Source organism: Equus quagga, chromosome 1 (genome assembly GCF_021613505.1).
Source record: "Equus quagga isolate Etosha38 chromosome 1, UCLA_HA_Equagga_1.0, whole genome shotgun sequence".
NCBI classification, from domain to species: domain Eukaryota; kingdom Metazoa; phylum Chordata; class Mammalia; order Perissodactyla; family Equidae; genus Equus; species Equus quagga.
The window spans coordinates 49,208,172-49,280,260 of record NC_060267.1 but is presented as its reverse complement, the minus strand read 5'-3'; the positions used below and the strand labels follow the sequence as shown (position 1 = coordinate 49,280,260).

General features: G+C 35.7%; 1 protein-coding gene and 1 pseudogene across 2 annotated transcripts; both read right to left on the bottom strand.

Annotated features, from left to right (window-relative positions):
- LOC124242582 (alpha-2-macroglobulin-like) overlaps window positions 1-481 on the bottom strand; it is a 14,655-nt pseudogene extending 14,174 nt beyond the window's left edge.
- A 14,223-nt stretch (window positions 482-14,704) lies between these two features.
- LOC124246919 (pregnancy zone protein-like) lies at window positions 14,705-68,388 on the bottom strand. 2 transcript variants are annotated; one of them, XM_046675683.1, is made up of 36 exons: window positions 68,272-68,388; window positions 65,286-65,469; window positions 64,372-64,525; window positions 64,160-64,212; window positions 63,575-63,595; window positions 62,953-63,121; window positions 61,185-61,269; window positions 58,247-58,370; window positions 49,848-49,962; window positions 48,099-48,208; window positions 46,440-46,601; window positions 45,564-45,791; window positions 44,020-44,083; window positions 37,353-37,495; window positions 33,977-34,126; window positions 31,873-32,037; window positions 30,113-30,212; window positions 27,397-27,544; window positions 26,776-27,004; window positions 26,157-26,283; window positions 25,841-25,962; window positions 25,608-25,659; window positions 23,052-23,135; window positions 22,314-22,490; window positions 21,940-22,027; window positions 21,145-21,301; window positions 20,690-20,764; window positions 20,226-20,403; window positions 19,554-19,777; window positions 18,474-18,692; window positions 18,174-18,304; window positions 17,706-17,796; window positions 17,034-17,102; window positions 16,562-16,664; window positions 15,481-15,522; window positions 14,705-14,834 (listed from the first exon to the last, which is right to left on the bottom strand). In XM_046675683.1, exons 1-36 carry the CDS (start codon window positions 68,352-68,354, stop codon window positions 14,779-14,781), a joined length of 4,482 nt encoding a protein of 1,493 aa, XP_046531639.1. In that variant the 5' UTR covers window positions 68,355-68,388; the 3' UTR covers window positions 14,705-14,778. The 2 variants fall into 2 exon arrangements, with proteins under 2 accessions (XP_046531639.1, XP_046531648.1); XM_046675692.1 differs by having other exon boundaries at window positions 27,397-27,541.
- Between the last annotated feature and the right edge of the window lie 3,701 nt (window positions 68,389-72,089).

The following is a 72,089-nucleotide window of genomic DNA, read 5'->3' as shown; positions in this document are numbered from 1 at the left end:
GTTACTGGGTGCTCTTGATGAGGACTCAATTAGTTATTGAAAAATAAAGAAGCTTTATTTTCTATACACATATGATCTACAACATGAGTTAAATTGCACCCCACTATACACTTTAAATGTTTTTGTAGTCAATGCCTTCCATCCAAAAGAATGATTCTGTGAAGGTAGCATCTAAGGTTTAGTGTCTAATGCAATGCTTCTAATGCTTCTTGGTGACTACTTGTGTTTATGACGATGATTGGCCCAATGAAAAGATTATTTCATATAAATGAAAGAAAAAATGTATTAACCATTTATGATTAATCTCTTATGATTGGAAGGTATCTTAAGGAATGCAAGGGTAGCATTTAACAGGAAAGGCAAAGCAAAGAACGAGAGGCTGAAATACAGAATACACTCTTGAGGAAGAGACTTTGAGTGAGACTTACAGTTCTGCAGAGTCTGAGGCATTGGTAGAAAACAGGACAAGGAGAAGTAGCATGAAACGTGAATGAGGAAGTCTGTCTTTCTCTATAGTAAGGGACAAATCTCGGGGAATGTATTATGCCCAACTCTCTGTCTTCAGCCTGGTCCCTGAGATCTCCCAAATTTACCAGGCTTTATGTGGCTGCTATTTGCAAACAAGCTCCACCCCAAGGCTTCCAAAAAGACTTCAGAGTTGGGCACAGGCTCCCTAAAACCGTCGTTGTTGCCCTCAGTGATTGCCTCATTACTCTCACGGCTAAACTCTGACAGGCTCTGGGCATTTCCAGAGGATTTATTTTTCTCCAGCTTTATTGAGATATAATTGACATATAACATTGTTCAAGTTTAAGGGGTACAACATGATTTGATACACATACGTATCACAAAATGATCACCACTATAGAGTTAGTTAACGCTGCCATCACCTCACATAATTACCATTTGTGTGTGTGTGTGTGTGATGAGAATAAGATCTACTCTCTTAGCAACTTTCAAGTATATAATACAGTGTTCTTAACTGTAGTCACCATGCTGTCCATTAGATCCCCAGAACTTATTCATCTAATGATTGGAAGTTTGTACTCTTTGATCAATATCTCCAAGATTCTACATATAGTGAGATCATATAGCATTTGTCATTCTCCGTCTGACTTATTTCACTTAGCATATTGCCCCCAAGATCCATTCATGTTATTGCAAAAGGTAGAATTTCCTTCTTTTTTATTGCTGAATATATTCCATTATGTATATATATACACACATATACACAATATAGATATATAGTGTGTGTGTGTATATATATATATCACATTTTCTTTTTCCATTCGTCCATTGATGATAGATGCTTAGGTTGTTTTCATGTCTTGGCTATCATAAATAATGCTGCAATAGACATGACACTGCAGATATATCTTCGAGATAACAATTTCATTTCCTTCAGATATATACTCAGAAGTGGGATTGCTGGATCATATGGTGTTTTATTTTTAGTTTTTTGAGGAAACTTCATGCTGTTTTCCATAGTGGGTGCACCAATTTTCATCCCCATCAGCAGAGCACTGGAATTCCCTTTTCTCCACATCCTTGCCAACACTTATCTCTTATCTTTTGACAATAGCTGTTCTAACAGGGGTGAGGTCCTATCTTATTGTGGTTTTTATTTGCATTTCCCTGATGATTAGTGATGTTGAACATCTTTTCATGTACCTGTTGGCCATTGTATGTCTTTTGTGGAAAAATGTCTATTCTGGTCTTCTGCTCATTTTTAATTTAAATTATTGTTATTGTTATTATTATTATTATTTTACTATTGAGTTGTATGAGTTCTTTAAATATTTGGATATGAATCCCTTAAAAAATATATGATGTGTAAATGTGTTTTCCCATTTCGTAGATTGTCTTTTCATTTTGTTGATTCTTTCTTTTGCTGTGCGGAAGCTTTTTACTTTGATGTAGTCCCACTTGTTGATTTTTGCTTTTGTAGCTTGCACTTTTGGTGTCATATCCAAAGACTGATTGCCAAGACCAATATCAAGGAGATTTATTCCTGTTTTCTTCTAGGAGTTTTATGGTTTCAGGTCTTGCATTCAAGTCTTTAACCAATTTTGAATTACTTTTTGTGAGTGGTATAAGATAGAGGTCCAATTTCATTCATCTACACGTGATTATCTAGTTTTCCGAACATCATTTATTGAGGAGACTATCCTTTCCTTATTGAGTATTCTTGGCTTCCTGGTCAAATATCAGTTGACTGTATATCCAAGGTTTTGTTTTTAATCTCTGTATTCTGTTCCATTGGTCTATATCTCTGTTTTTCATCTATTTCTGTGAAAAATGCTGCTAGACTTTGATAGAGATTGCATTGAAACTATAGATGGCTTTGGGTAATATGGACATTTTAATGTTTAATGTTAATTCTTCTGATTCATGTGAGTGAGATATCTCTCCAATTTATTTATATCTTCTTCAATTTCTTTCATCAATGTGTTATATTTGTCAGTGTACAAGTCTTTTACCACCTTGGTTAAATTTATTCCTAGATATGTTATTGTTTTCGATGCTATTGTAAATGAGAATGTTTTCTTTCTTTCTTTATTTTTATTGGAGTTACATTGATTTATAACATTATATAAATTTCAGGTGTACATCTTTATATTTCGATTTCTGTGTAGATTACATCATGTTCACCACCCAAAGACTAATTACAATCCATCACCACACACGTGTATCTAATCACCCCTTTTGCTCTCTTCCCTCTCCCTTTCCCCTCTGGTAACCACCGATCCAATCTCTGTCTCTATGTGTTTGTTTGTTGTTGTTTTTATCTTCTACTTATGAGTGAGATCATACAGTATTTGACTTTCTCCCTCTCACTTATTTCGCTTAGCATAATATGTTCAAGATCCATCCATGTTGTCACAAATGGCCAAAATTCATCCTTTTTATGGCTGAGTAATATTCTTTTGTGTATATATACCACATCTTCTTTATCCACTTGTCCCTTGATGGGCAACAAGCTTGCTTCCAAGTCTTGGCTATTGTTAATAATGCTGCAGTGAACATAGGGGTACATATACCTTTGTGCATTAGTGTTTTCATGTTCTCTGGATAAATACCCAGCAGTGGAATAGCTGGATCATATGATAGCTCTATTCTTAATTTTTTGAGGTATCTCCATACTGTTTTCCATAGTGGCTGCACCACTTTTCACTCCCACCAGCAGTGTACGAGGGTTCCCTTTTCCCTACATCCTCTCCAACATTTGTTATTTCCTGTCTTGTTCATTATAGCCATTCTGATGGGAGTGAGGTGATATCTCATTGCAGTTTTGACTTGCACTTTCCTGATAATTAGTGGTGTTGAACACCTTTTCATGTGCCTGTTGGCTAACTGTATATACTCTTTGGAGAAATGTCTGTTCAGATCTTTTACCGATTTTTTAATTGAGTTTTTAGGGTTTTTTTTTGTTGAGATGTATGAGTACTTTATATATTTTGGGTATTAACCCCTTATCAGAGATATGATTTGCAAATATCTTCTCCAAATTGTTAAGTTGTCTTTTCATTTTGTTGAAGGTTTCCTTTGCTGTGCAGAAGGTTTTAGTTTGATGTAGCCCCATTTGTTAATTTTTTTCTATTGTTTCCCTCACTAGGTCAGACATGGAACTTGAAAATATGCTGCTAAGACCAAAATGGCAGAGAATACTGCCTATGTTTTCTTCTAGAAGTTTCATGGCTTCAGGTCTTTAATCCATTTTGAGTTAATTTTTGAGTATGGTGTAAGATAATGGTCTACTTCCATACTTTTGCATGTGGCTGTGCAGTTTTCCCAGGGCCATTTATTGAAAAGACTTTCTTTTCTCCATTGCATGTTCTTGGCTCCCTTGTCAAAATTGGCTGTCCAGAGATGTGTGAGTTTATTTCTGGCATCTTGATTCTGTTCCATTGATCTATGTGTCTTTTTGTGCCAGTACCATGCTGTTTTGATTACTATAGCTTTATAATATGTTTTGAAATCAGGGAGTGTGATACCTCAGCTTCGTTCTTTTCCCTCAGGATTCCTTTGGTTGTTTGGGGTCTTTTGCTGGTCTATATCAATTTTAGGATTCTTTGTTCTATTTCTGTGAAAAGTGTTGTTGGAATTTTGCTCGGGATTGCATTGACTCTGTAGATTGCTTTAGGGAGTATGGGCATTTTAACTATGTTTATTCTTCCAACCCAAGCCACAGAATATCTTTCCATTTTTTTGTGTCTTCTTCGATTTCTTTCAACAATGTTTTGTAGTTTTCAATGTACAGATCTTTCACCTTTTGGTTAAGTTTATTCCTCTGTATTTTATCCTTTTTGTTGCAGTTATAAATGGGATTGCATTCTTATTTTCTGTTTCTGCTACTTTGTTGTTAGTGTATAGAAAGGCAGCTGATTTTTGTATGTTGATTTTGTATCCTGCAACTTTACCATATTCATTTATTATTTGTAAAAGTTTTTGGGTAGATTCTTTAGGCTTTTCTATATATAACATGATGTCACCTGCAATGAATGACAGTTTCAATTCTTCCTTTCCAATTGGATCCCTTTTATTTCTTTTTCTTGCCTGATTGCTCTGCCTAGGACTCCCAATACTATGCTAAATCAGAGTGGTGAAAGTGGGCATCTTTGTCTGGTTCCTGTTATTAGAGGGATAGCTTTCAGTTTTTCTCCATTAAGAATGATATTAGCTGTGGGTTTGTCATATATGGCCTTTGTTATTTTGAGGTACTTTCCTTCTGTACACATTTTATTCAGAGTTTTTTTTATCATAAATGGATGCAATATCCTGTCAAATGCTTTCTCGGCATCTATTAAGGTGATCATGTGATTTTTATTCTTCATTTTGTTAATGTGGTGTATCACGTTGATTGATTTGTGGTTGTTGAACCATCCCTACATCCCTAGAATAAGTCCCACTTGATCATGGTGGATGATCTTTTTAATGTATTGTATTTGATTTGCTAGTTTTTTTGAGGATGTTTGCGTTGATGTTCATCAGTGATATTGGCCTGTAATTTTCTTTTTTTGTGTTGTCCTTGCCTAGTTTTAGTATCAGGGTAATGTTAGCTTCATACAGTGAGTTAGGAAGCTTCCCCTCCTCTTCAATTTTTTGGAAGAGTTTGAGAAGGATAGGTATTAAGTCTTCTTTGAATGTTTAGTAGAATTCATCAGGGATGCCATCTGGTCCTGGACTTTTAGTTTTTGGAAGGTTTTTGATTACTGTTTTGATCTCCTTACTGGTGATTGGTCTGTTCGAATTGTCTACTTCATCTTGATTCAGTTTTGGAAGGTTGTATAATTCTCAGAACGTATCCATTTCTTCTAGATTATTCAGTTTGTTGGTGTATAGGTTTTTGTAGTATTCTTTTATAATCTTTTGTATTTCTGAGGTGTCTGTTGTAATTTCTCCTCTTTCATTTCTGATGTTAATTTGAGACTTCTCTCCCTTTTGCTTGTTGAGTCTAGCTAAAGGCTTGCCAATTTTGTTTATCTTTTCAAAGAACCAGCTCTTAGTTTAATTGATTTTTTTTGTATTTTTCTTGTTTGTTGAGGTAGGCTTCTATTGCTATAAACTTCCCTCTTAGAACTGTTTCTGCAATATCCCATGAATTTTGGCTTGTCATATTTCCACTTGTCTCCAGGTATTTGATTTCTTCATTAACCCAATCGTTGTTCAGTAGCATTTGGTGTAATCTCCACATTTTTGTGGCTTTTCTGATTTTCTTCCTGTAGGTGATTTCTAGTTTCATACCATTGTGGTCAGAAAAGTCGGCTGGTATTATTTCAATCTTCTTAAATTTATTGAGACTGTTTTATATCCTAATATGTGATCTATCCTGGAGTATGTTCCATGTGCATTTGAAAAGATTGTGTATTCTTCGTTTTGGGGATGGAATGTTCTGTATATATATCTACTAAGTCCAACTGGTCTAACGTGTCATTTAAGGCCAATGTTTCCTTATTGATCTTCTGTTTGTATGATCTATCCATTGGTGTAAGTGGAGTGTTAAAGTCCCCTACTATTATTGTGTTGCTGTCTATTTCTCCTTTTATGTCTGTTAATAATTGCTTTACATAGTTAGGTGCTCCTATGTTGGGTGCATAGATATGTACAAGTGTTATATCCTCTTGTTGGATTGTTCCCTTTATCATTATGTATTGCCCTTCTTTGTTTCTTGTTTCAATTTTTGTTTTACAGTCAATTTTGTCTGATATAAGTATTGCCACCCCAGATTTCTTTTCTTTGCCATTTGTGTGGAGCATCTTTTCCCATCCCTTCACTTTCAATTTGTGAGTGTCTTTAGGTCTGAGGTGTGTCTCTTATATGCAGCATATATATGGGTCTTGTTTTTGTATCTAATCAGTCACCATATGTCTTTCGATTGGAGCATTTAGTCCATTGACATTTAAAGTAGCTATTGATAATAATGTACTTATTACCATTTTGTTACTTTTTTTCTAAGTGTTTTATTAGTTCTTCTCTGTTCCTTTTTTCTTCTCTTGCTCTCTTCCCTTGTAGTTTGATGGCTTTCTTTAGTATTATGTTTGGGTTCCTTTATCTTAATTTTTTGTGTATTTATTATAGGTTTCTGGTTTGTGATCACCATGAGGTTCATATACAATAACCTACATATATGGCAATCTATATTAAGTGGATGGTCTCTTAAGTTTGACCTTGCTAACAGCTCTCTTCTTTCACTCCCCTCCTCCTATATTCTATGTTTTTGACATCGTATTTGACCTCTTTATTGTGCTTGTGTATCCATTATTCTCTTATCATGGAAATAGATAATTTTGGTACTTTTGTCTGTTTGACTTCATTTTAGCTTTATAGGTGCTTGATCTGCTACCTTCATTGTATATTTGCCTTTGGCAGTGATTTTATTGCTTTTTTTGTTTTTGATGATTTTCTTATTCCTATTTGTGGTCTTCTATTTTCTACTTAAATAAATCCCTTTAGTATTTCTTGTAATGCTGATTTCTTGGTGATAAACTCCTTTAGATTTTGCTTGTCTGGGAAACTCTTTATCTCTCCTTCCATTCTGAATGATAACCTTGCCAGGAAGAGTATTCTTGGCCGAAAGGGAGTATTTCCCCTTTCAGCACTTTAAATGTATCGTGCCACTTCCTTCTAGCCTGTAAGATCTCTGCTGGGAAGTCAGCTGATAGCCTTATGGGGTTTCCTTTGTACGTCACTTGTTGCCTTTCTCTTGTGGCTTTTAGGATTCTCTCTTTATCTTTAATTTTGGATATATTAATTATAATGTGTTCTGATGTGGGCCTCTTTGGGTTTATCTTGTTTGGTGCTCTCTATGCTTCCTGTACCTGGATGTCTGTTTCCTTCCTTAGGTTAGGAAAGTTTTCAGCTATTATTTCTTCAAATAGATTCTCTGTCCCTTTGGCTCTCTCTTCTCCATCTGGGACACCTATAACATGGATGTTAGTGCACTTGATGTTGTTCCAAATGTCCCTTAGACTGTTCTTGTTCTTTTAAATTCTTTTTTTCTTTTATCTGTTCAGCTTGGGTGATTTCCTCTAGTCTTTCTTCCAGCTCGCTGATCCATTCTGTATCATCTACTCTGCTATTGAGACCTTCTAGTGAAATTTTCATTTCCAGTATTGTATTCTTCATTTCTGATTGGTTATTTTTTATATTTTCTGATTTGTTAAAGTTCTCACTGAGTTCATCCATTCTTCTCCCAAGATCAGTGAGCATCCTTCCGACTATTTGTTTGAACTCTTTTTCAGGTAGATTGTTTACTTTTCTTTCATTTTCTGGGGTTTTGTCTGTTCCTTTACTTGGCATGTATTCCTTTGTCTCCTCATTTTGCCTCTTTCTCTGTGCTTATATCTATGTATTACATAGGTCAGCTACATCTCCCCACTGTGGAGAGATGACCTTATGTAAGAGATGCCCTATGAGGCCTTGCCGTGTGCTTCCCTCTTGTCACCAGTTCCAAATGTTCCAGGAGTATCCCCTGCTTGGTCTACATGTGTCCTTCTGTTATGGTAGGGTTGCTCTGGGTGCAGGTGCCTGGGGAGGCTGGGCTGTCACCCTGGCCAGCTGGTTGTAAGGTTCAGCTGCATGTGGCTGCTATGGTCATTTCAGTCACTTTCTCAGGCATGGGTTGCACATGTTTATCTTTTCAAAAAACCATCTTTTAGTTTTATTGATCTTCTTTATTATTTTTTCTTGTCTCTATTTCATTTATTTATGCTCTGATGTTTGTTGTTTCTCTTCACCAATCAGCCCATCTAGACATTCTGGGTTGGCTGCCTAGTGATGTCCCCAAGTGGACTTGCTGCTGGAGTCCTTGGGCAGATGGGTCTGGTGCCTGTATTAGCAGGGGGGCAGGCATGGTGCTTGGATCTATGAGAGCAGCCTGGTGCCTGGATCTGAGGATGCAAACCTAGAGCCTGGATTCACTGTAGGGGAGCCTGGTGCTTGAGTCTGTGGTAATGGGCCTGCAACCTAGGTCTACACAGATGGGCCTCTATCTTAGATTAAGAGAGCCAACCAGATGCCAGGGACCACTGAGATGGCCCTGGTATCTGGTCTGTGTGAGCCAACCTGGTGCTAAGGTGGGCAGGGAGCCTGGGGTTGTGGCTGCTTTCCTGGAAGCTGGAGTCATGTAGGTCAGCTTGATGCTGAGGTAAGCCTAGTGCATGGCATCATGGGAGTCAGTCTGTAGCCTGGGAGCCCGCCTGAATCCTGAAGCCATTGGGCTGGCCTGGCACTATGGTGGGCTGGGAGCCTGAGTTTGTGAGAGTGAACCTGGAGGCTAGGTCCATGAGGGCCAGCCTAAAAGTTATGTCGTGAGAGCTATGACATGAAGGTTTACCACATTTGTTTGAGACTATTTCTTTTTAAGGATTAAAGCATGCCAAATATGGCTGGAGTCCCCTTTATAACCCTCTCTAATATTGTTTCCCTCCCAATTTCATGAGATTAGGAGATTGATATGTATCCTTCCAGTTGTGTTTCTATATATTTGCTACATATATATGTAAATAATACGTAGTATTGGTTTCATGTTTTACATTTTCTAAATTTAAACACTGTGTACATATCATTGCACAATTTGCTTTTGTCACTTACTGTTATGTTTTCTAAGATGTACTCACATTGATACTGAAGAAGTAATTTATTAATTTTAACAAATATCCATATGGTTTTCTGTTGTACAAAAATAGCCAAACATGTTACTCTATTTCTAAATTTTAGATTCCTTGTAGTTCTTCAACGTTACATATAATGCTGTTACAAATACACATAACATGTCTACTTATGCACATTTGCAAGAGTTTCTCTATGATATATACCAGAAATTGGGTCATAGGCTATATATGTATGTACATCTTGAAATCTATCAGATATTGGCAAATTGCTCTTCAGAGTTACACCAATTTTAGTACTCATCCACAATGGAAGATATTTCCAGTTGTTGTTATATCTCTACCATTATTTTGCTTTACTAGGCATTTACTTTTTGTAAACCTGATGGGTGAAGCAGTATCTTGCTTTAATTTGTATTATTAATGAGGTTATACATCTTTTCAAATTTTTATCAGCCATTTTAACTTCCTCATCTGAGAATTGTTTCCTTATATCCTTGGTTTTTTTGTTTTTCTGTTGAATTGCGTGTCTTTCACTTAACAGATTTTAGGAGTTCTTCACATGTAGTAGATATTTATCTTTTGTGAGTTATAGTCCTTGGAAATATTTTCCCTCAGTCTTTTGCTTTTTATCTTTACTTTGTGGTATAAGTTATTTATACAGAAGATTTATTTATTTATTTATTTTGAGGAAGGATAGCCCTGAGCTAACATCCGCCACCCAGCCTCCTCTTTTTGCTGAGGACAATTGGCCCTGAGCTAACATCCATGCCCATCTTTCTCTAATTTATACGTGGGATGCCTGTCACAGCATGGCTTGGTAAGTGGTATGTAGGTCTGTTCCTGGGATGCGAAGTGGCCCTGGACCACCGAAGAGGAATCCACGAACTTAATTGCTATTCCACTGGGCTGGCCCCAGGATTTACATTTTAATGCATTTGAACTTATCAACCTTGTCTATTATGGTTGATGTTTTTGACTTTGACATCTTAAAAGAAATCTTTTTCTACTTAGTCATAATTTTTGTCCTATATTTTCTCGCATTTTGTGAAATTTAAAAGGTGACCTAATTTTATTTTCTTTTTACCATAAGGATGGATAATTCTTTCAAAATAGTGTATTGAATTATCAAAGTGCTTTATAATGTCACCTAGGGTTACCAAACATCCCATTGTGATTGGGAATGTCCAGGTTTTAGCACTGAAAGTCCCTCATCCCAAAAAATCTCCAGGCCCTGGAAAACTGGAATGGTTGGTCATCCTACATCAACACTGTCATAAAAGTACTTCCCATTTGTGTATGTGCGTATATATAAAGATGCCTCTCAGCTTTATAATATACTATACTTTATTGGATAATACAGGCTCCAATCTCTGTTTTAACTATTTTAAGTCTTTATTGAATGGGCAAATGGCCCTCTCCCAAATTTTTCATTTTTAAAGTCATGATTCTCCTTGGCCCATTAAGACAAAAATGAGGAGTAGCACATTGTTTCAATATAGCTTGGGAGCAAGGGTCACTTAAAGATTATCTGGGGGAATATACTTAGTTCATCTCATTATTTACTCCACATAAAAGCTTCCAGACTTAGTGAAGTTACTTGTTGATTTTTGACAGGTACACATGAAAATAATTTCTGTCCAATGGAACAGATAACTCCAAAGATTTTGTGGCACATTTTAATCATTATTTAGTTTGATACCTAACACATCATTCTTATTCTAACAGTTTTTTGTTAAATTGTCTGTAAATATTCACGATTTTTGGATGCTCTTTGAACTGGTTATAAGACCTTACTGGTCACTTCATTAATTAATAGGTTAAATAAGATCTTTGACACATGTTCATTTTATATTTGCCTGAGAATATAAATTTTCTTATATATATATACACACACACAAGCATGGTTTTTTTGTTTTTTTTGAAAATTTGAAATATAGTTTTTTGGAAAATTATACTTTGACAAATAATTTGTTAAAAGAAGAAGCCACCATAGTTAGTAGTATCCATCTATGAGTCCCAGTATGAATTATAAAATAGTTTATAAAGTGCTTTTTTACTTCACACAATTTGACAAAGGCATTCCTTTTTGTTTTTAATCTTTTCTTTTTTTTTATGTCTGATACAAAGAAGCAATTTAATTTCATATTCAGCTTCTCAGTGCTTGTCAAGAGAGAATTTTGAGGCCAACTGTTATCTGAGTGTACTGATGATGAAAGTCTTTTGTGTGGTTTATATATTAACAGACTTTGAGTAATCAAAGATTATGTACTGAATATGACGTTTCATTTTGTCAGACTAAGTACACACTACATCTTGGCACAGATTTTCTCAGGGAAAACTCTGTTCAACAATAACTCAAATCCTTGCAGAACTTTTGACTTTTGTGCTCGAGTATTCTTTATTTTAATATCATCTCATTAATTCTGATTTAATTAATGAATTCTTATTAATTCTAAGTTTTATAAGTAAAGTGCCTGAGAATGTTAAGTGAAAGCATAAAGATATTTCTCAAACTATAGTTATTTAAACAACAGTGACTTCTTTATATTTTTAAATGACTTAGAAGAAAAATCTTCAACAATACTTCTCCTTTGTATTACATATTAGTTAAATGTTTCTTGAAGGAGTTTACCAGAACAGGTTAAAATCTGCAAATCAGCCTTTTCACCCAGACATGTTTGAAGTCCAGCAATATTAGTGACTCATGGATTATTCATTTTTATTGTGAACCATTTTATTTTCCTCATGACCACAGGAGACATAAACAAGAAAATTCTTCCTGGAGAACTTTAACAACAAGAAGAGATTCATCTTTTCAAAATAAGCTATAAGCATGGCAGAGGGCTAGAAGTTAAAAAATGAACACCACATCTCATTTTATTTTTTTATTTGCTTTAAATTATAGAATAAGACATTTTCATTGTTAAATTAAACTGTGTGGAAATACATGATGAAACAGAAAGAAAATTCTTTGTTTTTTGCTTCCTCCACCCAATCGTTTGGGACTTGCTCATTTATTTGTTTTGATTTTAAAGACGAATAAGAATGAACTAAGTAAACTGGGCCAATGAATGAAAATATATTGTTTTAATTGGATGTTATAGTAATTTCCTCTGTGGTAACAAAGTACTACAAACTAGCCAGCTTAAAACAGCAGACATTTATACTCTCATAGTTCTGGAGGCTAGAAGTCAGAAATGAAGGTATTGGCGGAGCCAGGCTCCCTCCAAATGCCCGAAGAGGGAGTCTGTTCTGTGTCTTTCTCTTAGTTTCTTTTGTTGCCAGCAGTCCTTGGTTTTCCTATCTCTGCCTCCATCTTCACATGGCATCCTCCCTGTTTGTCTGATACTGTCTTACATCTCTGCATGCCTGTCTCTATGAATCTTCTCCACTTCTTCTAAGACAACAGTAGTATTGGAAAAAGGGCCCATCCTACTCATGTATGATGTCATCTTAACTTCCATCTTAATTACATTTGCAGACATCCTATTTCTAAATAAGGTCACATTCACAGGTACCAGTAATTAGGATTTCAACATATCTTCTTGGGGGACACAATTCAACCCACAACAGAGATAATTTGTATTTACCCTTTTGATGATTGCTGACAGCTAGTTTTGCAAGATAGAGGCAATGATTTCCCTCTTAGAGCTCAATGAATGTATAAAATATAATTTTAAATAAGTTTTGCTTAAAGTCTTAATAAATAAACAAAATTCCTTTTTCTCCTCATTTATATGACTTTGGAAAAGGATGAAATGCTTTTTGGAAATGGAAATGCTTTGCGAAAAAGCATTTCTATAACATATTTGTGAAACATTAAGCAATTTGAGTCAGGTTTGATAGAAAATGATCTTTCTAGCTCATTTTTTCTTCTGCTGTATGCTAACACCTTTGTGTTACTCCAGTTCTCCTCTCTCTGTCTGTGGGAATATGCTTACAGACACTGACCCATTCAATCATTCCTTTGCTTTACTGAGTGCCTACAATAGTCTCAGCACTGTGTTGGGTGAACAGGCTGCAGACTTGGCCTATCAAAGAGATCTGAGTCTATAGATGAGAGGAAAATAAACAATTTTTTAAAGTGTGGAATTATATAAGTGTGGAGGAGAGATATGTGTGCTAAATCATTTGATTAAGCATGAGGAAGTGAGCCCAGCTCTGTACAAATGGCTGTGCACCTGGAGATCAGCAAAAACTTGCCTTCTTGTTCTTGCCATTGCTGGGAAAATGAACTTTCATAATGCAAGCTTGAAATATTCTCTTGCTTAAAATCTTCCAGTGGTTTCTATCAACAAATGAGAAATATTGCTCTTGTCTTTCATTATCTTGTAGTTTTATTTTTGCTCATATTTTTTGTTTTTATGTATACATTGTTTTTAACTTTCAAGTTATCTTGCTATATGTGTCCATGATGTTAATATTTAATTTTAACTCTGTAATACACTCCTAATTTAAAAATTAAGTCATAGTTAGAATTCACTTCATGTGAATTGAATAAATGAAGATGAAATGTGTCTGTATAGAGAAGGATAAATATTGTAAAATGCTGACATTCATAATCATTATACATTCATTCATATTCAATGCAATACTAAACAATACCCAGTATGACCATGGAGATAATTAACTTGATAAAAAAAGATTTCAATTTTACCTGTAATAAATAATGAGCTTAACATTGCAAAGAAAATAGGAGGGACCAGCAATAGTAGTTATTAAGACATTTTATGAAGCCACGGTAATTCAAATATTTTAGTACTTGTGAAAGAATAGACTAGATAATCAATGGAATAGAATAAATCACTCAGAAGCAAGCTTTAGAATGTATAATTTAATTTGTGATAAAGGAGGCACGTTTTGTTAGCAGGGAAACACAGAATTGGTTGATAAATGATAATGGGACTGTTAGAAAGCTATATGAGAAAAAAAGTCAATTTAGATACTCACCACACAATAGACAACAAAATAATTTGAGGTAGAATTAAATGTAAAAATTTGAACCAGGACTTTAACTCCCACACATGCAGGATTTCATCACCACAAAGATCTCTCTAAGGCTATCCGGTTATAGCCACACCCATTCCTCCTCACCCTACCATCCATAACCCCTGGAAACTATTAATTTGTTTTTCATTTCTATAATTTTGTCATTTCAAGAATGTTATATAAAAGGAATGGTATAGTATGACCTTTTGAAATGGTCTTTCTTTTCACTCAGCATAATATTTTTGAGATCCATCCAAGTTTTTGTGTTTATCAATAGTTTGTTCTTTTTTATTGCTGAGTAGTACTCCATGGTATGGATGTACCACAGTCAGTCGAAACCATTCACCTATTGTTGGACATTTTGGTTGTTCCCAATATTTGGAAACATTGTTTTCATTTCCCTACCTTCTTGCAGGTTACTTGAACATTTTTTTGAATTCCACTTTTATTTATTTATAGTGTTTTTGAGTGCACCTCTTTGTATAGTTTTTTTAGTGTTTTTAAAAATACTATGGAGAATAGACACATTGTTTGGAAGGAAAATGCAACACTGACAAAGAAATAAAGAAAAAGAGTTGTAAATGTTATAACTTTATTCAACATAAAAATTTTATGTATTTTCAGTTCCTGTCCCTTCTTTCTCCCACTGTCTTCTCTCTTGATAAGTTTTTGTTCTTCATTTCCAGAGGAGTTCATCTGATGAGGTCCATAAGTTCCCATGTTCAAGCATTCCTATGTTCAGATTCGTAACAGCAGAAGAAAAGGTGGAAATATTACAGAAATTCTGTGATCTACTAAAGGAATAATTTTTCATATTTCAAATATAAATATTTGAATCTAATATATTTTAGTTATTTTAAATGATAGGGCTGATCTCAGTTTTTTTCTTGTTTTAAAGTGAAGAACTGAAGTTCCTCACAGCAAGTGTTATATATCAAAGATGAACACTGTCAACCAGCCTAAAGGCAGGTCTTATAGATTACATCTCTCATGCTGTGTATATGGATAATTATAGTGAAGAGTTTCCTGACTTTAAGTAGTATAAGTTTAGAAACACCCTAGAAAGGTCACGGGTGGTAAATATGTCACCTTTGGGTATAGAATGTAAAGTAAATATTATGTGAGTTAGTTTTTATACGTGGCAAATTCCTAGGTTCATCTTCAAACAAGTCATCCTAGACACCAATAATTATACTTTATTTGGATTTTTTTCTACTGAGAAATTCTATAATACATTTGAAATAGTTTAATTCATAAATGATACACAAGGAAGTTTTATAATATGCTAGAGATATACTCAAGACTCTGCTTTATGCAGACAACAGATGTTTATTTATTTCCTTTACATAGGCAATAGATTTTCCTGTTTATACTTTACCAGCAAGGCAGGGATCACTGTACTCTTCAATGGTGAATTCCTCTGAAACGCAAAAATAATGACATAGAAGAGCAAAGACATTCAGTAACAAGCACACAAGCAGTCAGTTGTAAATAAGCTGTGTAGGCTAAGAAAAAATGTATGAAGCACAGTTATGGAGCCAATAAAACAACTTATTTCTGTACTAAGCCATTTGGGATTGGTGGGAGGGGAGTAAGAGAAGATTGGGCTTAGGGGCTGGCCTGGTGGCGCAGCGGTTAAATTCGCATATTCTGCTTCTCAGCGGCCCAGGGTTCGCCAGTTCGGATCCCGGGTGCAGACATGGCACGGCTTGGCATACCAGGCTGTGGTAGGCATCCCACATATAAAGTAGAGGAAGATGGGTATGATGTTAGCTCAGGACCAGACTTCCTCAGCAAAAATTGGAGGACTGGCAGTAGTTAGCTCAGGGCTAAGCTTCCTCAAAAAAAAAAAAAAAAAAAGAGAAGATTGGGCTTGGATACAGAATTGAGGGCAGGTTTTACAGACGGAAAACTGTGTCTTTCTATAGGACGCTGTAGAGCCCTTTTCCACAGCTGTGTTTTTCTTGTTGGAGTAGTACCTTCCTCTCTGAACCTTTCTTTAACCTAAGAAGGAGTAAAGTTTTACCACTGCCAGCATGCTGTGATGCTGGAAAGATTTAGTTCAAAGTCATGGGCAAATGGAAGAATTTCCTGATATATCACAAAAAAATATAGATCAAATTTTAGGTCTCATATCACACATCAGTACCAAGATGTGTTTCTTCAGTTATTGTTACTCTTATTATTTTTCTGAAATAATTTAGTCCAGATCAGTTTTATATGGGAATTTACAAATAATTAATCCCCTTATTGCTTTATGATCAATTTATAAGACTAGCTCTAAGACTTGTTTAGGGGGCAGATGAGAGGTTAATATACAGGAACATGATCATCTGGTGACCATAAACTCACTTTTTCTTCCAGTGAAAGACTGTGGAGTTTTGTTTTAGTTAAGGTGACCTTTTACCAGTTTAGTTGTTTTTTACTTTCAAAGCTCAGCATGTCTGAATCTCACTCACCTGTCTCATAATAATCATAGGCTTTTACAGTAGCTGGCTTTAAATTCTTTATTTGGATGCGTTGTTCCACTGAGAAGGTGAAACTCAGGGTTTGATTGGTTAGCTGGAGAGACAAGAAAACTGAATTGGAATCAAAGATTAACTTAGTTATCAGTTACCATCCTCTCTTCTTAAGATATTATTAAACCCTGTAGTTGTGCTACCCATCTGTACCAAAACCTATGGAAAGAATGGGACATTTTTGGATCTGCATGGCACACTCAATGATAGATAAAAGAGGGACAAAAAGATGATTTTATAGACAGTCAGATGTACTAAACTGAGCCTTGCTGACCTGTCCAGATTCCATTTTCCTCTGTAACTATTTTCTCCTCCCTTACCTGTGTATGTGAAAAACACTATTTGGAATCTGGATTGGTTTGTTAGAACCTCTAGTGGTCCTCCCAGATCTAGCAGTCACAGAGAATCTTACCTCTTCAAAGTAAATCAGGACATGGTTGGTGCTCACTTCAGTCCTTTGAATCTGAGGCCTTTCTTGGAGCTGTTGACCAAAAGGATAAGCCAGAGACACGGGATGAGGAAATTTCAGACTGAGAGCAGTTTTCAGGTATTTATGATCTAAGTGGCTGCTCAGAAACATGAAAACTGCTAATTTTGATTTCTTCAAGAATAATGGTAATAATAGTAATAATGATAACAATAATAATAGTAATATTTATTAAGTCCCCCTGTATATATATATATGCACACACACAGAATTATCTTCCCACTATATATGTATAATAAAGGGGAGAAAATATCATATATAGATCTCACATATATCACAATATATGTGTCTGCATATACATTTACATATGATATATTATCCCTTTTTCTTTTTATATATAGTTGGAAGATAATTCAGTACCACTCCACATACCTAGATGCCTCAGGGCCTGCTGGAACATTATTAACCATGTTTATGACTTATGTCTTATATTTGAGACCATATAACAATGATGCCCACTATTAAAATGATGTAAACTCTAGAGAAGCAAGTTTGAGGGAGTAAACCTCTTGGAAACTGAATCAACAAAATAAAATTGACAAGCATAAATTTCAGCACTTATCATGACTTTGCTGTCTGCAAGGGATTTAGGGTTACCTTTTTCACTGATGTTTTCACAGGAATGAAGCCTGATACCATCTTCACATCAACAATGACCATGTTGGAGCTGGCTCGTTCCCCAGTATAACTATGAAGTCAAGGCATAGGGACAAGGCATTCGCACAAAATTCTTTGGAATCCATTCAAGACAGAAGTCTCCCTTACTCTTTTATTTCTAGTGTTCCCTATCCCTAACTACCACTTACCTTCTCCATCTACTCTATTTGCTTCTGCCATGGTTGTTTGGAAAACCCATCATTACGAACTTACACTCTGTGGGTATGGCAACATCATGTTCTCAATGTTAAGCCTTTTTTAGTAACAGCGAAGAAGATTTTCTTGTTAATAAATATTGCAAGAATTCCATAATCTTTATGTGTGACTTTGGACAATGAAGTTCTCCCACACAAAAAAAATCAATTTTGCCAAATTCTACAAAAGGTCTGGCAGTGATTTAGGATTTACCTAATGTTGATATGAATCTGGAATTTCCTGTGAACATCTATGCCATCACAATTCTTAGCGAGAGGATCAACCTTCAAGGTGAAGGGAACTTTTCCTTCTTTCTTGGGCAGGATGTTATATCTCAGGGATGTCTAAAACAAATTTAAAAACATTCTTTATCTTTGTACTCAAATAGTCTATCTCTTCTAGATATTCATACCTCTCTTTAGCACATATTTCATTTTCTATTTTGAAATTCAAATCTAATTCTTGAGACTTTTTCTCCCATTTACAGCATCCCCTAAGCTCTGGCAGTCTCACCTGGAGGTATACACATCCTGACCCTGACACTGTTGTACTGTACTCTCCTGGAATCTCTGGCAACTCGACCTCCTGCAGCAATAGGCGATTGGTATCATCTACTTGGAATTCTTCAGAGAAAGTCCTTGAAGACTTGACAGTGACTATAGCTTCTTTCTCCCTTTTAGTGAAAGTTGCTGCTCCATATTTGGAGAGGGCTTGGAGAGCTACCACTGTATCCTGAAAAAGATGGGACCAGAAACACAGGAGAGAAAGGTAACAAAATCATACTGGATGTAAACCATATCAATACTACTCTCTCTCGAGTTATTGAGTTATAAACACAGTTCATTAACTGAACTTCAATTCAGCTCAGACTTGGTTACTTATCATAAACTATTCTAGGTACTTTAGGGAGAAATGAAGTTTTCTCATTTAAGTAGTTTACAATATACTTATGGAAATAAGACTCAAATATCTGACATAAAGTAGAAGCTATTTCAATGATTTATAAATTTATATAACCATATTTGTTGTAAGAAATCAGAGAAGGGAGAAGAAATTGGAGCTAGAATAGTAAGAGAAGACTTTAAAGAAAGTCAGAAATAATATTATCTCTGAATAATGAGAAAAGTTTATATAGGCAGAAGAGAAGTATCAAGGAGTACTGGGTGGGAAATGTTACAAACAAAGACATAGAAAAGGGAGTGAGCCAGTTCCAGAAAAAGTGAAGTGATCAGCCTAATTAGATAGGAGTATTCATGTTTACTGGAGAGAGAAAATATTTTGGGTAAAATATTAGATAATTTTAGTCTTTGTATGAAAGATTTACTTTATCAGGGAAATAATCTTATGAAAACATTGCTTTAGGAAGATTAATCTACTTTACAGTTGAGGGTCCACTAAGGAGAGAAGATATAAGAGACTGTACAGAGCACAGAGCAATAATTCATAGATAAAGAAGCTAGAACCTTTCTAGCGATGGAGGAATGGAGAAAGTATGAATTAGAAATACTGTTCAATTATTCAACTCCTAGAATATGGTTGCATCTGCATATGTATTAATGTATTAATTTTTCTTCCTAGAGTTTCTCCACAGACCTGAGTGGAAGAGAAGCCCCCATTGGGATTTTGTTGCTTGGTGATCCATTTCACAATATGTGAGGCCACAGACAGGTCTTCTGAAGATGGGGCAGGCTGGGCAGTAAGATAGGCAAGGAGCAAGTAAGATGTCATCTCCACTTCAGCAGAAGGAGCCCGGGGTTGATAATAGAGTTCCTTAGCTTCTTGAAATTTCCCAGGACGTTGCCAGTGGATTGAGTCCTCTTTGAAATGGGAAAGGATAAGATCTTAAGCTTGGATAAAGGTTTCAAAACCTAATTCATGAATGATCCTTATAATTAGAGCTCACCTGGTGAAATGATGTAAATGAAGTAACAGTATTGAGCAGTCACCAGTCAAGCAAATTTTAACCAAGAAAGTAAATTAAGGCTCTAGTAAATTACATGTGTCTTTGTGTCTATTACATACTACTTGTGTGATATTAGAAGTTGTGCTGTCTAGAGTCTATAATGTGTGAACCGACAAAATGATCCATGTTACCTAGAGAATTTAAGTATTAGATCAATGATAATTATTCTTATCATCATTATAATAATATAATATGATATAGTATAATATAATATAAGCATGATAGGTGTGAGTTTAATAAGTCCTCTCTTCTTTTGATCACTGCTGATTTTTGGAAGTAAATTTTTCAGCAGTAGCTCTTACCTTCTTTTACAGCCTCTTTGTCTAGTGATTCAAGCAGCTCACTTCTCTTGGCCTGGTTTCCTGCTAGGGCAAAGGCATAAGCCAATAATGCCTTGGTATAGACAAGACTTCCTTGGGCCTCTGAGGTGGATCTCCAGGCATTTTCCAGGCAGAATAGAGCATTGCGGACAACTTGATGCTATGAAGAAGATGAAAGGAGAGCTTAAAATAGCAGAACCAGGCTAGTGAACTGTCTCCAGGCTAATCCCAAATTAAAAGCCCCAATCAGCCTGTGCAACATTACAGTTCTCACCAGAAAATAATCTCCTCTGCAGTTTCCAAAAGGATCTAGTCCTTTATGTTCTGGTGAAATATACCAAAATTAAATATGAAAACCACAATTCACTTTGCTCAGAGATTCATAGTTCTATCATTTTTATTCCTTACATTTGTGAAGGAAGTACAGGCAATATGCTAGAACATACAGTGACAGGCAGTGGCATCTCCAGCAGAGCAATGGTGATGTAGGCCGAGAGCGTCACCTCATCATCTACCCCACCCTGTAAGGATCAAAAGCAGAGATGCTCAAACAACCCACTATTCATTAACCAGAGTCATCCAGCTCTACTTTTCCCCCGGGGCATCTTCACTAGAAAGCACCTTTTCTTGTGCAATATTATTGATTTCCCTCTTCCTCCTCTACTCTAAAATTCCCGAATTTTTCCCAAATCACTTTCCCTCGCTTTTATTAATATATTGTGGTTTTTGCACACTATTTTCATTCAATAAAAAACTGCTCATTCATTACCAGATTTTAGAAGCTTTAGAGTCTACCACCCTTCTTCAAAGCTGTGTCACCAGGACTTGAGGAATCAATATTAGCATAATTGCTCCTACATATGACTATATTCAGGGACCTGAACAAAATTAAAGGCATCACCTTGATAGCGTTGTTAAGCAGTAATCCAGAGCTTTGGAAACAACCATTTTCCTTTTGCTTCTGTGAGAGCCAGGTGAGGGAATTTGTGATGTGTGAGTCTTCCACATAGATGTATGACCGGGCTTGAGCAAAGGACTTGAGCACAAATGCAGTGAGCCTGTCCAACAAAGAAGAGACTGAGACATGAGGACCATCTCACTTTCAAGGCTCAGTTTGTGCAATTACCTCCAGACATTGGTCTTCACAGTTCAGTGGAAGAAACTGTTGGGGGGAGTTTGTGAGAAAATGATATTTGAATACTGAATATTCTCTTGTTTGTCCAGCAAATATCTAAATCTCTTTTTTTAAAATCTCTGAACTTTATTGGTTTCTCTAGAGTTGATTCTCTTCCCTTTTTTTTCTCATGGAATGTTTCTTGGCGCCTCCAAGCCTCCCCACCACCAAAGTGCCATTTTCTGAGTGATTTTACTGCATCACAGTCTCTTCCTGTCCTTTCCCTCTTCTCCTCTCTTAATTCACAGTGTAGAAGTTTCTTCTATCCTTTCACATTATGACACTTTCTGCCTTATGTTTCTGTTTTGAGGGATCCTTATTTTACTGCTATCTACAGAGCTATCAGAGCAGGTGAGCTTTCATAGATGGAATGGTGAGATCACCTAGCAGTGATGACACACATATGGGTTTTTAAAGGGTAACAAATTCCCATGAAAGAACTTCAGGTATCAGAGAATAGATACATCCAGAATTCTGAAATATCATGGATTTGCAGGGAGTATATGGAAATAATTATCTTACCAAGTGTTTCCCTGACTTCTGCCATCATGGTCTCCAAAAGTGCTGTATGAGCCATCACTGTGCTTATAATTCAACTGTCTTTGGTACCCTGAAAAGGAAGTTTTCATAGATATACAACATTGCAGAGACATTGGAGAATTAATCTGTCTTTTGCTCAAAATTTGTTAAGGAATCATAGGGAAGCTACTATTTTATTAAGATGTCTCCAAGACTTGATGATGCCATTGAATTTCTGATTGTTTAGGGGGACATTTTATTGGATATCACAGCAACAATTATTGTTAAATCTTATCCAATGGGATGCTGATTTAAATCCACTGAAGGAGATATTTAGGGAATCACTTAAAGTTTTTCCTTTTGGGGTAATCTCTCACCACTGATAAGGTGGCTGATGGCTTTGGACTTGATCTTCTCGGTCAGCTGTTGTGTCTCACTCAGATAGTTCAGAACATAAATATTAGGGACAAAAAGGACCATATTCTGCTCTCCACACCCATAGGGCATCTGGAGAAGATTCTGAAGATTTTGCATGGCAGAGCCTAGTATATCACCTGGGGAATGAAAGATATAAAAAAATCAGAGGACCTCAGAGCTGGTTTATGCTGGGATAAGAAGACAGATTACTAGCTAAGTGGGAGGTCAAGTCGCTTATGGAGGAGAGGATAAGAAAGCATAAGAGGTGAAGAAAAACAAGAAATAGAAAGAAAAGAGAAAAGTAGGAAAAATAAAGTAGGTGGTTTAAGCATGGAAAAAACAGGGAAAAAACTGAATGGCAGGAAAAAATTGAATCTTTTCTGATGAACCACATGTCTGGTAAAAATCACCTATTTTCAAATCTATTAGGAAACATCACCACCCAGTCAATCTCTTGAAGATGAGGGCACAGAGAGGTGACCCTTCTAACTTTTTGGAGGGTATCAAGGTATAATATGTAGCACAACATCTATTCAACCCCCTTTCTGACTAATACACAATGCAATCCTTAGCTTAGTGCTCTTTCTCTCAATCCAATGCTTAGAGTCAGTGCCTTCATTAACCATGGGTGGTGAAGCTCCATGCACTAGGAGAATTATGGAGATGGAGAGCTACTTCTCTTGGGCTGAGAGACTCACCCAAAACCGAATATGTTGCCCTGGCAGATCCTTTAACCACATCTGAAGGAACTTTTAGTGACAACTTTTCAGGTACTCCAGTTTCTAATGAAAGAAGACAAATATATATATATATATATAAAGGAGGGAAAAAATGAGAGAAATATTCTATTTTTGTTTGAAATTTTTTTCCTCTATATGATCAAGATCCAACCTCTCATTTCTTTTGGTCATTATATAATTTCTTTGATGCAATCCAAGTTTCTCCTAAAGCCATGACTCATCTCACAGTGAAGTTCATGTTAATCATATATATTTGTACTTAATTTCTATACATTTCCTTATAAGCATATACCTGATGTATGCTTATTTCTTTCTCTTCATTGTTTATGTTAATTTTTATTATTGTTAGTGTTTTTTTAAAAAATTGCATTCATTCAGGGGCCAGCCCTGTGGCATAGTGGTTAAGTTGGACATGTTCTGCTTCAGTGGCCTGGGTTTGGTTCCCAGGCACAGATCTACACCACTTGTTGGCAGCCATGCTGTGGTGGCAACCCACATACAAAACAGAGGAAGACTGGTGTGGATGTTAGTTCAGGGGGAATCTTCCTCAAGCAAAAAGAGGAAGATTGGCAACAGATGTTAGCTCAGGGTGAATCTTCCTCAGCAGAAAAATTAAAAAATCACATTCATTCAATAAATATGTATTATGTGCATGCGATGTACCAGGTTTTGTTTTAAGTGCAATGACATAGCAATTTTCAAAGCAAATTTTCTGACTTCCTGGAGTTTTCATTTTAGTGGAAGTAACAAGATAAATAAATATTTAATATGATAGATGTTTGTAACTTTCATAGAGAAAATTAAAGCAGAGTAAGTGTTTATATGGGTGAGCTAGTAAGACAAGGCAAGCGTCTTAGGACATTAGAAAGTGCAGGGTGTGGGGAGGGGGCTCCCTACTAAAAAACTCATTGAAAAAAATTCAGAGGTGACAGGAGAATTTAAGTAAGACATGGAGTAAGATTTATAGATATTGGGGGAAAAGATCTCCACGAAAAAAAGAACAAAAAGTTAAAATATTCCACAGATTAGAGCATGATGGTTATGTTCCAAGAGCAGATTAGGAAGCCAATGTGGCCAGGGCATGGTGAGGGAGGGAGAGAGTAATAGGAGACAAAGTCATGGGGTTGTGAGGGTTTGTAGGTGACATTAGTGAGGTAGGCTTTAACTTTGAGGAATATGCGAAACTCTTGGAAGGTTTGAACAGAGGTGGGTCATGATCTGAACTATGCTCTAAATGATTCCTCTTGCTGTAGGGGAACGAGTGATGATGATCAGGAGACTGGTCAGAAGGTTATTGAGAGAATAGGACTAGAATAAGTTCTATTCTCTCAATAACCTTTCAGGAGAGAAAGGACTAGAGTAGAAGTAGACATGGTGAGAAGTGGGAAGATTCTGCATGTAATTTACAGGTGGAGCCAACTAGATTAGAGAATGGATTGGGTGTGGAGTGTAAGAGAAAGTACATAATAAAGAATGATGCCAAAATTTTTATCTCCAGCAAGTAGAAGAATAGAATTTTCATCATCTGAGATGGAAAAATTTGTAGGAGGAGCAGGTTTGTGGGACCAGCAGAGGTTCAGTTTTGAACATGCTGGTTCTGAGATGCCTGTTAGATCTACAGGCCTGTAGGTGGAGATGCTAAGTGGGCAGCTGAACACAGGAGTCTGAGTTCAGGAAAGAGGTGTGGACCAAAGATGTAAATTTTGTGGTCTCCAGTACAAAGTTGTTATTAAAGTTCTGTGTCTAGATGAGATCATCAAAGGATGCTTATACAGTCACGTGTCGCTTAATAGCAGGAATACATTCTGAGAAATGTGCCTTTAGGCATTTTCGTCATTGTGTGAGCATCACAGAATGTACTTACACAAACTTAGATGGTATAGCCTACTGCAAACCTAGGCTGTACGGCACTAATCTTATGGGACCACAGTCATATTATGTGGTCTGTTGTTGACTGAAACGTCCTTATGTGGCTCATGACTGTATAGAGAAGAGAAGAGATCTTCACACTGAGCATTGTCCTCAAGATGATTCTAGATGGTGCAGAGTTGAATATTTTAATGATAATTTTATATGATTGTATTAATGGCATTAGTAAAATACTGGTTTCCAAAAATGTTAGCAACCTTAAGTTCTTTTTAAAATAACTTGTTTAAATAAAAACACGAGTACTTTTCAATTATTAATTGAATAATAAATAGTACTAGTACCACACAGATATTTCAATATTTTGAAAATTGTTTAGGAAGAAGTTTGGAAAACACAGATGTATTTGAAAACTATGGTTGTAGCTTTCGTTCTCATTATTAGCCAAGAGATTTTAGGTAAGTCTTTTAGCTTCTCTACGCCTTCATCAGGAAAAGATTGTTCTTCATCAAATTTCCTTAGATTTGCTCATAGGAGAGTATGCTCATTTTTTTTTTCCAGGCGAAAACACACCCTAAAGGGCATTCTACAACTATATACTTTGGCAAGTGGCTTAAAGTGAAAACTTTGTCTATTTTTGACTCTTACCTGATGCACAGAGGAGTGTGTTGAAAGTTTCCTCCTTTTCTATTCCTTCAAGCTTTGTATTGAAAGAAAAAAAATCAAAAAGTAAAGTGATATTGAATGTATAGGAGAAAAATCAATCACTTTAAAATAGAAGAGAAAATGTTGGTGAAAAATTGAGTTGCGGATACGCCCACATTCTTGGGATGAAATGTCACTGTCTCATAAATATTGGATAATGCTATACACTTACATACCTCAACTAGTAAGGGCTTGACCACGGTGTCCTTCTGTCCAAATGCTGGGACTTCAGGCACCTCATTGCCACACAATTCCTGAGATCGCAGGGCTTCTGCGGTAGCTGTGAAATTCACCTTTCCTGAGGAATAAGATTCTTAAGGGGTTAAACAGTGATTCTATATTGAATGGTTCCTTTTTAAGTTTTCCTAATATATATAATGGCTTTTTTTCAATCAATCATTGTTAAAGGAGGAGAAAAAGCATGTGTCTGGGTCACAGTGGAAAGCTGTGGTCTTGTCAGAAGTAGGATTTGTCAACAACTTTACCACTTACCCGGTGACTTTGGGGTCACAGCCCAGGACACAGTTTTCTGCCCATTTCCACAGACACAGTGAGAGTCTTCATTCTTCTCTACTGGGACAGCCGAGAAGGCAGGAGAGATATCCAGCTGCACACTGACCTGTCCCCCATACCGGCCCACAAGTTTAAGAAAGAACACAGGCAGAAGGTCAGCAATAGGGGAACGAAGCATAAAGGGCCAATGCATGCTAATTGAGAGGGTTTGTGAAATTGTTCAAACGAGGTAATTTCTTCAAATATTTCACAGTTTAGATGTTTGCAATAAGGGAATTAGGAAAAATGCCTAGGATTTAGCCTTGTGCCAACACAAGGAAGAGAAATTTTCTTTAGTCAGGGTAAAAAAATTAAGTAATCAGGTAGAAATAATGTCTGAGTTTAGGAATACACTGACAATATAGAGTCCTGAATGAATATAACCTTACCACCTTGGACCTGTCAGGTAACTTTGCTCTTAGTACCTATTCCACTGTAAAATTAGGCTACATTATATTCAATTATGATTTACTAGGAAATTACCTAGGAAACCTAGATAATGAGTGGCGACTGTGTTCCTTCCTTCCATTTTCACTTACTTCCAGAGAAGTGCCCTTACCCGAATGCAGTGGAACAAATAGTTGAACACAGTGGCTTTGAGTATAAAGTCTTCTCCTCGCACCACAGAGTAGGGGAGAGTGAGTTCCAGGAAGAACGGCTGGAAGACTTGAAGAGAGATGATGGGGGAGAGGCCAAGCCCCGTAGTTTTGGACAAGCAGAGTGCGTTGGCCTTCCACTCTGTGATGGTGTCAGGAACCTGCTTTGCCAACCCACTTCCACCTGATGAACTAGAGAAGGGAAAAAGAGGAGGAAAGTGAATGAATCTCCATTGTTAGCACGCACTATAGCTGATCCCAGAACATGATAACTTACTAACCTAGCGTATTCATGTGAATTTTGATATAAGGTTTGACAGTCCTAGTGAGGTCTCTGAAAGTTGTTCTTTTCTTTTTAGGGGCAAGAGTAGCTTTCTGCTCTCTATTATTTTAGGTATCTCAGGACCAAATCAGAAAAACAATTTACAATGTTCAGCTGTGAGAAAAATGAGCTATGAACCCAAATATTTACTAGAAAGGAGTGGAGCAGAACTGAAAGGAATAGGAACCAAGGATGATACCAGAATCACAGAGGAGGATTCAAATCTTCTCCGAAACTAAATTCTAGGCAACATGCAACTTACTCGAGTGGCACCAAGTCCCAGATCCAGGTCTCAGGGAAATACTTCCGAACAGTCCCTTTCACTTCCATGGCTGGAAACTCTTCTCTCATCATCGTTGGATAAACTGCTCCTGCAGCACCACTTGCTAGAGCTAAGCCTTGTGGAACTGCTGTGGACAGACAGCACCAGGGCCCAAGGTGAACCTAACTTTTATCATTAATTTCCTATAGTTGCCTAGTTTCCCAAGTAGAACAAGGTCATTTGCTCAGGGGAAGTTTATTATTGGAACAGCTTAACCTACCAGCTTGCTACTTTGCTCACTTATCTATTTGTCCTATAGGAAAGCTAATCCTGTTGCTTCTTAAAATAGCCTAGAAGTAGATGTATTTTCCTCTAGAAATGAAAACAAATGTAGCTCTCTCTAAGCTGATAATTCAACTAGTGAAGAGAAAAATCAATGGTAATTCAATACACCAAATATTGTTTTTCACTGAAATAATGCTCATGTGTTCTCCATTTGCAGCAAGAATCAGACAAGAGGAATGGATGGGGGCTACAGCAAGAGGATTTCAGGAATGATTTTTTTATTTAGCAGTGAATGAGATGGGGAGACATAAACAATAGGATATAGCAAAGTATGTGTTATAAACAGCAGACTCAATAAAGGACAGAAAATGAACTTTACATTAGCCAGAAAAGACTTTACCAAAGTAGAACTTAAGCTGATGAAGAAGGATGAGAAACTGCGGAGAATGGGGAAAGCATTCCAAGGAAGTGACTATACAAGTATGCACACAGAGGTCAGAAGGATTGCTCCAAAGGGTTATTGAAAAGCTTACCCTTCTGGAGTAGCATGTCTATTTTGAGGGTGTGTTTAGCATAGTTGAGTAAATAGTAAGTATAATTATATAATATAACAACATGAATATTAGGACAAATAAATTAGATCTGTTAAGGTAGGAGTTAACTTGATTAAAAAAAGTGATACTCCAGAGATCAGAAGATATGTAAAGATAATATGCATAAATGCATAATAATATATAAATGATGGATATAAAATAATAGAATTGGACATGCTCTTTTAAAACCTTAAGTACAACAATTCTATGAATTCTGGAAGTAGTAACGATGTATGAGAAATAAGTGGCATGATAAAAGCAATGTTGAAGGGTGATATGCCTTTCATAGTATATAAAATAGACAGAAGTGGAGAAAATTGGCGGCAAGGAAGGTCAATTAGGGTGGTTTTTAAGTAATTTGGTTATGAAATAATGAGAGACAGGACTAAGGCATAACTGAAAATGAAAAGTAAAGAAAGGCTAGGGGACACACATCAAATGCAAAATCTGTAAAGAGTTTTACAGAATGTTTGGGAGAAGAATGTAATGATGATACTCTGTTTCCAAGTTTTCTGGATCATTCCATCAACATATTTTCTCTTAGGACTGGAAAAAATATACATTTGGTATTAACAGAGATATGAATATAAAGTAATAGTGCTTTTCAGGTTTTGTGAAACAAAAAATATGCTATTGCATGGCATAATATATTTTCATAATTATATTTTTCCATTTTATGTTCACAACACCTCAGTGACCTTGGTGTTGTCATTCTGTCTTTAGATATGAAGAAACTGAGCCTCCAAAAGGTTAAATGAGTCTGAGAATTTTCAAAGTCACATATGTCATACCAGGTAGGAGCATGATGAGAACATGTCTCTTTGCTCTTAGCACAGTGCTCTTTTTCACTCTACAGAATTTTGTTTCTGTTGAGAGAATATTCTTATTCCCCCCTCTGTTTTCGACTAGAACTTTATTCTTTGCCTTATAATTTCTACCGTATTAAAATATGTTTATTTTATTTTTAAAGAATGCTTTCCACCACCACATTTCTTTTTAAACAGCAGAATTAGCAGACTTCCAGCATTCAGAGAGAAAATTCTGGAGGCCTGATAGCAGTAGCAAAGAAGACTCAGAATCTTTTCAACTTTTCCTCACTTCCAGGTATACTTGAAACACACAGAGGCCAGTAACATATCTACCAAAAGCTGAATCATCCTATTTTGTTCAGTATGTCAAAATCATTTTGATTCCCAGATAAAGAATACGACAAAGACAATATTCATATGATCCTTCACATTTCTCAGCCTCCCTTGCAGTTAGGACAGACCTGAGATGTGCCATTTTCACTGCTGGCTGTAAAAGTCACGTACAAACCTACTCCTTCTTCCCGATGGCAGTAATCTTGAAAGATTGCTTGGAGATGGGGAGTCACAAGATGAAAGCAGAATGGATATCTCTGACTCACTGATTGGTAGGGAGCTGTTCTGGACAGCTACTGGCCTCACAAGCAGTTTTTGTGTGAGCAAAAAAATAATCTGTTATATGCTTAGTCACTGAGACGTGGGGGCTTATTTGTTACTGCAATATAATCTATCTTACCCTGACTAATTTATGTTTTGAATCCATAGTGGGTAAGGAGGATTTGAAGTGGTAAGACTGTTGAAGGCTACGACAAAAAAGTAGTTGATTTTGATTTCAGAGGGAAAGAAAAAAACAACTGCTTTAAAAATCCTATTTTTCGGGGGAAAAATGGCATTTGAAGAAAATTTACCAAGAAGTTGCTGCAGTGTCACAACATTCAGTACTTAGAAAAATAGCTATTTATCCCAACCCAACCCAGTGAAACATCAATTTTTCTTCTATTATTCTAGCAGACAAATAAATCTCACCCTTACCTCCTAGGTAGGGCATAGGCATTGCTGGATATCCATGAGGCAGCTGACAAAAACGTGGCTTGTGGATTTTTGAGTTGGTAAAAATATTTAATCCTACAGACTGGAAGAAAATTAATTATTAAAGCATATTGGCAATCCAATCTTGAGACTGAAATATCTTCGTAGCTTTGTATTATACTTTTGCTATTATTGTACACATAGCTCACAGGATCATCATCAAAATTACCCACAATAGAGAAGAGAGCTATTTTATAAAAGCCCAGTTCACCCAGTTAGTGAATGAAAGTTGGGATTAGAACACACTTCTTCTGATTCCTATTCCTAAATTTTGTCTGCTGTACGCTGATGCCTCTTTAATTATCTTTTGCATTCTAGAAACTGAGTATTTTAGCCTTGGAAGCTTTTCTTCCCTTCCTTTCCCCATGAAAAGCAAATATAACATATATATATATATATATATATATATATATATATATATATACACACACACACATACTCCTCATGGCTTTATTGCAGAGAGTAATTTTTTAAAATTTCTATTTGAAATTGTAAGGTTGCATATTGGAGATTTTTCTTCATAGTCTTAGTAAACTTTGCCTTGCTTATGTTTTGTTGGAAAATATGACTTTCCCTGAATATCTATGTTCAACTCATCCCTTTTGTGAGTTACCCTTTCCTCTTTTCTTTCTCAGTTTCTTTTGACTATCTTGCATCTCTGCATCCGTGCACACATGCTGATGCCCACAGTAGCCTGACTCCTAGAGCCCACCTGTTCCCAAATTTCTCTCTCTATATATAATATAACTCACAGTTAAACGCTACTTGCTGTTCTATCTCAGAGTACATGGGACCCTGTGGGAGGCACAGCTCTCAGTGGTGGTAGTGATATGGAATAGGGAGAAAGAAGTTTGAAATAAGTGTTAAAGATTAAACCATTAGCTAATAAACCTAAAGAGTCCTCTTTCTATCCCCCACTGCAAACTGATTTATGATTCTGGAGGCTCCAGAAGGGAGAGGTTTAAATTGCTCTCAGCAACCTGCAGACCTCTCTCAGAGGAATGGTATGTTTTCCTTAAGGTTAATGAGAGTTTTTAGTCCTTTTTGGCAGTGATAAAATTTAATTGCACAACCTGGATAAACTCTCCTTTCATAATCTGCCTAGAGATAGTTAATCCTAAAGGTATACATTTTAGCTAATACACCTAGAGCATGCTAACATTTCTACCCCAAGTTTTGTAAAATCTTTTCTTCATGAAAGGCTACTTTCAGTTTCCCTGAAATTTTACTGCACTAAAGGTGATGGCTGAAGTATTGTACTTTGTATATTCAGTCATTTACTCATTCATCATGCGTTTATTGTGCAAATGACTGAGGTAATGGCTGCCAATAGCTACTCACCTTTCCAAGGGTGTCAGAGGCACTATGGAAAATGTTTTGTTTTTCTCACATATTAGAACCTTTGAGAATCACTGAGAGGAGAATATGACGGTGGTAACCAGCTTTGGGATCAACTTGGTTGAGGCTGTAGGCTCTAAACATACACCTCTTGCTATTTAAAGTGCTGGAGAAATTCATGAACGAAAAGCTGTGTGTATACAAAGCTCTCTGTGCTTCCAAGGTTTCAATATTTTTCTATTAGTCATAGCTTTGTTTTGGGGGGTGGAGCAGGATCAGATTCCACAGCTTAGAAGTTCATTTGTTCTCTCTTTAACAAAGACTTGGAAATCAATTTGAGCTATGTTTTTAGGAAGAAGACTTGCCTCAAAGATATTGTAAACATCATCATCGTCCAGGATCTGCTTTGGTGTGTAAATGATTCCGTTGTGAGTTATGTCTTCTGCATGGATGCATTTTTGACCATCTTCATTCGCAGGACCTCTGTAGCTAACACTAAAGAGATTCTTCTCTGGCAGCAAATTATAGACCTGCAAAATCAAGAGAACAAAGGAGAAACTCTTGTTTGTTGCTGTTTTTTTTTTTTTTTTTTAATTTCAAGTGTTCAATCCGAGATTTAAAAGATCATGGTGTACATTTAACACTCCATGCCAACATTATAAAAAAGAACACACAGAATCATGGGGAAATATTAAAGGTTATGGATCCTAATCCTCTTGTTGTATGAAAGAAATTAATATATAGAGAAATCAAATTGGTTGATCGAGGTCTCAGAGCCCGTTTTGATTGAGTAAGAATAAAACCCAAGTCTTCCAGCGAAATGTCTGCTTTTAAAAGGAAGCAGAAAATTTGGACAGTACAGAGAAGAGTAATGAGAGAATAAGAGCCACTCATAAACCTGTCACCCAGAAATAACCTCTGTAAATACTTGATGCATTTCCTTTTCCCATTTTATATGATTATTTGTTACCAAGTTTTTTTCTTTTTCTTTTTTAGTCTACTAATTTAGGACTAAGTTTAGCTTGAGAAAAAGCTAGATGCAGGAGCAACCTAGAAATAAATCAACTGCAGTTCAGTTTTTGCCCTGAGCCTAGGGTAAGGCCACCTGCTCAGTCATATAGTGTTCAGGCCATTAGCCATACACTGGACTCCATGAGGACCTCCTAATCTGATTGCTGTCATCTCTTTTCTAAGCTAACCCAACAACCTCCTAACTGTTTCCATTCTTTCATTCCTGCTCTCATACTCCAAGCAGCAAACAGGATCTTCTTAACACATAAATCTGTCTTGTTGCCCTCCTGCTTAAAACTCCTTGGTGATTTACCGTTGCATTTACTGTCCACTTCAGACTCCACTCCAAGCCTTAGAAGAGCTCGTCATGATCTTCTTACTTTCCATTCCACCTACAGCCTCGATCATTCTCTTCTCACATCACTACGTATCAGGACATTACTTTTTCCCTTTTAGAACATTCCAGACTTATTCTGACCTCAAGACCTTCAGGCATGCTGCTTTCATTCTTTGTAATGCCTGTCTCTGCCCCTCCATTATCTGACAATCTAGGAAAACATCCTTAACCATATATGAGAAATTTTTCTACTCTTTTATTCTTTATCTGTTTATTCCTTTTGTTATATTAATCAAAACTTAGAACTATTATATTTCTATGTTTTTGTTGGTTGTTTGTTTTAATATCTCACAAGACTGTAAGTCTAAAATGGTCAAAGACCACATCTGATTGTCCACCATTAGAACGCCTATTTCCAGAGCATGATTCTTCCTGTAGTCAAGATGCAGTAAGACCTTGTTAAATAAATAAGTGGACCATGAAGGCCGTAACCTCTAGGCCCTTTTTGAAAGTGCTTCATTATAAGGGACATCTTTAAAAGACAAGCTTGAACGGATACTCTCTTTCGTTCGTACTTAAAACTAGTGAGTGAGTGCTTGGATTTTAGGGAAAGCTTAAAGACTGGCATTTCACTTACGTGAAATGGAGTGTGTTAGAAGTGTCATTGAATGAAAGTTGGTTCAAATTCCACCTTTAAAATATATTTTTGGCTTGATCTTTCTATAGTTGCTTAATCTATTTTAGCTGTGTTTTCTTCATTCACAAAGTTAAGGTAATAATATCTGCCTTAAAGAATTATTATTCATTTATGCATTCACTAAAAATGTGTTGACCATGTTTGATACATAAAGTAGTATGCTAGGCACAGGGGAATGCAGTGGGGAGCAAGCCTGCTCCCTCTCTAAGAAAATACTTTAACAAAGAATGAAATGAGATGATACATATAAAGCACTTTGTGCAACGTCTTTGTGGAACTGAATTGACTTCTAACTCATATATAACTTACTACATTAGACCTGACACTCTGAAGAACTTTTCTTTTCTGATTATAACCTCCAGCTTCCCAAAATGGTCTTATCGTGTGTGCATTTTCTGATAGCCAAGACTGAAATGGGACTCACTGATTGAGGTGACAGCTCGGCTTCAGGCTTCATGAGCAGTACACTCTGGTCTACTGCACGGAGGGCACACAGGGAGTGAGGAGTGGCTGTGACCTTCAGTGTGGTGTTCGAGGCTGGCAGGTTCCGGGCTGAGGAGAAGCTCAAGTTTACCTGTAAAGAGGATATGATTATAGCAGCAAGTTTTCTAATTATTACAATCTCAACATTCTCTTCTACTCCAGACTAAGACTAGTCCTTTCTACACTTCCTTTCTCTTCATCCACTTTAGAGCAGGATTAAGAGGTGAATCTGCCTAGGGACTACCAGTTAACCATCTTTGGAATAAACTGGAAATCTGGTTCTTGTTAACTCAGGTTTCCCACTCCTTATATAACTGGTGAAATATAAATTGGTTTTGGTCACGTTGAAATAGAATCCTGCCTGAGAATGATATACACCTTGCTGTAGCTGACCTATTTCCATGCAGTGCAGTGTTTTTGTGATGAATGTATGTAGTTTGCCTGGTGCTGTGAAAAATCACACTCCACCTCTGAGACCAGCCAGTTGAAGTCTCCTCCAGTTGGCAGTCTTAATCACTTGACATTCTAAAGCAGAGTAGAATTTATCAGGATCAGGGATTTATTGAGTCTCTTACAAAATTAAACATCTAATATGCATCCTAAGAGTTGAGAAAATTCGAAAAATGTGAATAAAGAATAAGAGCTATGAAATAACAAAAAATTTGTGCATAATATTTTCAGAGATTTGATTCTGGTTTGACCAGTAGAAATTCATTGGTAAGTAAATCTATTGGTTCCTCATGTCTATGTAAAGTTTTTTGAGTAGAACCTGAGTTTTATTTCATATTGAAATATAAAATAAAATAATTTAGAATTTACTTACTCTAGCAGCATCAGGTAGCTGTCTAGGTTCTTGAACTGCAAGCTGATTTGGATTGGAGTGAAATTTCAGTACATTTAGTTAAATAATATTTGACTTGGATTGCTGAGTTTAAGTATGATAATCCTTCTATGTGGTCTACTGAATTAATGGAACAGTTTGGATTCATGTATCATGAGACATACATGAAAAAATAAATAATTAATTGATTTATCCTCAAGATGGAGTAGTATTCATCTCTATAGTTCAATATATTATGAAAACTGCTTATGGAGAATTCTACTTTAAACATGTTATTAATTTTAGGAAATTTAAATTCATTAAAATATGTTTGTTAATATCCATATCAAATGAACAAGTGAGTTATTTGAGATTATAATCAACTGAAAATATTTAGTAACCAAGAAATGGATATGTTAGCAAATGTAAAATATTTTGCTGATATGAGAACCAAAAAAGAACTGTAAAGTGTATTTTGAGAGTCTGTACCTATCTATGTTAATCACTATTATCCTCAATGAATAATTATATCCAGTTGAGAATGACAGGTAGTTTAAACTGTTACATAGTATTTAATGTCTACACTAAATCCTTTATTTTTAAAGTAAAAAAGTATATGTAGTGAATAAAAAACAGTTTTTCTCTGTCCCAATAAAGATTGAAAAACATATTTAAAGGATATTGGTTTGAAGGAACACACGTGTCAAACTGACCTGGATCCTTCCTCACCTTCCCAGCCCACACCTGACTCTGTTTACTCAGCATCCTGTCAGGATGTCTAACTTCTAGGGTCCTTAATTTTTAACTTTAATAGCTCTCCTTTCTAACTTTTTGCGGTAAATAAAAAATAGTCAACTTTCCTCTAAGTACTGCATAAATCTTCATTACTATATTGCTTAGTTTTTCATTGCTTATCTCCGCTTCTGATCAATGATGCTAAAAGGTATTTGATATGAAATGATTGAATACAATGTCCATGGACTTTTGCTTCTGTGTAGCAGTTTCCAGGTGCTACACAGGAGTTGTCATATGTTTTGCACCAGAGAGAGACCACTGCTGGAAGGAGTAGAGTGTGCTGAAAGCTGTGGCATAACATGGCCATTCAAAGGTTTAACAAACAACTAACTACCTGTGATTACCAATAAGGGCATTGAAGCTCAAAGTGGGAATCTCTTTTAGGTTCATACAAAACGTACAGAACATCCAAACAGAACAGGAACTATACTCTTGGACCCCAGTCCAGGTTTAATAGCATTCTTTAGTAAGATGGAGTTGACAATTTTTGTCAGAATCCACTGTGTATTTTTCTTATATCATTGTATATTAAAAAAGAATAATCTAAATATGGTTCTCATTGCAGAAATGTTCACTTGCTATAGATGCATATTGTTTTAATCTCCATAAAATCCAAGGTAAAGAGTCCTTCTAGGTATATTTTTAAAAAGATATCTGAAGTCAGCGGATCCTATCTGATTGTTAGTGTTAAGATTACAGCACCAAATTCTGTTGGGACAGTCTTATTTATATTTCAGTAGGCTTCTTATTACAGCTTTATTCTTTGGAAATATAAGAAGATCTCATTCGCAAATATGTTAGATTTTATGCTATAATCATTACTAGAGTGCCGAGGCTATGTTTCTCATAATGGAGTACATACATACCCTTGTTCTGTATTATCAAACAGAATTTAAAGTCACTAGTTACTAATTTCCACAGTAGTACATGGAGGTGTGTCAGAGGAATATTATGGGACAAAATTGACACATTCCTTTGAGGCAGCATTTTCAATAGAAAATTTTGGAAACAAAACATTTCAAAATTAAAACTATTAAAGTTTTATAATGAAATAGATTTTGAATTCCCCAAGAATTTTAAGATAAAACAAGACTTAAACCACCTTGCTTATGGCCACCTGCTTTGGACTACTCCACTAGACCACTCAGGGTATGGCATCAATCTCTGCCATTAGAGGTCTTTGGAGGAAAGTTTTAGGAGCACCACATGGCAGTCTTTTAGTGTACATTTGTTATTAGTGCCAATGAGTCGATTAGGACTCATTGAGTTGATTAGGACTCTTAGTAACCCTATGTATAGCAGAGTGAAACCCTGACTGGTCTTTTCATTCTATCTTCTCATCTTCTGGCACTATTATCAGACAATGCTGTGCTGTTAGTCATAGAGTTTTCATGCCCAATTTTTTTCAGAAGTGGGTGGCCAGGTCCTTCTTCCTAGTCTGTCTAGGCTGGAAGCTCCACTTTAACTTGTCCACTATAGGTGACTTTGCTGGTATTTGAAATACCAGTGGCATAACTTTCAGTATCATAGCAACACACAGCTGCCACAATATGACAACCGACAGATTGTGGTGTGGTTCCCTGAGCTCTGAATCTTAATGACCAGACCACCAGGGCTGGCTTTTAATGTGCATAACTGCCTTATTTTCCATGTTTCAAAAAGGGAGATGAATAAAAGAACTGGGCTTAAGCAAAACACCCACCTTATTGGCAAAACAGTTTTCAATCTCAAGTTTCCCAGTATCTGCAACAATTTCTCCATTAGGTAAAATAGTATAAACAAGCAACTGAGCACTAGGAGCATTGTCTGATTTCACTTGAAAGGAGAAGGAAAATACCCCTTTCACTGGAAAATAAAGAAAGTTGAAGATAATAGATTAGGAAGAGGGAACAGTTCTCAATTTTATAAAGAAGAGGTTCTCAAATTATTTAACTTATTCTCATTTGGAGCATACTGAAGAAAAGACTTGCATTTAAATCACCATGCTTGTGGTAGTGTTCAATAGATATATGCTGAACTAGTGACATTTTTCCTTAAAGATGTAGGTTAAATAGTTCATTTCCTCTGCTTAAATAGGAAAAATATTTAGTGCATGTCTCCATTTTTAAACTTTAAAAAAAGATTTAAGAAGAAAAAATCAAAAGAGAACAACTTCTAGACATCTTTATCTTTATCTGTGATCTATCATCTATCTAAATCAGCACAAATCGTGTCATATGTATGAGGACAATTCAAATGATGCAGCACAGTCCTTCAGACCGTTTACAGTAGAGCAGAGATACAGGTACAAATAGTCACATAAGAAACAAGGTGTGCCTCTGATTTTTGTAAAAGAACTCCATGTACTTGCCTTAGTGTTTGTTTTCAGTGTGAATCACATAGTGCTTATGTAACGTACCTGCTTAATTTTCTCATAAATGTTCTAAGTTTGATTTTTCTAACATAAAATTCTTTAAAAACTGTAACCTTCCTGTATCTATAGAAGATTTGAGGGCAGCTTGTGGTGAAAATACACAAAAACAGCAGGGTCAAAATAAATTTGAAATGATAATTCTAAAACTATTAGAAGGTGGATTTCTGGAGCAGGGTTAAACATAGGCAGGAATTAATTTCATTAAGAAACTGTAACAAAATGGTTATACATTAGAATGCTAAATTTAGCATTAAGTTTTCTAGAAATCAAAGACAAATGGAAAAACAACCATTTACCTTAGTTATTACCAAATAAAATGAACTATATTTTGTCTTAAAGAGAGAGACACTTCCTTTTCCTCACTCCATCTCTCTAGGTACTCAATCCTATAGGTCTTAGACGCTATTACAGGGACTAATTTTGAAGAATTTGCCTTATGAGGCATAAAAACCAATGATTAAATGGAAATTTAGAGTGAATGTTCCATATTTGAATGAATGTATTCAATTTCCTTTAAGCAATAAAAAGCATTTAGTAAGGTAGATTTTATATACCTATGAGATTTTTTAGACTTAAGAAGAAGCTATGTTGAGCATGGTTCCAGAGTGGTAGACATCGCATCTTTATCATGGCCTTGGTAATCTCATGCTGATTGAAAAGTGACTAGAAAAAAAAGAAGGTTTCATCTAAAAGTAGAGTTAGAAGAAATTTCATAAGAGGCTAATCTAAAATTCAAAGAATTACAAATAAATTTATTAAGACTTTGAATACAAACTAAAATTCATGATTAATTATAAAGGTATATTTAAACAACATTTATGTGACTATTTAAAAGAAAAGTTGTAACTGAGTTAGGTGACTAATTGCAAATCAGTTTTTGTTTGGAAGATTCTAAAGCCTTGTAAGGTGGAATGCTTGCTTCATGTTGTGTTGAACTGTTTAAATAAAAAGAGATAAAGGGCAACTAGAGAAATAGACTGAGAAGAGGCTCTTCTTGGCACAGTAGTTTATCTTGAGCAAGATGAGATATTGTTTTGCCTACCAATTTTCCCACTTGCAAAATAAAGACTCTGGACTAATGATCTCTAAGTTCTTCTATTCAGATTTTTAAGAAAGGATGGGATTTGTTCAAAGAGAAGAGCAGAAGAACACTAAAAATATAATATCTTGAGGGCGTGGACCATGTTTTATTAATGCTTTTATCCAAAACTCCAGTTACAGAGATATATAAAGACAGGAAGATATACTGTCTTCAAATATAGTTCTGATGGGTAAACTTTTTCAAAGTTTAGCTGTCATAAATTGTAAATCCTTCATTTATGAATTAATTTAAAAATATTTATTGTGTACCCACTTTGTACCAGGAACTACTATAAAAAATGATAAAAGACAAACGCTTTCCAATCTTTAGAATACATAGTCTTTGTTTTTGGCTGGATATATTGACTTACCTTGGGTTAATAGGCTTTTTGGTTTTTCTAAATATGTCCTGTTAATGAAAATTGCTTTAGTAAAATCATAGCCTATAACTTTTCAAATGAACAGGAAAAAAGGAAGCTACTTATGAGATTTAGCCTGGGGACACATAATAAACAGACCAAATGTACTTATATTTTTTAATTGACCCTTTTCTTGAAGAGTTAATTATTCTTCCTGGGATTACAGAAATCAATAGATATTTATGATTCAAGGAAATTCAGAAGGAAAGTGTGATTTAAGATATAGAAATGCTATGAAGCAACTTGAACTAAGTGACATGTAGAGAACACTTCACTTAAGAGTAGAAGAATACAAATTCTAACATTTTCCAAGATAGACCATATTTTTTTGCCACAAAATATGTCTTAATAAATTTAAAACAGTGATACAATCATAATGGCATTAAATTAGACATGAAAAGCAAAAAAAATTCTGAAGAGTGTCCCAACACTTAGAAACTAAATAACATACTTATGAATTACCCACAGTCCAAAGTAGAAAGCAAAAGAGAAATTTGAAAATATTTTGACCTGAATGCAAATGAAAATATCACATGTAAATATTTGTAGGGTGCAGCTAAAGAAATATTTAGAGAGAAATGCATAGCACTAAACACTTATATTAGGAAAGAAAAAGGCTCAATCAGTGACCTCAGCTTCCACATGAAGAAACTTGGAAAGTGTATATTAGATGCAAAGAAAGCTGAATAAGTGACAAAAATCAGTGGATATCAATGATGTAAAAGTAGAAAAACAATGAGAAAATAAATTCAATCAAAAGCCAGTTGCTGAGAAGATCAATACAATTGATAAAACTCTAGAAAGATTGATCAGGAAATAAAGAGAAAAGACACAGATTATCAGTATCTTGAATGAAAGCAGTACTATCACTATGGATATCACAGACATTAAAAAAGTAAAAGGGGGTGCTGGCCTGGTGGCACAGGGGTTAAGTTCACATGCTATGCTTTGGTGGTCCGGGGTTTGCTGGTTCAGATCCTGGGTGCAGACATGGTACCACTTGGCAAGCTATGCTGTGGCAGGCATCCCACATATAAAGTAGAGGAAGATGGGCACAGATGTTAGTTCAGGGCCAGTCTTCCTCAAAAAAAAAAAAAAAGAAAGAAAGAAAGAAAAGGAAGATTGGCAGCAGCTGTCAGCTCATGGCTAATCTTCAAAAAAAGGTAAAAGGGAATATTATGGATTATTTTATGTTAATAAAGTAGAAAATTTAGAGAAACAAAGTCATGGAATGCCACACACTATCAAAGCTCACTCAAGAAGTAATTGCTAATCTAAACTGCACTTTATCTAGTAAAGAAAATTAATTTGTAACTAAAACCTTCTCATAGAGAAAATTCCATGCCCAGATGTCTGTACTGATGAATTCTACCAAATATTTAAGGGGAAAAAAACCCTACATAAATGAATTCTCTGAGAAAATTGAAGAGGAAGGAATATTTAATTCATTCATTAGACCAACTTTAACCTAATACCAAAACCAGACAAAGAAAAAAATAAAACTATAGACCAATGCCCTTCATAAACATATATATAAATTATTAACAAAATTTTAATAAATTGAATCCAACAATATATAAAAGGATAATACATCATAATCAAGTGTGCTTTTATTCCAGGAATGCAAGGTGAGTTTAACACTAAAACTCAGTCAATGTAATTCACTATATTACCAAACTACAAAGGAAAAAAGATCATCATAGATGCAGAATAAAGCTACTAAAAAGAATAAGATATAGAAATAGAGGAAGAAAAATAACTCCAAAGAAGGCATGGACTAAAATCTATTTTAGGAATAAAATAATGATTTTATCATAGTTAGTCATAATTTAATCTAGATGTCCCAAAACGGAAACTGGTGACAAATCTTATGGTTTAGAATTGATGAAACATTTTGTAGTAAATAAAATTTTGTTGTAAAGGGATGTTTAAAAGCATAAAGAAAGTATTTTTAAGTATTGGAAATTTGATAAAAAGCTGGCTGCAAAACATTGTCAAATAAATTACGAAATTATTTTGAAAAGAATTCCTGGAAAAATGACTGGAAAACTACAGATTTTGGTACCTGAAAGTGGGATGTTAGTGTAACAAATACCTAAAAGTGTGGAAGTAGCGTTGGAATTGGGTAACGGGAAAAACATGGAAGAATTTTGAGGGAAAAGGCTTAGATTACTTTAAATAGATTTTTAGTAGAAATATGGATGCTAAAATCTGTGCTAGAGAGGACTCAAAATAAAGTGAGAAGGGTGGTAGAGAAAACATGTATCATCTCAGAGAATCTCTAACTTGTTATAAACAGCCTGATGGTAGAAATATGGACATTAAAGACATTGCTGGTGAGGGCTCAAAGGGAAGTTAGAAATATGTTATGGGAAACTGAAGCAAAGGAGATTCTTGTCACATAGTGGCAGAAAGTTTAGCTGGATTGTGTCTTGCAGTTATGTGGAAAGTAGATCTTGTGGACGGTGATCTTGGATGTGTAGCTGATGAGTTTTCCAAGTAAAGTGTTAAATATTCAGCCTGATTTTTTCTTGCTGCTTATTGTAAAATGTGAAAGAGAAGAGTTAAATTGAGGGAAGAATTGTAGATCTAAAAGGAACGAAGACTTGATAATTTGGGAACCTCTCAGTTTATTTAGATTGCAAAAAACCCTAACATTAAGATATTCATTGTCAGAAAACTGTGCTCTAGAGAAAAAGGCAGTGCGACTGGACAACTTTTTGATAACATCTCAGAAAAATCAAGAGATCAGAATATTTAGTCACAGAAAAGCTCTTTCAAGAGATTAAGTGTATGACTCATAGATCCCCTGAGTGATCTCAGCAAAAACTGAAAAGGGAGATGGAATTATTCAAGAAAATTTTGTGGAGAAGCTTCCTGTTTAATGGAGTCCCCCTGACACATGGGAGACCCATAAGCTTCTTGAGAAATTTATATCAGCGGAAACCCTGTCAGCTTGGATCAAAACAGACAGAGAGGGGCTGGCCCCGTGGCTGAGTGGTTAAGTTTGTGCGCTCCGCTGCAGGCGGCCCAGTGTTTCGTTGGTTCGAATCCTGGGCGCGGACATGACACTGCTCATCAAACCACGCTGAGGCAGCATCCCACATGCCACAACTAGAAGGACCCACAACAAAGAATATACAACTATGTACTGGGGGGCTTTGGGGAGAAAAAGGAAAAAATAAAATCTTTAAAAAAAAACCAAAAAAACAAAAACAGACAGAGAGAGTATAAAATGAAAAGATTATATTGGACTCATTAAATTCTACAGAGAAGAAGCAAGCTGATAAACTACTCAGCTGAAGACACATGTTATCCTTCATGAGAAAGAAAGGATGATTCTGAGACTGGAGCCTTTAGCTCAGAGGGGAGAGACTTGAACCAAAGAGGATTATTCCCAGGCCCTGAAATCTAATATTGTTTGCCAGCTGCATTTTAAAATTTCTTAGGACTGATAATTATTTTCAACCTAGAATGGATTTTACTCAGGGCCTTATCAACACCTAATTTAAATGATTTAGATAATGATATTTGAGACTTTTGAGTTGATGAGACTTATATGAAATTTTGGACTTAATGCTGTAATGGATTGAGGCCTTTAGGGACATTGAGAGGGGGTGAATGAATTTTGCATGTCAGTGGATGTAAATCTTTGGGGCCAGAGGGAAGTCTATGGTAGGCAGAATAATGACCCTCAAATATATCCATGTCTTAATCTCAAAAACTTGTGAAAATGTTACTTTCTATAGCAAGAGGGACTTTGCATATATGATTAAGTCAAGCAACTTGAGATGGGAAGACTATCCTGGGTTATCCAAGTGGGCCCAATGTAATCACAATGATCTTTAAAAGAGGGAGACAGGAATGTAAGAGAGAGATTTGAAGATGGTGTGTTGCTGACATTGAAGATAGAAGAAGGGGCCATAAACAAGGAATGAAGGATATCTTTAGAAGCGGGAAAAGGCAAGGAAACAGAAAATCCCCTAGAGCTCCAGAAGGAATGTAGTTCTGCTGACACCTGAATATTAGCCTAGAGAGACCTCTGACCTACAGAACTGTAAGATAATAAATTTGTGTGGTTTTAAGCCAGAAAGTGTGTGATAATCTATTCCAGCAGCAACAAGTAACTAATAGAAAAATATGCACAGTAAAATTTTTCTCTGGTGATCTTCAGCATTTTTCAATTATTTTCTGCATTTTAAAAATATTTAGTTATAAAATGAATATATTTTATTTTAGGAATAAAATTTAAAACATAGAAATGCTATGAAAAGAAGAAACAAATCCTAAATGGACTAAAATAAACCTGATATGCCATCCTTTTTTATCAGCTTCCTCATTTTTGTTTGGTGGAAGAAGGTTGGTGACCATTTCCTCTTGGTGAAAATAACTGTCTTTCTGAAATGTTCAGGATTTAACAATATGAGAGAAAAAATAGGAATTCTGAAAGTACTTACTATCTCCTTGTTTAATGGACAACACGTGGATTCCTGATTGAGAGATGCTTCCTCTTGCTTGGATCTGAAAACAGAAGGAAATATATTCATCGTAATTTTAAAGGGTTAAACTTAAACACATTTATAATATATCAATAAACAATAATCTCACTACTAGAATCTAGAAGTTATTTATTTATTTATTTATTTATTTTGCTGAGGAAGATTCACCTGAGCTAACATCTGTTGCCAATCTTACTCTTTTTGCTTGAAGATGATCATCCCTGACCTAATGTCTATGCCAGTCTTCCTCTATTTTATATGTGGGTTGCCACCACAGCATGACTGCTGACAAATGATGTAGGTCCATGCCCAAGAGTAGACCCTAAGCCACTGAAGTGGAGTGCACTGAACTTAACCACTAGGCCATGGAGTTCCCCCCACGAGAAGCTATTTTTGATCACTAAATTACTCTTCCAATTTTTTCCTATATGTTTAATTATGAATTTTAAATAAAAGAAATTATTTTACTTATTATTTACTATTTATTTTTAATATTAATATTTCAAATTTACATATTCTTTCAACAAATATTTTAAGCATCATTATATGCAAAGCAATATATAGTGAAAGCAGATATAAAATATATGTAGGTACTCTCTAATATTGCTTCTGTTTTTGAAAAACTAAATATATCAACAGACTCTATGTGCCAGGCACTCAACTAAATAATTTGGTTTCAAGATTTTATTTAATTTGCACAATAACCCTATGAAGTATGTGTAAATTCTACCTCCAGGATTCAGGTGAGATGACTGACATTTCTCTTTACAAATGAGATTAGGTAAATTATCCAAAGTCATGTAACAGAGAAGCAGAAAAGCTAAGATTCTAACTTACTGTTAATTTTTTAATTTCTTCATAGAATTTTAAAAATATTATTTATAATTAATGTTCCTCTACAGAATTTCCTACACATAAAGTTCTCTTCTTAAAATGACTTACTTGGGTAACTATCAGCTTTGAATATTTTTAATTTAGGGACATAAATAGATATATTGGCCTTATAAGTATCATACCAATTTATTAAATGCCTTTCAATGTACTTTTTCCCTGCAGTTATTTAGAACCACTATAGATGTAAAATGCTACTTCATTGTTTCAATGTTTATTTCTCCAATTAATGTCAAAATTGAGCATTTTCCCAGAAGATTGTTTATAATTTTTCTTTCTCCTTAAATAAGTTCTTGATTTTTATCCTTTGCTTATTTATGTACTGAGTTTTAAGAAAAAAAATTCCTTTGACTAAGAAGGCATTTGTCATAGGTTCTTTCTCTCTCACTCAATAATTTTCCATTAGAAAAACAGAGAAAAACAAAAGTTTCAGTGGAGACCAGGGCATAAATGAGAAATTAAAGCATTAATAATTTGTTAAGAAGCAGCTTCTCTTCAAGCACAAAAACAAAAAAAAGTTATATTGATATCTTATAAAAGGCACTACTTAGGAACTCAATCTTTTGGGAGTCTACATAATTAGAAAGAGCTACAGTGGCTTTTGTTCTTACCAAATAATAGAAGGTTAAGTCTTTTTCATCCTGCAGCATCTGCCCATTCAGAATGTAGTGTGCCCGTATCTCCTGGGTTTGCCCACAAGTCATAGTGCCAGCAACAGGTTCAAGGTGAACATAACTCTTGCTTGGGGAGAAAATACGCTTTGCAGTGTGCTGTGCTTGTGTATGAAATTCTGAAAGCCACCAGTGATCAAAACATTGGTTATTCTCTTTGTAAGTGACCTAATGGAAGGAATAAATATCTTAAATATATTGTTATTAAGACATCTCATATATATTGGTCACTTTCTGTCATTTATCGAAGATTTTATATGAACCATGCTTACTTGGTTCCATTATAGGCTACTTTCCCAAATAAAGCATAATCTGTGAATGACTTTCTGTTAAGTTTAAGATTATGTTATATTGATTTAGTAGGTACCACTCACTCACAATCAAGATCAATTCCTTTTTCTTAAAATCCTTATGGCTGTAAATTGTGTAAGGATACCTGAATATTCAGTACAAAATAAAAATAGTGGTACACCAAAGAAGCCAAGTAAAATCTAATTTGTAATAAAATTATAAAAATATTGAACTTTTCAAGGGAACATAAAGGTAACCTAATAAATATCTCCTGAAACTAAATCATCTTGTAAACAGAGTCTACCTAACGTAAAAGTTTTATGACAGAGAATTTTTTATTTCTTATAATTTAGGTCTCCACATTGCTTAATTTCTGTTTTACTGTTTATCACCTTTTCTGTTATCCTTACATCCTTATATCCTTCTCCTTATATACATCCTTAAATCACATGGCCCATATATTCTTAAATTATGTGGCCCCAGTGATCTTTATATTTTTAGTCCCAGATGCTCCTTTCTACTTACTGTAACTGTAATGAAAGAAGATGTGAAGTTGGTGGTATCAATGGAAATGTCCACCAAACCATGCTCATTAGTCGTATAGCTGGAACGGTATCTATTTAAATCCACAGCAACAACTATAGTTTCATTGGGGATTGGCTGATCCTTCTCATCCACTAGAAGAATCTAGAAACATGAAAGTGATAGCTGATTTCAAGTGTCATATAACAATAACATCTTCCACTCTTCGTTGTGTTCACCTCTTGACCTCTTGGCCACTGTCACTTACTGAAGATCTTAGAATCTGAAAATAAGACTTGTTTTCTGGGCTCTAAACTGACTTTTCTTTTTGACATTTCTACCTGGATACCTTATGAACATTCAATTAAGAATATCCAAAAGTGGACTCATGGTGTTACCTTCCGAAATTTTCTTTATCTCTAGTGTTATCTATCTCAATAAATCGTGCTTCTATCCATCCGTTAGTTTATGCAAGAATAATGAGGGCCTTTTTTCATCTTTTTCTCTCTTTCACTGGCTATATCTAACCCATTGCCAAGTGCTATCTCTTCCCCTGTTAAACATATTTCTTTCCTATTTACTTCTCTCCAAATCCACTGCTACCAGCCCAGTTAAAACCACAATATTTTTCTCCCATTTGGTTTCCAATAGCTTTCTATTTAGTCTTATGCAATCTACCCTCTTTCTGCTTTATCCTTGCTTCAAACCGGTCTCTCCACAACCTGAGATTATCTGATCATGTTACTCTTCTTAAAACCTGCAGTAACTTCTCAACTACAAATTCTGAACATATCCTAAAAGGTTCTTCAAGATCTGTTCCAGCTTACCTACAACTATTCAGTCATACAGTTATACTTTCTTTCTCAGCCAGCCCTACTGACTCTCTCTTAATTCTTTGTTTTTGAAAACTGTTTCACATCTAGAGCCTTGGCCATTTTTCCACACTTCTTAAATTTCTGGCCAAGTCATACTTATCCTTCAAGTCTTCAGTTGTCTTATGCTCTTCTCTCAACCTTAAATGATCTTGCCCAATCTTGTATATACATTTATTAATTTCTTGCCAATTTGAAATGAAATAGTGGAATAAATGAAGAAAATATAAAATTTACAATATGCTGCTAAAAATAAGGAAATTGCCTATAATCTTTCAATTCAAAGATGAGTTACTACAAAAGAAAATTTAAAATGCCTAGAAATCTTGCATCTCATATGAAAGAAAATTGATATTTACTAAATTGGATATCAGTCCTAAAACTTACCAATATTATTACCAATACTGAACCTTAAAGCTGAAAAAAAACTTTTTTAAACTATCAAAAATAAGAACATTCAGTTATCTAGGTGAAAGAGTATCTTGCAATTCTTTCTATGGAGAGCAATATTACAAAATCATTGTCTATAAAGAGGCAATCACAGAGTATACAGTCAAGCTACACAGGAAAAATGTATTATAGATGTGATTTAGAAAGTTAATAAAAGTATGCTTTATTTTTCTGGATATTGTGATGGTGTTTACTTTTTAAGTGTTTAATTTGCTATAATTTATTTTCTTACTTTAAATAAATATTCATTTTATAATAAATTTTGGTTTTGTGATACAAAAACTCATTTTCTTAAAAGCCACATCCCCCAATTTACACTTATATTGAAAAGATATTTTACCTGCCCAAAGAAAGGGAGCCCACATCTGTAGTGTGAATCCACTTTTATAAATTTCAGTTTGCTTAAGGTATTTGTGATTTCACATGATCCATGCCCGGTTAATTCCAATCCTGAAAAAGAAGTAAGTGAAGTTGAACTGTTCTATGTATTCAACTCAGCTTCTACCTCCACCTCATCATAACGGCTTCACTCCATCGTAACAAAATACCATCCAAAATCTCTTCTCTTATTCTTTCCAAAATTTCTCGCACTTAGAAGGTACAAGCAATTTGACATTAGTTTCACTTTCAATATAAAAAATTACTGCTATTAATTCCCTAATTTCTCTGCTTGTTCCACCTATGTTCTTAGTAAGTTCTTCTCATCTCTGTGATCTTGTTCCATCTTTGTTTCTGTCTCTCACATCCCTGCTCTCTCCCTACAACTTTCTGCATACAATGATTATTCATATTGGCCTAAAATATGCGTAAATTTCTATCATAAGCTACTTCTCCAGCAAGACCTTTTTTTTCATTGCATGGCCTATCCGGAGTGTAGCCAACACCTGTTGCTTTTCCATTCAATGAAGTATAATCTGTATTTTGTCTTCATCATCTAAAACACCACTCTATCAAAGTCTAAAATATCCTTTATTTGTTCCCAATATAGTATTCTCATCTCAGACTTCATAAAAACAAACTCTCAGAAGTACTTCATATATAAGTACCACCAAAACCCTTCCAGTGGCTTTGAAGAAATTTACTTTTTAAATTTCCCTCATGTCTCTGACTTCCAATTTTACTACGCTGACTTATTTGATACCATCTCCTTAATGTAAATGTTTCTGTCCTTGGACCCCTCCTTGTCCATCTCTAGCCTCAATCTAACAATGCTAAATGAGCTCACTTTCAGAATAATTGCATTTACTTTTAGGAAGAGGTAGACATAATGGCGATGGCTCAAAATTTACATTTCTGGTCCGGATTTTGCTATGGCTTCCCTTTTAAATTATCCGCTGAATGAATCAACTTTCACTTTGATATTTCAAGTTATAATTAATTATCTTTGACCCATTCTCATCACCATACTTCTTTCTCATCTACTCTTTGTTTTGGTTAATGGTATTTCCTTTTCTCGGGTCCCAGAGTTGAAATCTTTGGAGGCATCTTTGAATAATATTCTGATGTATCATATTGTAACGCTTTTTCACCTAGCCTATCCTCTTCATGTCTAGTAGAATTACCTTTTAAAAAGATCAATTTATTTAGGTGATTCTCCTCCAATATCTGAAAATATCCAATACTTCATAATAAAGTCTAACCATTTCAGTATATGATTTACTTTTCTATACACCTTCACATCACCCTACATTTTCAGATTCTTCTGAGATTGAACACATTTGTTCTATACTTATCATGCTTTCCCAGTCCATCACTATCTCTTAATATATTATCCATTTTATACAAATTGGCTTAAATGCTACTTTATAAAGCTTTCTTTGGCTCTATATTAGAATTAATTATCTTTCTTCATACTCATCTGGCCCTTAGTTTTTATATTTCTTACAGAAATTTTATTATGGTTATACATATCTACATACACATAGATACATGTACATATGTACAATATTTTTAGATTTTTAATACCTTGAGGGCAGGGACCATGTAATTTTCATAGTTCCCAGGAACTGTAAAGTGTTTTACATGGAATGGAAGTTTGATAAATGTTTAATAAATTAATGAATTAATACATATTTTAAAAAACACAAACCTGTTCCCTCCTCTCTGACCTTTGCTTCCACTTGTATTGTCATGTCATATAGTTTTTGTCTCAGTTGAAATATTTTAGTCTTTACGAATTGTGTGAAACAGCCTTCATTGTCTGCCTGAAGAGAAAGGAAGAGAATTCCTGGGTTCTCTGATTTTCTATCAAAAAAGTCAGTTATCAACCTATGTAAATTTTTGTTGGCTATAGAAGAAAATTTTGCAACAGTTGTATCTTTTAAGTGCTTATCCTCTCCTAAGCTCAAAAATAACATAAAACTTCTTCATTAATCATTGAATTACTCATTGCTAACCTTTGCCTTCCCCCATCTGTTCTGAAAGCCTATTCCTTTTTTGCCACATTAAACTTCCTAGAGTTTCCAAATGTGCCACAGTAGTTTTCTTCAATTATTCTATTGAGATCATATTGGTTTATAACATTGTGTAATTTCAGGTGTACGTTATTATATACAAGTTTCTGTGAGGTCTTCATCATGCTCACCACCAATAGTCTAATTTTTGTCTGTCACCATATATATGTGCCCCTTTATCCCTTTCTCCCACCCCAGCAACATCCTTCCGCTCTGGTAACCACTAATCTTTTCTCTTTATACATGTATTTGCTTCTCTTCTATATATGAGTGAATCGTACAGTGTTTGTCTCTCTCTCTCTGGCTGATTTCACTTAACATAACGCCCTCAAAGTCTATCCGTGTTGTTGCAAATGGGACGATTTTGTCTTTTTTTAATATAGTTGAGTAGCATTCCATTGTAGATATATACCACATCTTCTTTATCCATTCATCAATCACTGGACACTTAGGTTGCTTCCAGGTCTTGGCTATTGTGAATAATGCTGCAGTGAACATAGGGGAACATAAATCTTTTTGAATTGTCATTTTCATATTCTTTGGATAAATACCCAGTAATGGGATAAGTGGATCATATGGTATTTCTTTTTTAATATTTTGAGAAATCTCCATAGTGTTTTCCACAGTGGCTGCACCAGTTTGCATTCCCACCGGTAGTGTATGAAGATTCCCTTTCCTCCTCATTATCTCCAACATTTGCTATTTTTTTTCTTGGTAATTAAAGCCATTCTGACAGGTGTAAGGCGATATCTCATTGTAGTTTTGATTTTCATTTCCTTAATAATTAGTGATGTTGAACCTCTATTCATGTTCCTATTGACTATCTGTATATCTTCTTTGGAAAAATGTCTGTTCATATTCTCTGGCCATTTTTTGATCAGTTGTTTGTTTTCTTGTTGTTGAGTTGTATGAGTTCTTTATAGATTTTTGAAATTAACCCCTTGTTGGATACATGATTTACAAATATTTTCTCCCAGTTGGTGTGTTGTCTTTTCATTTTGCTCATGGTTTCCTTTGCCTTGAAGAAGATTTTTAGTCTAAGGAAGTCCCATTTGCTTATTTTTTCTTTTGTTTCCCATGCCTGAGTAGACATAGCTTTGGAAAAGATGCTGCTAAGACCAATGTCAAAGATTATACTATCCATATTTTCTTGTAGGAGATTTATAGTTTCTGGTCTTACACTCAAGTCTTTAATCTATTTTGAGTTAATTTTTGTGTATAGTGTAAGGTAATGATCTAGTTTCATTCTTTAGCTGTCCATAGATGTGTGGTTTTATTTCTGGGCTTTCAATTCTGTTCTATTGATCTGTGCATCTGTTTGTGTGCCATCTTGATTACTATGACTTTGTAGTGTATTTTGAAGTCAGGGATTGTGATGCCTCCAGCTTTGTTCTTTTTTTCTCAAGATTACTTTGGCTATTCAGGGTCTTTTGTGGTTACAGATAAATTTTAGGATTCTTTGTTCTATTTCTGTGAAGACTGTCACTGGGATTCTGAGTGGGATTGCATTGTATCTGTAGATTGCTTTAGATAATATGGACATTTTAACTATCTAACTATTTAAACATTCCAACTGTTTATTCTCCCAATCAATGAGCATAGAAATTCTTTCCATTTTTAATGTCTTCTTTGATTTCTTTCAATAATATCTTATAGTTTTCAGTGTATAGATCTTTTACCTCCTTGCTTAAGTCGATTGTTGGATATTTTATTGTTTTTGTTGTGATTGAAAGTGGGATTGTAGTTTTTACTTCTCTTTCTCTTAGTTTGTTATTAGTGTATTAAAATGCAGTTGATTTTTGTATGTTGATTTTGGACCCTGCAACTTTTCTGTGGTTGTTGATTATATCTAATAGTTTTCTGATGGATTCTTTAGGGTTTTCTATATATAGAATCATGTTGTTCACAAACAGTGAGAGTTTTAATCCTTCCTTTCCAATTTAGATCCCTTTTATTTCTTTTTCTCACCTAATTTCTCTGGCCCAAACCTCCAGTACTATGTCTAATAAGAGTGGTGAGAATGGGCACCCTTGTCTTGTTCCTGTTCTCAGAGGGATGGCTTTCAGTTTTTCACCATAAGTATGATGTGGGCTGTGGGTTTATTATTTATGGCCTTTATTATGTTGAGGTACTTTCCTTCTATACCCATTTTATTGAGAGTTTTTACCATATGGATGTTGGATCTTGTCAAATGCTTTCTCTGCGTCTATTGAGATGATCATGTGATTCTTTTTTTTTTTTTTTTTTAAAGATTTTATTTTTTCCTTTTTCTCCCCAAAGCCCCCCGGTACATAGTTGTATATTCTTTGTTGTGGGTTCTTCTGGTTGTGGTATGTGGGACGCTGCCTCAGCGTGGTTTGATGAGCAGTGCCATGTCCGCGCCCAGGATTCGAACCAACGAAACACTGGGCCGCCTGCAGCGGAGCGCGCGAACTTAACCACTCGGCCACGGGGCCAGCCCCTGATCATGTGATTCTTATTCTTCATTTTGTTAATGTAGTGCATCACAATGTTTGATTTGCCGATGTTGAACCATCCCTGCATCCCTGGTATAAACCCCATTTGAACGTGGTATATGATCCTTTTAATGTATTGCTGTATTTGGTTTGCTAATATTTTGTTGAAGATTTTTGCATCTATGTTCCTCAGTGATATTGGCCTGTAATTTTCCTTCTTTGTGTTGTCCTTGTCTGGTTTTGGTATTAGGGTAACGTTGGCCTTATAGAATGAGTTAGGAAAAGCTCTGTCCAGTTCAATTTTTTGGAACAGTTTCAGAAGGGTAGGTACTAAATCTTCTTTGAATGTTTGGTAGAATTCTCCAGAGAAGCCATCTGGTCCTGGACTTTTTCTTTTGAGAGGTTTTTGATTACTCTTTCAGTCTCTTTATTTGTGACTTGTCTATTCAGATTGTCTATTTCTTCTTGATTCAGTTTTGGGAGGTTACATGAGTCTAAGAATTTATTCATTTCTTCTAGGTTATCCAATTTGTTTGCATATATTTTTTCACCATATTCACCTATAATCCTTTGTATTTCTCTGGTATCCATCGTAATTACTCCTCTTTCATTTCTAATTTTATTTATTTGAGACTTCTCTCTCTTTTTTTTTTTTAGTGAGTCTGGCTAAGGGTTTGTCAATTTTATTTATCTTCTCAAAGAACAAGCTCTTAGTTTCATTGATCCTTTCTACTGTGTTTTTCTTTTTTTTTGGTTTCTATTTCATTTACTTCTGCTCTAATTTTTATTATGTTCCTTTTTCTGCAGACTTTGGGCTTCATTTGAACTTCTTTTTGTAGTTCTGTTAGGTGTAGATTAAGATTACATATTTGAGATTTTTATTGTTTGTTGAGGTGAGCCTGTACTGCTATAAATTTCCCTCTTAGAAGTGCTTTTCCTACATCTCATAAGAGTTAATAGGATATAATTTCATTTTCATTTGTCTCCAGGTATTTTTTAATTTCTTCATTGATCCAATCATTGTTCAGTAGCTTGTTGTTTAGTCTCCAGATATTTGTGGCTTTCTCAGCTTTTTTCTTATAGTTGATTTATATTTTCATAGTGTTATTGTTGTTGGAAAAGATGCTTGACATGATTTCAATCTTCTTAAATTTATTGAGGCTTACCTTGTTCCCCATAATATGGTCTATCTTTGAGGATGTTCCATGTGCAGTTGAGAAAAATGTGTATTCTGCTGTTTTTTGATTGAATGTTCTATATATATCTAGTAAGGCCATCTGATCCAGTGTTTCATTTAAGGCCCCTGTTTCCTTGTTGACATTCTGTCTGGATGATCTATCCATCAATGTAAGTGGAGTGTTGAGACTGCCTACTATTATTGTGTTGTTGGGTTTCTCTCTTCAGGTCTGTTAATAGTTGCTTTATATACTTTGGTGCTCCTGCGTTAGGTGCATATATATTCATAAGTTTTATTTCCTTTTGGTGGAAGGTCCTTTTTATTGTTATGTACTGTCCCTCTTTGTCTCTCATTGTCTTTTTTATCTTGAAATCTACTTTGTCTGATATAAGCATGGCAACACCTGCTTTCTTTTGCTTGCCATTTTCTTTGAGTATTGTCTTTCATCCTGTCACTCTGAACCTCTGGTTGTCTTTAGAGATGAGATGTGTTTCCTAGAGGCAGTATATTCTTGGGTCTTGTTTTTTAATCCATCCAGCCACTCTCTGTCTTTTGTTGGAGAATTCAAGTCACTTACATTTAGAGTGATTGTTGATGTTTGAGGGCTTAACATTACCATTTTATCTCTTGTTTTCCAGTTGTTCTATATTTCCACCATTTCTCTTCCCTCGTATTTCTGACTGCCATTTCGGTTTGACGGTTTTCTAAGTTTTCTCTTTATTTATGATTTGAGGCTCTATTCTGACTCTTTGTTTAGTGGTTACCATGAGGTTTGTGTAAAAGATCTCAAAGATGAAATAGTCCATTTTCTGATAGCTTCTTATCTCCATTAGCCTAAGCAGGTTCCATCCCTTTCCTCTTCCTTTTCTGAGTTATTGTTGTTACAAATTATTGCTTTGTGTTGTGAGTTTGTGGCTAAATGGAAGTGCATATAGTTTTTTTTATGCTTTCTTCCATTTGTCTTTTATGTTATAATTAAGTGTTTGCTAACCTGTTCTGATAGAGAGCTCCAATTTTCTGATTTTGTTTGACTATTTACCTCCTTGCTCAAAGCTTTGTAAACCTTTGCCTCTTTGTTTCAGGTAGGAGGGCTCCCTTCATAATTTCTTATAAGGCAGGTCTAGTGGCGATGAACTCCCTCAGCTTTTGTTTATCTGGGAAAGTTTTTATTTCTCCAATCTATTTGAAGGATAGTTTTTCTGGATAGAGTATTCTTGGCTGAAAGTTTTTGTCTTTTAGTATTTTGAATATATTTTTCCATTCTCTCCTAGCCTGTGAGGTTTCTGCTGAGAAATTGGCTGAAAGCCTGATAGGGGTTGCTTTGCAGTTTATTTTCTTCTGCCTATTTTCTGTCAATATTTTTCCTTTGCCATTGACTTTTGCCAGTTTTACTATTACATGCTTTGGAGAAGGTCTTTCTGCATTGATGTAACCAGGAGTTCTATTGGCTTCATGTACTTGTAAGTCCAGTTCTTTCTCCAGGTTTGGGGAGTTCTCAGCTATTGTTTCTCTGTCTCTGGTCTCCTCTCCCTCTCTTCTCCTGCTGGAGTACCTAGAATCCTTATATTGCTTTTCCTAATTGAGTCAGATATTTCTCAAAGAATTTCTTCATTTTGAAAAGATCTTAGTTCTCTCTTCTCCTCTACCTGTAACATTTCTATATTTCTGTCCTCTAACTCACTAATTCTGTCCTCCATAATGCCAGCTCTATTTTTAAGGGATTCTAGATTATTTTTTATCTCATTAATAGTGTTCTTCAAATTGAGAATTTCTGTTTGTTTGTTTGTTTTTTTTTAGAATTTCAATCTCTTTGGTGAAGTATTCCTTCTACTCATTAATTTTATTCATGAGCTAATTAAACTGTCTTTCTGAGTTTTCTTGTAATTCATTGAGTTTCTTTTCTTTCTTTTTTTTTTTTTTTGAGGAAGATTAGCCCTGAGCTAACTCCTGCAAATCCTCCTCTTTTTGCTGAGGAAGACTGGCCCTGAGCTAACATCCATGCCCATCTTCCTCTACTTTATACATGGGAGGCCTACCACAGCATGGCTTTTGCCAGGTGGTGCCATGTCCACACCTGGGATCTGAACCAGCGAACCCCAGGCTGCCGAGAAGCAGAATGTGCAAACTTAACCACTGTGCAACCAGGCCAGCCCCTCATTAAGTTTCTTTATGACAACTATTTTGAATTCTCTGTTATTTAGATTGTAAATTTCTGTGACTTCAGGATTGGTTTCTGGAGAGTTATCATCTTCCTTCTTCTCTGAAACGTTACTGTAGTTCTTCATGGTGTTTGATAAAGTGGTCTTTTCCAGAGCATTTGTAATAATATCAGGTTGCAGATACCACCTGCCACTGCTGGTTGAGGGGGAGCAAGAGCTGTGTTTTCTGCTGGAAGTTGTACAGGTAGAACTACTCTCTGCGCTGGCTGGCTGCAGCCACTCTGAAGGTGGTGCTCACATGGACAGGACCTCTGTGCTGGGTGGGTGGGTCATGCACTGTAGGCAAGGCCTCTGCTCAGCGACAGACCGGATGAGCTGCTGCATGCTATACTGGAGGGGTGCCTATGTGGGGACTGAGTTGCCACTTTGTAGGTTTTGTGGGCTGCTATGCTCCACAGGCAGGGGCACCTTCTGAGTGAGCAGGGCACATTCTTGCCTGTGCTGTGCTGGGGGTGAGGGGTACCCACGCAGAGGCTGAGCCACCACTTGGTGGGTTGCCCTGGGTTGCTGTGCCTCATGGATGGGCGCACCTCTGAGCAAACAGGGTGCCTTCTCACATTCACTGTTTTCAGCGGATGGGCACCATCCCAGGGACTGAGCTGCTACCACTCAGTGTAGAGTGTTTCCACTGGTGTGGTTGCCACAGCATGGTGGGCAGTCCCACGGGCTGGGCTGCAATTCCAAAAGTTTTCACGCAAGTTGGGGTATCCCCACCTGCTCTTACAGTCATGCCGGGCACTGTGTGAGCATCCACAACCTGGGTGGCTGATGCCAGGGAGTGTGAGGGGTGTGCTCTCATAGTCCCACTGCCTCTTGGGGATCCAGTCCACCCACCTTCAGATGTAGCTGTGTGGATCTCTCAGAAGTCCTGTTGTGCAGTGCAGTGAAGCCTCTTCTGGTTAATGAATTTCCATTTAGTTGTTGTGACTTACAGGGAAAAGGCTAAGGGAACAACTCACTCCACCATGGTGGTGATGTCACTGCCCACAGCACTTTGTAATTCTACCTCTTTGCATGTGTTGTTCCTCAAATGATAACATTCTTTCTCCCATTCTTTTCTTGGCCAACAGTTACTGCTCTTCTAAACTCAACTCAGACATAACATCTTCTAAGAAGCCTCTGTAACCACCTACACATAAATATCAACTAAGGATTGCACTTTCTTGACATCTAGAACATTAGTAAAACATATATCTTCATTGACTAGATGAATTGTTATGATAATCAGATTTCTAAGCTAAATATGGAATTCTATATTTTAATACAGATTTGTTTTCATTTTTGTACTTATTTACATGAAAATATTGCATAATAAAATTTAAACATATTTAATTTACTCATATAGAGATGTCATGACTCACTTGAAAATGAAAATTAATTCTAATCTCCCTGATATATTAAAGATTTTGGCAGCTAGATTCCTCTCATTTATCTTGCTTATCAATGTTTATCTTGACATTAATCATCATAATCATCACCCTAGCCTTTCATTTGTTTGCTCTCTGCAGCTTTGGTAAATATTTTTTCCATACCTTTATTCATACTGCCCACTCACGCTGCCACACTCTGAACTTTTATGTCTTCTTCCTCTGAAGTCAGTAGTTTATACATTTTTTAATATGACATATTCTACTTTCTGCTGTTTCCCTTAGTTATTCGTATTACACTTCTTTGATGTAATTGCAGCCTCCGGTCCACTGTCCCTCTAAATCTCCCTCTCCTCAACCCAATGCTGGTTTCATATTCTTCCATATGCATTTTAGATCCCACAGCATGTCACTTGATTCTCCCACTAACCAAATTCTTAACGTCTGCCACATTCTTCTTTTTTTATTTGTTGATAAAGGCCAACTTTGGATACTTCCACATCCTTACACCTAGCATATTGATCACTGTTGGAAGGAAATTAAAAAACTGGCTAAATAAATACCACTATAAATCCATGAGCTAAACCCTCAAATGGGCTCCTAACATTGCCAGGCAATCTTACAATGTTTCTTTTACTCTACAATTTTCATAGGTCACTATTTCAAACACTCCTCTCCATTGTATTGTATTCACAATACAATACTGTATTGTATTCACAATACAATACTGTATTGTATTGTATTCTTTATTGTTCTATAATCCACAAGAAAACAAGATCTAGTGTTAGTGTCCTGAGGAGAATGATTTCCACATACCTGTTGACTGAATTCTTCACAGATACTTTGTGAATGTTTTCCATGGCAGGTGGAATAGTATCGTGAATATTTTCGGCATATATTAATTGTCACCAGACCAGAGACAGGCTTTCCATATGTGTATCTATAACAATAAAGCAGTCATACAAAAAGATATTTAATATAAATAACTCAGATTTTTTTTACATGAATCGATCCATTCATATATCCATCTTGTTCATCTACAGTAATTGTATTTCCCCCCACAGCATTTGTACTTTAGAAGTGCTTATTCTGAAACTGTCTTAATTATCTAACTCTAAGCGAAAATACTTACTAAATCCTATTTTTTTTTTGAGGAAGGTTAGCCCTGAGCTAACTACTGCCAATCCTCCTCTTTTTCTGAGGAAGACTGGTCCTGAGCTAACATCTGTGCCCATCTTCCTCTACTTTACATGTGGGACACCTACCACAGCATGGCTTTTGCCAAGCGGTGCTATGTCTGCACCCGGGATCCAAACTGGTGAACTCCGGGCCATAAATCTTTTTGAAATACTTCCAAATGGAAAATTAACAACATAGTTTTTCTCAGATCTTTCCTGCCTCTCAGTTGAGGTTTTACTATAAGGCTGTGTTATTTAATTCTTTCTGCTGTCAGATTTTCTGTTATAATTCCAGCTTTGACAACACCTCTTAAGCTGTTTTAAGGAAAAAATTAAGGATTTGTAGAAAGTGTATTTCTAAGTCTTCCCTAATTCACATGTATTTTAAGAATGTAAATGAGAAGTTAAATGGGAAAGCTCTAGCTACAGAACAAAAATGTTAAAAATGAACAGTATCATAATGACTTAATCTGATTCTGCCAAATCTGATGGAAGGATATGATGTGGTATGGTCTGAATATTTGCATCCCCTCAAAATTCATATGCTGAAATTCTAATCCCCAAAGATGACAGTATTGGAGGTGAAGACATTTGGAAGATGCTTAGATCATGAGGGTGGAACCCTCATGAATGGGATCAGTGCCTTTGTAAAAGAGGCCCCAGAGAGATTCTTTGCCCCTTCACCATATTAGGACACACAAAAAAGGCATCAGCTATGAACCAGAAGGAGGACCTTCACCAGAATGTGACCATGCTGGCAACTTGATCATTTGGATTTCCCAGCCTCCAGAACTGTAAGCAATACATTTCAGTTCTCTATGAGCAGCCCAATCCGTGGTATTTTGTTACAGGAGCCTGAACAGACATGATGACTTAGTTTACTCTTTCTTAAAGTATGCTCATTGGACCACCTACATTCAAAATACTTGAGATGTGTATTGAGACCCAGAGTCCTGAATCTGTCCTCAGATTTATAATTAGAATCTCTAGATGTGAGGCCAAGAAATCTATATTTTGACTAAACACCTCCATAGATACTGAGGCACATTTAAGTTTGAAACTTATTGCTTTAATACAAACTACGAAGTAGGTGAGGTTTGTCCTCAGCAGCCCCAAGCTTCTCCTTTTTTATAGTTTTTTCCCCCAAATTTCTGTAAGTTCTGCTAAATTTCAACCACTTTGTTGGATCCTATCTTTAAATCTATATCAGAAGGCTTTCCCTCCAAAGGAAAAATTTAAAGCATTAAAACTGATGAAAAGGGTGAAAATGTATCTCACGCTGTTTTCAAAAGCAGGAAGGAAATTATGCCTCTTCAGTGCATGCGGAGGATGCACTACTGTACTAAAAAGCAATCAGGGGTGAAAGAAATATGACAGGCATTTTTAATTTTATATTATGTATTAAGCATTTAAGATAGATGGTCTGCTTAGCTGCTTTCTAACTTTCCATAGTTCAAGAAATTGGAAGCAGTGTCCAGCCCAGTGACGCAGCAGTTAAGTTCAGACATTCCGTTTCGGTGGCCCGGGGTTCGGGGGTTTGGATCCTGGGGGTGCGGACATGGCATTGCTTGGCAAGCCATGCTGTGGCACACGTCCCACATATAAAGTAGAGGAAGAAGGACACTGATATTAGCTGAGGGCCAGTCTTCCTCAGTAAAAAGAGGAGGATTGACAGCAGATATTAGCTCAGGGCTAATCTTTCTCAAAAAAAAAAAAAAGGAAAGAAATTGGAAGCAATAAAAAAATGGGGATATTAGGACACAGAACAACACAGAAGTTATGAGCAGGAGCTTCAGAGTTGGATGGCTGGGTTCAGTTTAGCACAGTGTCTGCGATATATAAATGCTTCGTGAAGCTAGATTTTTTTTTAATTGTAGAGGCAATACAGAATAGTGGTGAAGAGTTCGGGGTCTGGAGACAAACCGTTGGATTTAAATTCCAGTCTGACGTTTACTAACTGCAGGAACTTGAGCAAGTTTTTTACCCTCTGTGTGTTATATTTTCCTCATTTGTAAGTTGAGGACACTAATTATCTCCATCTCACAGGGTTAGTTGTAAGAATAAAAACATGAATAAGTGCAAGGCACTTAAAACGTTGTCTGGTGGGGCCAACCCTGTGGCCGAGTGGTTAAGTTTGCATGCTTCACTTCGCTGGCCCAGGGTTTCACTGGTTCAGATCCTGGGCATGGAAATCGCACTGCTCATCAGACCATGCTGAGGCCGCGTCCCACATAGCACAACTAGATGAACTCACAACTAGAGTAGACAACTATGTACTGGGCGGCTTTGGGGAGAAGAAGAAGGAAAAAAAAAAAAAAAGAAGATTGGCAACAGATGTTAGCTCAGGCGCCAATCTTTCAAAAAAAAAGTTGTCTGGTACATTTTAAGTGTTCAGTAAATGATTTTGTTATTAGGAGAAGTGTCATATGCTGCCACTTCTGCTCTTTAATCAGGGCTCAGGCAAGTTGGAGACAGAGTCATTCTTTCTCTAATTAAATACTTCAAAGTCCAGTAACAGTTATTTGCAATACAAATAGAGTAGGGAAATAGAAATGAGATGAAAAAATGCAACTTACAAGCCACAGACGGATACCACAAATTCTTTGTCTAGAAAACCAATTGTCTTGGGCATTTTCACTTGGACTTCAAATTTGGGCAAAACTGTTATCAATAGAAGAGAAAGAGGTGAGAGTGAGGAGGAGATCTTGCAAATATTAGTAATGATTCTATTTGCTGTTAGTGTCATCAAGTTGACTCTGACTCCTAGTGACCCTGTGTACAGCAGAAAAGAACACTGCCTGGTCTTTGTGTGCCATCTTCTCACCTTCTGTTGCTATATCAGACAATGCTCTGCTGCTCTTAGTAGGGTTTCATGGCCATTCAGAAGTTGGTGGCCAGGTCTTTCTTTCTAGTATGTCTTAGTCTGGAAACTCTGCTGAAACCAGTCCACCATGCGTGACCCTGATGGTATTTGAGAAATTCTGGTGGCATAGCTTTCAACATCACAGCAACATGCAGCCACCACAGTATGACAACAGACACACTGGTGGAACCACAGACAGATGGGTGGTGTGGTTCCCTGACCCAGAAATGAACCCAGGCCAATGCAGTGGTGAGAACAGCAAATCTTAACTACACCACCAGGGCTGAAAAGTATTCTATTATAGAACCTTATAACATAGGATCACATGAAATGGCTTCAATTACAATAAGGAGGGAAGGGCCACTGCTGACAAAGGAGATACTGTTTATAAGCGGGGGCAGTTTGTACCATGTTAACTTTCCTGGAATCTCCTTCGCTGAATTTCTTCAAGATTTCAAAGGTGGAAGAAAAGCAACACCATTAGTCTCTGAAGATCATCATGGTTAGGTGTGGCAACAGGTGCAGAGGGGCCATTAGCTTCCAATATGTCCTTATTTTTTCCCTATCTGTGTCCAGCTCTTCTTCCCAATTGCTAGTTCCTGCTGATTAACAGAGGCCCTAAGCTCACCATCAGACCTTGGTTAAAGAAATATTGTAGTGGTAGATCTGAAGAGGCAACGGCCTTACACAGATTATTCTATCAGTTTCCCTTTGTGGTCCACTCTGGCAGCTGAAGGTGTCCTTGAAAGTTCTGATTTATCCATCTCCACCAAGTCTTCAGGAGAACTGGTTAGTAATTTCCTCTGATCCACCAACTCCTTCTCCTGGATCCTTGCTTTTCCAGCCTCTCCCACAGTTGTATAAGGTTAGTTATTCCTATGGTAAATCCCTGTTCTGTAATCCTCATGGCAGTTCTGGTGAGTTTTAGGAATCATGTTTTTATGATGGGTCTCCTCATCCATGGCATGATATATTTAATTTACATTAGAAAATCCACATAACTGATAACTCATAAGATGGCTCCAGTGTCTGATTACTATGATTATAGTAGTATAGGTGTAGTTATAGACAGCCAGGAGATAATCCTAGGAAGTACCTTCAGTTATAAGATAGAGATCAACAGATGCATGTAGATAACACAATGTATTGGTTAACAATTCATGTTTGAATAGGGTCAAATGGACCTATTAAAAGCTCTCTTGTATCTTATTGGCTCTGTGATTTGGGTAAATTACTAACTTTTCTAGTATTGATATGCTCATTTGTAAAATGAAGATAAAATAGTATCTGCCTCAGATGGCTGTTGTGAGGATTAAATGAGATAGTGTGTGGAAAGTGCTTAGCAGATATTTAAGCAAATAAAAAAGCTTGCTAATTCTCAATGATTGTATGCTAGACTTTTGCTTGCCACCTTGTGTAAAAACTATCCAGTCTTAATACTCTAATTTCATGAATGTCTCGGACTCATGCAGAATTCTTACCATATTCAATCACCTCAAAGGAGTGTTCTATTTTTCTCCCTGACTCCTTCTGCAGCACGACCTTGTAGGGACCCAGAGCAGGCTCCGCCGAGAGTGGCAAAGAGAGCTGGCTAAGTCCCCCTTGCAATTTGAGACTTTGCCATTGGAAAATTCGGTTCCTCTTGGGATTCTAAGGGTAAAAACATTACGAGTTGATAGAAACAATTGAAATACATACTTTTGGGTAGAAAGACAATTTTTCAGGGAGAGTGACGTTGGTATCTGGATAATAGATGATTGGTTAATTGGCACCAAAGGTATTAGCAAAAGTTTTCGAGGAATTCTAGACTGAGAAAACAGTAATAAGTTTACCAGCTATGAGATAGTACAGATTACAATACCTCTCTTTTGAGATTATGCATATCCATTTTGGTCAGAAATATTGTTAGAGTCACTGAATTGCATCATCTTAGGGAATTTCGTTCCTTCATTTACATCTTATCCACTCTCCAAAGGATTTAAGGTAGACAGGGAAAATTGTTTAGTTTTGGTGTAGTGCTAGAGAGGAGGGAGGACGTGGAGAGAAGCAATTTAACATAATTTGTAGTAAACCCTCATTCTAATTGAGATACTTATTACCTACCTCAATGTAAACCACTGGGAACTGAAAAGAAAGAAGGAAAATGAGTATGAGATAGAGTTTATGAAGAGAAAACCATGATATCAGCATCGATAGAGTATCTGGGTTAGAGGAAGTGAGTCTGTGTAGTTCTCGCCCAAACAAGGAAATTTGCCCCAGTTTGGTCCACAGCACTTCATGTGTTTAGTTTGGGACATACATCTCTTAAGAAGTCATGGCTTTCCTTTTATGAAAGAACGTACAATTGAGAAAACCTATAGTTAGGTAAAAAGGTCCAAATAATGTTTATTTTGCAGATGATATTTATCTCTGAGAAATTCTCCATTTCTCTAAGAAAGAAATCAGAGGCACTGATTTTCTTTTGTTCAATAAAAATTGCTGGGATCTTTAGGAGGATAATTTCAACTGAAAATGTAATTTAAGAATGTAGTTGATGAACTGATCTCCCTTATTCTCCAGCAGTGGTACCCATATGAGATCTTTCTCTGGTAGATTTAAGTGTCTCATATTGGTCTCAGGTTCTCCAAAAGAATGGGCTTTAAATTTTGGCCTGTTTCCCTCAACCTCACCAACTGTTATGAGACTCACCATTTCATTCAAAGGGTGAAAACTGACATCCACAGAGACGATGCGGAATCTCACTGAAACACAGAGATTTTTCCCATGAAAGCTTCCAATAGGAATTCAGGGCAGTAACACAGATAACAACATGCAGGATTTCCATGACTGCAGAATAATTAATAGAGAACCACACCTCGGCCCCTTAAAGTTGTTGCCCTTGCTCCTTTGGTTCCTTATACCTGTTTGTCCTGGTTTGTAGGTGGGTTTGTCTGTCTGGACAAAGACGAGGCTCTCTGCTTGTGTTATCTGCACTGATTTTCTATTTATGAACTGCAGTGTCGGTCCTTTCACCTGCACAGTAATGAACGCTGAAGAAGATGGCAACTCTGGAATCTGTAAGACAGAAATGAGCTGAAGAATCTGCTCAGACCCACTTCTGAATGTCTTAGCCTTTATGATTCTCTCATTTCTCTGGTTAGTTCCATGAGAATTATTAAGGGATAAGGTCAAGGATTATGTCTCCTGTTTTATAGATTATTATAATTCTGTGACATGACAGTAACAATTCATTGACTTAATTAAAGGGACAATGTCTTTGCAACAAAATGAACTTCAATCAATCAGGACAGGGAAGGAAATAAAATGCTTGCATTTTCATTGCAAAATGGTGGTATTAAAATAGTTGTTAGATTTTATTTTCCAGTGATCAACAATATTATATGTTGTCATTGGTAGTAAGCCAGTATGATAACTAAATATTTAATACCTTAAGTAATAAAGGGCTGCAAGGAGAGTACATTAACCATCAATTATCTGTGAAATTTTAGATAAATCAGTTAACTTTATGAAGCTCAGTGTTTATGTCTGACATGGCATGAACATCATTTACCTCAGAAGTTTACTTTAAGAGCAAACGAAATCCTTCCTATAACTGCTATTTCCTTTTGTATATTGCACTACTTGTGTTTGTAAATATTGTGTAAGCATACTCAGTAGACCTTTCATTTTTAGACTCTAATTTGAAATTCACTCTGTACATCTCATTTTTTCTTCACTATGCTTTTTTTTTTTATTATTGGAGGTCAAAACACAAGGCATCAACTCATATGCTCTTTCTCTAATGATCTCCCTTATCCCAAGAAGTGATACTGACAATGAAAGGGCTGCAGTAGAAGGAGTTCTTCTCTGTCACCAGGTCTGTGAGGAGGTTCCTGCTCTGCCTTCCATACTCCAGAGTTACACTCAGTGTCACGGTCTCATTCAGGTGATTAAGCAAGATACAGGCCTTCTCAGGAACCCCAGAGTATAGCTGTGATGGGACCAGCACCAGGTACTGCCTGCAGAGAAGAGGCGTCTGGATCAATCATGGAGGGATTAGAAAGACGTCTTTACTGTGGCTGGTTTCTAGATCATCTTTGCCATCATCACCAATCATAGAACAGAGCTGGATTCCAGCAAGAGTGTATTCTTCAAAGGCCAATCCAAAAGACCTTAGAAACTCAGAAACCCCCAACAAGTTAAACATTAATTTACTTCTCTTGTGTTGTGGAAATATTCATCCTCATGATATTAGTAAACCTATTCATAAGCTGTGGATAAGCAATTCATGAGTTGTGGTATTTTGGCTGGAAATAATTTTCAAATTCAGAAATTTGAAATGGATCAAGAAAATGTGTTATATATAATTGAATTTATTCAGTCTTAAAAATAAAGAAGGAAATCCTGCCATTTGTGACAACATGGATGGACCTTTAGGGGATTATGCTAAGTGAAATAAACCAGATAGAGAAATACGAATACTTCATGGTACCACTTATATATGGAATCTCAAAGAAAAAGTCAAACTCGTAGAAACAGAAGTAGAAAAGTGGTTGCTAGAGCCTGGAGGATGGAGGAAATAGAGAGAGTTTGGTAAAAGTATAAAACCTTTTAGTTATAAGATGAATAAAGTCTGAGGATATAATATATAACATGGTGACTATAGTTGATAATACTGTGTTGTATAACTGAAATTTGTAAGAGAGTAGAACTTAAGTGTCTTTACCAAAAAAAAAAGGAGTAAATATGTGAGATAGATGTGTCAATTAATTTGATGAGGAGAAATCTTTTCACTATATATATGTATATCATATCACCATGGTGTATACTTTAAATATCTGATTATTTTATTTGTCAATTATATGTCAATAAGGCTGAAAAAAATTTTATTTTTTTAGTAACAAAAATGTGATTAATCAATTAGTCATTATTGAAACCATTAAGAACCTGAGTGTATGTGGTATTGGGTTTCATATGGATGATATCATGGATCTCTTTGTTGTAGGAAATACTAAAGAGATAACATTTAATACATGGGGAGGAGCTGAATTGCTTTTCACTACTGTTTTGGAAGCAGCCTTAGCTCTTTCTTTTCTTTCACTCTGTGGTGTTGGAAGACAAACCAAGCAACCTAGGCTTATCACTTGGCATATTACTTTTATATACCTAGAAGAAAATATCCAGTCGCTCTTTGCCCATGATTTATCATCACCCAAACATGCTGCACTTTGCAACGCTCCGCTTGCCCATGCTTCTCTCTTTCTGAAGTGTCCTTGTCTATCTGGAAGACTTTTATTTGCATCATAAGAATTACTTCAAAAGCAATTTTCTCGTTAAAAATGACAAATGTTGGAGAGAAGGGAACCCTCATACACTGCTGGTGGGAATGCAAACTGATGCAGCCACTATGGAAAACAGTATGGAGATTTCTCAAAAAACTAAAAGTAGAACTACCATATGACCCAGCTATACCACTACTGGGTGTCTACCCGAACAATTTGAAATCAACAATCCAAAGTAACATATGCACCCCTATGTTCATTGCAGCACTATTCACAACAGCCAAGACATGGAAGCAACCCAACTGCCCATTGACTGATGATTGGATAAAGAAGATGTGGCATATACACACAATGGAATATTACTCAGCCAGAAAAAAGACAAATTCATCCCATTTACAATAACATGAAAAGACCCAGAGGGAATTATGCTAAGTGAAGTAAGCCAGTCTGAGAAAGACAAACACCAGATGATTTCACTCACATGTGGAATATAAACAAATACATGGACAAAGAAAACTGTTCAGTGGTTACCAGGGGAAGTAGGGTGGGAGGTTGGCACAGGGGGTGAAGGGGAGCACTTAGGTGGTGACAGTCAAAAAATAATGTACAACTGAAATATCACATTGATGTAAACTATTATGAACTCAATAGTAATTTTTAAAAAAGCAAATCTTCTCTGAATGTTCAAAGAAACTGTGACTATATTTAACTTCTCTGTAGAAATGCAGACTCCTGAACGTAACTTAAATTTATGATGTATATGAGACCTCAATTCATATATGAATTGATTTTTAGTATGAAGAAATTAGTGTGCTTTTTATTAATAAAATTTGTTGTTGTTTTTTTGAAAAAAGCAACTTTCTCTGTCAGGCTTTGGTGATGCCCTGTCCCACATATAAAGTCCCATGAAAAGCTGGGTTTTCTCTGCGAGCATTTTCACAGAATCCTGCAATGCCTGCTTCTGTTTTTGCACTGTATTTCATTTTCTGTGCACCTTCTCTCTCTTTTCTATGTTGTGAGATATTGAAGTCAGGGACCACATTTTGTTAATCTGTGTATTCCCAAGACCTAACGCCAACCCCTAAAGGTCTGCTGAAGGATTGAGTGAACTGACACGCAAATCCTGGTTTGTCTGTAGGTCATGCATCCATCTTGACAATCCTTGACTTGGGGAAAACAGGACACTGAGTCACTTCACAATGACCAGGACACTGCAGCCCTTTTCAGGAGCCAATAAAGAATGTGTCCTTTTATGGGGGTAGTAATTCTATTTTCTTATTGGATGATTGTTGTTGAATTCTGTGTTATTATTTGGTGAATATTTCATAAATATTACTGCCTGTGTCTCTGAGTTTTCTAGAATTGGAGTATGCCACTTTCCACATAAACAATAACAACTTACTGACCCCCCCCCCCCAGCCCTTTTGACAATGGATAATTTCATAGGGGATCAGGAAATAAATAAAAAGACAGAGATCAAGAAGCAGATAACACAATGGGAAAGAGGAGGACAATAGAAGTTCTGGAAATGTTGCTTACGGTTTTGAAGTAGCTGAAGCATCTCTGGGAAGGAGCAGGAAAAGGAGAATCAAGACTGGATTGGGCAGTTGATTTCCCTTCATGGTGTGGAGAGGAATAAAAAATCATGGGAGTCTGAGCCCGTGATTCCTTGAACTCTGTTCTTGTTCCAGAATCACTGGTTTTTATTTTACCTGATGGGCAGTTAAAGTAAACTGCCAGCCATTTATTTTTGTAACATATTAACTACTTTCAATATAAAAAAATCAATTCCAAATCATTTCCATGACCATCAGTATTCTTTCATGCACTGTCTCAAATTTTCTAAATGCTTGGAAAAAACAGTACTTTGGGGCTACATTGGCTTGGTACTTTAGTTATTTTTAAGAAAAAACAATAAATTACATGATTTTGATAAGATCAATCAATATTCTTGATTTCCTTTTTCTTTTTTTCTACAGAGCTATTAATGTAAATACATATCCCAAATCCCTCCTTGGTAGTCCAGGGTGCATCACATATTCCCCCAAGCTTCATCCTATATAGTTCTTTAAATGAAACAAAAAAAAGAAATTTATCACAAGATTTTAAGCAAAATAAGTTTGAAGACTACCTCTCCATTGTTTAATAGCTTAAATTTGCTTTTTATAGCTACCCTTATACTTGATCGTTTATAAAGAAAATGATAGTTCATTTGTGTATAACAACCCATGAAATATATATTTATTGTTTCTTAGTTCATTTAACATCTAGAATATAAAGCCAATTAATTTATTTTATTCTCTAAGGAAATGACCTTTATTTGATGAATATTCTTATTAATTTTACCTTGAGCAATCTAAAGATATTTTATCACTAGTGATTTATCATCCTATTTGCTTAATTGGTATGTTAGAATCTGTTTTTATGGAATGCTGAAAATAAGAAAAATCCACCCTGTTAGACTCATATAACTAGGTTTCTACAAAATGGAAGTGTATATGTTTTGAATAGAGAACTAGTTTAAAGTATAAGACATGATAAAAAACAGGCACTTCTGTGGATGAGGTATATTTTGTTTTTGGCATACATTTTTGTACATGATCTGAAAGATTGAGAAGTGAAGATAATGTACACGACACCCCTTGGCAAACTGTAAAACTACAGATACGTAAGATATTAAAAGTCCAATGATGATAGTAAACTATGGATGATATAATGCCAATTCAAACAGAATAAGCTGTAATAGTATATTGTGCTAGCCCTTGATAGTCAGCAAATGCTTGCTGAACGAATATACAACTCTTCTGCTTTATTTTTGTTCCTTCTCTCACCTTAATCTTTATGCTCTCTCCACTTCCAATGATCTTCCCAGCTCTCCCTTCGTCCTCTCCCACACAGCCATAAATAAACACCCTTATTCTCTACCAGCTTAATACGGGATAAATTAACTTATAATAAATAATAAGTGACTTTTAAGAAGTCTCTATATTACTTTTCCCAGGTGTAATTATACTTTTTGGATGTGCATCAAAACAATATTTGGGCCATATGCCTAATGACTAAATATAAAAATCTATATTTGGGTGAAGCAAAAATCATCATCATAGTTCGAACTTCTGGAATGGAAGAATAAATCTGGAGTGTTATCAAGGTTTTATCATCATAATATTTTAAAAAATTTTAGTAGATACATTTTAAATATTTATTGTACAGCATAGACAATATTTTCTCAGCATTCTCGCTAAGGCTTTTACACTCTTGTGGTCTTCAATCTTTTTTCTTATATCCTCTAAAAGAATTTTATTAATATGAACCCCCTAACACATACTTGACCGCTAAAAGTCTTCATCATGGCCAAGATGACCAAAAAGTGCATTATTAATACTGACATCTAAAAAATAAAACTATAATATCAGTTTTTAAAAGTATCCAAAGAAATGTAAACACTGTAGTCATTTGTCACCTGTCATCATCCATTTGAAACCTACGTGGGTTCTTATTTTACCAGTTGGAAATTTTACATCATGCTTATTTCTTCCTGAACTTATATTTCCATCTAATTCCCCAGAGGAGTTTATCCTGGTGTTTTATGTTCCAGCATTTTCAATAATCACCTTATCATATATTTATGAAACTAAAGATAGTCAAAATTGTAAACTAGGCTCTTGTACCTATAAAGTTATGAGTAGTGATGAAATTTTTCTGAATTGAGTTATCATTACAAGTATTGTCAAATATTACTTGCCAAAAAAATATATGTTTACTACAATCTTAATAAATATTAAACATGAGCAATAAAATTTTGTTTGAGAATCATTTAGTATTGAAATAAATTGTATATTCCATCCCTCTGGCTCCCCAAATCAGATTTTGTATCCCTGGATGAATATTACTTATTGCTAGATTGAGACACTTTTCAACTCTCCATTCCCTTTTTATTTTTTTCTATTCTACTCCATTTCTATTTGTAATATTCCTATTCTATTTCTCATTGTATAGATGTAAGCACTAAGTAATCTTGTATACATAGAGAGATAGAAATGCCAGAAGTTTTGTTATAATAATATTATTTAATTATTTAAACTTGTATTCTAAGTTATAAGCCAAAGATCACATTATAATCATCAATAAAAATAATTTTAATTATTTATCAGCTGTTAAATCAAATACATCCTCCTTAATTTTGTTGAAAGCAAAGCACTGGAAACTAGGTCAACTACCAAAGGACTTGGAACTCAGTCATTAGAATCATTCTTATTTGCAGTTTCTAGAAAGTATGCAAAAAGGCTTCCCAGCACTTATAAATAGCTACCGATTGTTACTTTCTTCCTTAAAGTCATCTAATATACTCAAGGAATTTGGGAAAATTAGAATATTATTAATTCTATTATACTTTAGCAATATAAAACCTCATAAAATGCTTATATCTTATTATTTAAATTACGACTTACTGATTACATTTCTAGAAATTGTTCACCAGTAATCTAATTTTCAAAGGCAGTTCTCACTGTCAAAATAATCAGTCAAATAAGACTTACTTCTGATAGGAAAAAAATATTACTTCATTTTTAATTCTAACAAACTAAAAAATATACATCTTTATGACAATTATCCCACTTCTGAATTATAAGGTAAGATAAAGAGTCTTGCTGGGTATTTGTAACCTAGATGAAGTAAGACACTTCCCCTTCAGTATTTCTTCCCATGCTCTCTGCTTTATTCTTATGTAACTCTCAGGGGAGAGAGTGTGTGCAAATATCAGCATTTTGAATTGTTTTTTTGTAAGAGACACGCATAAAGTTTTTTACTTCAAGATACATCTAAAATACATATAATAATAAATGAATATTCATATATTAAAATAAACTCACAAGCCATATCTTGATTATATTATCAAAGTTATGATAATCATTTTATATAACTATCACCTACAAAGATTATTGGATTATTGATCATGCACCATTTCAGGGATTTCAGAAATGATGTTGAAATAAGTTGAGGCCAATGCTGAACCTGAATGGCAGATTTCAGCCAAATGTCAAAGTCAAAGACCAATGTCATGACATTCCAACTTTTAATAGTAGGTAGCTGCTTAACTCATATGAATAAAAATATAGTAATAAAATTCCACTCATCATTTTAATAGGCACTCAATAAATATTTCCTGAAAGAAAGAACAAATAAAATAATTTGGGATCATTTCCTAGCTAAAATAATGTTCATGTAAGCATGAAAAGCACCTGGAAAATAAGCAATCTGACATATAATATGGGAATATTTTAACTGGCCTCAAGGCAGGACAGCATAGTGGTTAAGAGAATAGACTCAATTGTCAAACTGCCTGTGGGTGGAATCCC

What these genes read in the sequence shown, in the direction of transcription:
- LOC124246919 (XM_046675683.1), bottom strand. Translation starts at nt 68,354, where the DNA reads ATGAAGGGAAATCAACTGCCCAATCCAGTCTTGATTCTCCTTTTCCTG. An exon ending in TGCTTAACAACGCTATCAAG is followed by an intron (nt 20,765 to 21,144) that starts GTGATGCCTTTA and finishes TGATCCTTACAG; the next exon opens with GGTGGGGTAGATGATGAGGT. An exon ending in CAAAGAGGCTGTAAAAGAAG is followed by an intron (nt 19,778 to 20,225) that starts GTAAGAGCTACT and finishes CCCATTTCAAAG; the next exon opens with AGGACTCAATCCACTGGCAA.